The 72,089-nt window shown below is 38.8% G+C and overlaps 2 long non-coding RNA genes across 2 annotated transcripts; one reads left to right on the forward strand and one right to left on the reverse strand.

Annotated features, from left to right (window-relative positions):
- Nucleotides 1–14,866: 14,866 nt before the first annotated feature.
- On the reverse strand, nt 14,867–25,254 carry LOC139358023 (uncharacterized). Its single transcript, XR_011612226.1, has 3 exons — nt 25,008–25,254; nt 24,732–24,876; nt 14,867–15,979 (listed from the first exon to the last, which is right to left on the reverse strand). It is a non-coding gene; the product is annotated as an uncharacterized lncRNA (long non-coding RNA).
- A 365-nt stretch (nt 25,255–25,619) lies between these two features.
- On the forward strand, nt 25,620–44,807 carry LOC139358022 (uncharacterized). Its single transcript, XR_011612225.1, has 5 exons — nt 25,620–25,723; nt 32,041–32,202; nt 35,671–35,716; nt 36,895–37,002; nt 44,319–44,807. It is a non-coding gene; the product is annotated as an uncharacterized lncRNA (long non-coding RNA).
- The last annotated feature ends 27,282 nt before the right edge of the window (nt 44,808–72,089 follow it).

Consider the following 72,089-nt stretch of genomic DNA (forward strand, 5'->3'; position numbering starts at 1 on the left):
ACAGGCTTGAGCCACCACGCCCGGCTGCAATTAAATTGTAACATGAGTCTGGGAGGAGACAAGCATTCAAATCATAGTAAGTAGGCAGGAGAATTTTCAGGGAAAAGTTTGAACTGGAAAATGGAGTTGAGAGTCATTGGTGTGTACAATACACAGAACTTGAAGACACAGTAAGATGAGATCATCCAGAGGGCACATGTGGGATGAGAGGAAAGGTCTGCAGTTAAGACCCTGGGTAATCACTAACTAAAGGCGGACAGAGTTTAAAGAACAAAATGGCCACTGTGTCAATGCAACACAGACAGGAGTCTGGTAGGGCAGAAACAGGAATGAAGTGGGCTGGGGAATGAATTCTTTGAGAAAGCAAATGAGGACAGTGAATGTGTCTCTCAGGAGGCTCAAAGCAGAGACACACGGCCAAGGGAGATTGTTGGTTGGCTTGTGGGCTATTGTTGTGTTTTTAATAGCTTTTATTTTGGAATAATTTTAGATTTACAGAGAAGTTGCCTAGACAATGCCGTTATTCACATTGTTAACATCTCTCATTACCACAGTACATTATCAAAATTAAGAAACCAACATGATTCCATGCTTTATTTGACTTTCACCATCTTTTTATCAAAGGTATTTTTTCAGTTCTAAGATCCAATCCAGAGTACCACATTGCATTTAGTGTCATATTTCCTCAATATCCTCTGGTCCATCTTTCTTTGATTTTTATGACCTTAACAGGCTGGAGGAGCACTGACCAGGCAGCCTCCAGAATGTCTTCTAATATGAGTTTTACTCATGCTGAGACTGGTGTTATGGGTTTTGGGAAAGAATGCTATAGAAATGTCCTTCTTATCACATCATATCAATAAACATGATATGCACATGACAACATTGATGATGTTAACTTAAATCCCTTGGCTAATTTCTCCAAGGATTGTAGTCACTCCTTTTTCCTTACCCTGCCCTCTGCTCTTTGAAAGTGACTCACTAAGTCTAGCCCACACCCAGGTATGAGAGTGGAGCTGAGGGTGGGAAATAAGCTTCACTTTTTCTTTTGTTTTTAAGATGACAAACATCTCCCCAATTCAGCCTGTAGTCTTCATTGTCTTCTTTATCTTAAAATTGCAAAACTTGGCATCTCCAGCACACAGTAGAATACTTGATCATATGAGATTTGATTTTGTTCATCTGTTATTTCGCATGTGTTATTCAGGGCTGTAGGCAAAATAGCTTAATAAACAGCCTAGTGCTCGTACTATACTCCTTCCTTTCTTCAACCGTTTTGGTTGCCATGTCCTATCATTTTTACCAACTACATATCTCTTAAACTCCATCACAGGTGATCATTGAAAAAAGCTTTGCCAGATCAACTGACTCCTAAGTTCCTCATCTTTTCTTCCAGGTAGAATCCCATCCTCGTCCCTGACTCCTAGTATATACAGAAGGACAGCAATAGAAATACAACTCCCTGAAGGTGTTCTCTGATATGGTTTGGCTGTGTCCCCACACAAATCTCATCTTGAATTGTAGCTCCCATAATTCCCATGTGTTGTGGGAGGGACCTGGTGGGAGATAAGTGAGTCATGGGGCAGTATCCCCCATACAGTTCTCATGGTAGTGAATACGTCTCACAAGATCTGTTGATTTTATACGGGGTTTCCCTTTTCACTTGGCTCTCATTCTCTTTTGTCTGCCACCATGTAAGATGTGCCTTTTGCCTTCTGCCATGATTGTGAGGTCTCCAGCCACAGGGAGCTCTGAGTCCATTAAACCTCTTTTTCTTTAAAAATTACCCAGTCTCAGCCAGGTGCGGTGGCTCAAGCCTGTAATCCCAGCACTTTGGGAGGCCGAGGCGGGTGGATCACGAGGTCAGGAGATCGAGACCATCCTGGCTAACACAGTGAAACCCCGTCTCTACTAAAAATACAAAAAATGAGCCAGGCATGGGGGCGGGCACCTGTAGTCCCAGCTACTCAGGAGACTGAGGCAGGAGAATGGCGTAAACCCAGGAGGCAGAGCTTGCAGTGAGCCAAGATGGCACCACTGCACTCCAGCCTGGGCAACAGAGCGAGACTCCATCTCAAAAAAAAAAAAAAAATTACCCAGTCTCAGGTATGTCTTTATCAGCAGTGTGAGAACGGACTAATACATTCTCTGTACCTATGGCCAGTCTCTAGTGTGTTAAACAGGATACAGAGTGAAAGCACAATGCAGCACATGAACCTAAATGTTCCTTTCTCAATTGTTCTTCAATTCTTAGGCCCAAAAGCCTCTGTTTTGGCTTCAAAGCTTAGAGCTTATCCTGAAGAAACAGCTCATAAAATGTCCCATTCCTGATGTTTTTCACAGAAAATCCCCAGAAATATGTGTTTGAACAAGAATCTTCTCTTTTCCCCATGACTATGCTTGCAGGGTGGCTGGGAGGTCAGGAAAAGACAAGCAAGGTAACTGGTTCCAGAATCTGTTCTGCCACTAACCTACTATGGGAACCCGGTTAGCCATTCCAACTTCCATACCTCAAGTATGGCATTGGTAAAATGAAGGGTTTGAGCTGGCTGATCTTAGCTCATTCAATTCAGTCCACCAGCTACCTTATTAAGTGGCTTCCACTTGATTCCATTTCTGAGATTTCTCTGTTATAGTCATAGAACATTGTGATTGGCTTTGGGAATGTTGTGGGGGAAGCCATATCCCAGGAGAGTCACCTGGAAAAGGAATTAGGGCTGTGCAGGTTACATTCCATTCCAACTCGGTGAATTGCATGAGATAAATGTGAGGAATCCCAGAGGAAAGAAGGGGCTCCTAACCTCTTGAGAGACACTGCATGCTTCTTCCCAGAGGGCTAGAGACTTGGCAGCCCTCAGTTGCCTTCAGCCTTATCCCATCAAGTGGAGTTAGCTTGTGTTGAGCTCGCATGACAGATGGCTCTTTGGGCCTCCAGAGTGCACCTCAGCCATCACCAGATTGTCAAACTGCAAACAAAAGCCATTCATTGCCCTCATCTCCTCTCTTGATTTCTTCCTAGCTTTGTAATCTTTAAAGCAGAAGATAAGCCATAACTGTCAGAGGGTCTGCAATCTCCTGCCTATATATGTGAACAATATTTTTCTGAACCTCAAAGATCAATGCATACGATTAAAGAATATTTTGCTATTCTTGACTGCATAGACAGTATAGGTAATATAGTTTCAATACTGTTATTTTTTTACATCACTTCAGGGGTTTCTAATCTCTTCTAAGAATTACCAAATAGAGTCAAAATGAGATTGTCTTAGAAAGTTTGGATGAAGGGCTGCCTTGCACATATTTACTCTTCTCCCTTTTCCTCTTACTGTTAGAGGATCCCTCCTGCAAAGAGCTAAAACCCTTATAAGGTGAAAGAAGAAAAGGGAAATGAGGAGAATATCTGGGCAAACTTGCTTTCAGGTGAAGGAGATAGCCAGCACCGTAGGATGAGAGGGACCTGGGATCAGACTTCCACCTCAAATGTTACATTTGCTGATATCTAAAATCCAACCATTAGAAATTTATTACTTCAACAGAAATGTTTATTCATAATTAAACAAAATCCCTCACAATGTCTAGACCCAAGGTTGTTTTCAATCACTGACACCTTCAGGCAAAGGCTTTGATATCAGGTGAGCGATTACTGGAGGGTAGTACAGCATCATGTGTCTGAGACAACAGAGGGGGCATAGGACCCAGATGCTCCCTAGTGGGGTGTCAGAGTGTGAGATCTTCTGGTTCCCTCTAATCCCAAAGAGAAAGAAAAAGACACATAGAAGGACATGGCCAGTGTCATGGTGGCAGTGGCAGATGTCTTTATCCACTGCAATGGGAGCAACTGGGCACCTCTACCATTAGTCAAAAAAGCATGAACTGGGAATGCAGGGGCCTGAACTTTACTTAGAATTTCAACTATAGAGTCAGAAGGAAGGTAGCATAATCGCTAACATTTTCCCCAGCTTAAATGGTCTATGTTGACTTCAGATTAGCAGATATTTTCCCAAATTGACAGGAAAACTAGGAAAGACAAGAGGAGGAGGAAAGACTGGGATGTAAGGAAGATGAAGAGGAAAAGAGAATTGGAGACGTAAATGTATAAATGTAGATGTACTCTTGTTGAGACTGCCCATATGCGAAACATATACCTTCTCTAGTGGTTCCAGGAAACATTTCTCTCTTTCTCCTCTGTGCTTTACATTCCAATATAGTAAATCACATTCTACTGTGCCTTAGATTCTCTTAATAGCTTTAATTCCACTTGTGCCACAATTTACAAAATAATTGAAAATCCATTATTTTATTTGATCTCCCACCCCTCTAAAACAAGAGGAAGAAGAAAAAGAAAAAGGAAACCTATGAATTTGGCAGGAATTCCTATTCCCTTTCCCAGGGAAAGATCCTGGGGCTCAGTGATTTGCAAAAACTCTCACATATAGCACATCATGGGGTCAGCTGGACCCAGACTCCAGTCACTAGTCTTCATCCTTGACAGGTGCTCCTTTCTTAATACCCAGTTCTGTGGAGCTATCAGGTTTCTTGAAGGTGTCCTCAAGCAAAGCCTGCTGAACGTGAATTTTATCGCCCTCACTGACTGTTCGAACTTCTACTCCAAAAGAGCATATGAAAATGAAGCTTAGAGTTAGCTTAGCTGCTTATATCATTGGTAGGACAGCGGTTTTCAAACTATACTTCTTACAGCCTTAGAGATCCGCCAAGCATCTCCTGGGCTTCTGGATGTTTTTGAGCTGAGCAGCTGGGTGCTCTAGGCTTTCCCTCTGATTCCATCTGAGAAACTCCACTTTTATCTGCTTTATTTACTGGTCTCCCTGTAGGTATTAAGAAGTGTTTGAGAACCACTACAGGGCAGGTTGTAGTCTCTAGTGTTATTTCCAGCCTGAACCCAAGTTCCAGTTTCTTTACATGACATGCCAATAAATCTCTGCTTCATGGCCTCCCAACAGAAGAGGTAAGACAGAAGCAGCCCATTGGTCTTCAAGACATATTGTCATCTGTCACATCAGGATGCCCCTAGGGAGTCTTAAATCCAGAGAAACATGGGAGTAGTCATTTCACATCTTAAGACCCCTTGATGAGCGAAACTTCATTACCACGCGTACACAGTAGCTGATATTTTACACAGACTAACTGGCCTGTTTTCATTCTTTTTAAATACCCAGTGGTATCCCACCTACATGAGGAGCTGAAGGCCTACAAACTGTGACTATAAAAAAAGTTTGCACACTACACAAGTGCTAAAGAGCACCTGAAACCACTTTGCGTCTATTTGTTTTGCCCCCTAATATGAACACTGGTATATTAGTGTTTCTTTTGAATTCCCCTGGGTTTGGATATTATACACCCAAGTTTTAGTTCAAACTGAGTTTTCACAGCTGGATTATAAACCAATGGAAATGTTGACCCAGCACCAACTATATCATTCCAAACAGGTGTTGCTTTAATTAGCTTTATCGTAAAACAAAAATTAAAATTAAAGGAAAACATTTTAATGTGCCTAAGACTTTCTTATGGTCTTAGAGGGAACTGGCAAATTGTTGAGGACTTTCAAGCCTTATCTCCTTTTCTCAGAGGTTCTCTGAAAAATTCAGCAACACTTCTGAAGCTACAATAACACACCAATGCTTTAAGAGGAGAAAACATCTGGCCACCCTGGCATTTTTGCCAGTGAAGGAGAAAGTTTTTAAATGAAGGGAGAGAGGCTTCAAAGTCCATTCCCCTAAGTCTTAGATGTCTTACCTCAGGCAGGGAGAAGACAGAAAGGTAAGGCTTGGGATGTTACTCCTCATCTGAAAGGAGATTATCACTATGTTCCATGCAAAGACAAGGAAGTTCTCTGTAATTTCAATTCAATGCAGAAAGCATGGCTACTGTGTACTTATTAGAAAGGTGGAAGAGAGGTTGCAGAACTCCTACCCCCAAGATGTATTCAAGCTCATTGTCTCACACATAAGAAGCCATTTATAGAACAAATTAAACTTGTGTATGAATTAGCTCAGGGGTGTCAACCTTTCAGCCAGAAAGCACAAACTTCCTCTGGATGTTTAGGATGACTTTCTGGAAGAGGAAGCTGAGTGAGAGGCTAGGTTAGGAGATTGACTGTGTAGAAAGGAGGCAGTGGAACAGCTCGGGCTGGGGAGACTGCATGAGTAAAGACAGGGAGCAGTGGTTCTCCATCTTCAATGTGTACCAGCCCCCCGGAGGGCTGCTTACAACAGGTCCCTGGGCCCCCAGAGACTGATTCAGTGGATTTGAGATGGGGGTCCAACAAAGTGTATTTTAATAGGTTCTGAGTTGATGCAGACACTGCTGTTCTGAGGGCCACACTTGAGAAACACTGGCATAGAGAAAGGATTGTGCAAAGACGTCAGGATTTAAGTGCAGGTGCTTGGCTTAACTGTAAGAGAATTTGTACAGAAGAGTGGAGAAAATGTTTTTTGTTTGTTTGTTTGTTTTTGTTTTTTTTTGAGACGGAGTCTCACTCTGTCGCCCAGGCTGGAGTGCAGTGGCCGGATCTCAGCTCACTGCAAGCTCCGCCTCCCGGGTTCTCGCCATTCTCCTGCCTCAGCCTCCTGAGTAGCTGGGATTACAGGCGCCCGCCACCTCGCCCGGCTAGTTCTTTTTTTTTTTTTTTTGTATTTTTTAGTAGAGACGGGGTTTCACCGGGTAAGCCAGGATGGTCTCGATCTCCTGACTTCGTGATCCGCTCATCTCGGCCTCCCAAAGTGCTAGGATTACAGGCTTGAGCCACCGCGCCCGGCCGAAAATGATTTCTTAAACAAATAAACAAAAACTAACTTGTTGGTTGATGATGTGAAATAATCACTTTTTATCTAAAATATAAAAAATAAAAGTTAGTAATTCTCAGTGTAACCCTCTTTCCAGACACCCAATGTGTCTGGTTCACTTTTCTCAAAGGAAAGTTTTGGCCGGGCGTGGTGGCTCACGCCTGTAATCCCAGCACTTTGGGAGGCCGAGATGGGCGGATCATGAGGTCAGGAGATCGAGACCATCCTGACTAACACGGTGAAACCCCGTCTCTACTAAAAATACAAAAATTAGCCGGGAGTGGTGGCGGGCGCCTGTAGTCCCAGCCATACGGGAGGCTGAGGCAGGAGAATGGCGTGAACCCGGGAGGTGGAGCTTGCAGTGAGTGGAGATCTCACCACCGCATTCCAGCCTGGGAGACAGAGCGAGACTCTGTCTCAAAAAAAAAAAAAAAAAATTCTTTACTGAGCATTATGTATGCTGCTGTACCCATGTTATCTCATTTAGTCCCCATGTAAAGGTAGCTGCAATAAAAATAATCACAATAGTAACAATGACAATGGTGACTATTTACTTTGCATCAACTAAGCATTTCGCTTGCCTTCTAACTGTATCCTTGTAGGCACAGGCTGCATGTTCAATGAGATGAAGAGAGGTTCTGTTACTCTTAAACACTGTATCTTCTCACAGAGACAAAATCTTCTTTCTTACTCCCAGAAAACTGCCAACTTCTCTAACCCTTTCTATTACCCAGATTATGGTTTCAGCTCTTTTGAGATACAAGGAACACAGAAACGCTAAAGTACATTAAGTGATAGAGAAATCATGACACTATATAGAGAAGAACTAAAATAGGGGAGACCACACAACTGGGTCTCTTGAAAACACAACAGCATTCATAATTGGAGAGCTGTCTGATGATACTCTCAACCTGTCTCCTCAGAATTAGCTCAGGTGTGTCAACCTTTCAGCCAGAAAGCACAAACTTCCTCTGGATGTTTAGGATGACCTTCCGGAAGAGGCAGCTGAGTGAGAGGCTAGGTTAGGAGACTGACTGTGTAGAAAGGAGGCAGTGGAACAGCTCGAGCTGTTCTCTACCGTACCATCCATTGTTCTCTACCGTGAAGGCCCGCAATTCTTCTGAAGCAACTTCTTTCTCCGATGCCTCTCTTCTCTGCTCTTCTGGGGTGTGTGTGTGTGTGTGTGTGTGTGTGTGTGTGTGTGTGCACGCGTGCCAACCCCACCCCCCTAAGAGAAAGAATCTGATTGGTTACCAGTCACCATTCAACATGGGGCACCTCTATCAGGCAGTTGTTGCACCACGATTCCTAACAAGCTGTTGGTCCAGCCTATAGAGCAGCAGCACTGTCCAACAGAAATATAATGCCAGTGACAAATAAAAGCAACATATGTGATTTTTAATTTTCTAGTAACTACTTTAAGAAAGTAAACTGAAAAAGGTGAAACTAACTGTAATAACATTTCATCTAACCCAGCATATCTAAATTTATATTTTAACATGTGTTGGGTAAAAAAAAAAAAAAAAGTAGTAATATGTTTTACTTCTTTTTTATATATTAAGTCTTTGAAATCGTGTGTATATTTTATACTTGGACCATATCTTAATTCAGATTAGTCACATTTCCAGTGCTCAATAGCCACACTTCCAGTACTCAATAGCCACATGTGGCTAGTGCCTATTACACAGAACAGTATATTAAGTTGTTTTTGGCCAGAGGACTAACCTTTAGTTGCAACCAATATTGGTCAGAATAACAGGATCAAATGATATAATATGCTGAGAGAAGTACCCCCATTTTCTTCATGAAAGGTATTAAGGGCAAGAAGGGCATTCAGGGTCCCACAATCCATTCTCCTGCTTGTCCAAAGATGGTGTCAGTAGGTCTCCACCATCAATTAATATAAATAGGCTTCTTCCTAAGCTGTACGGGTACTTTTATTCTGGTCTTCCCTATTAATAGACTAGAGACTACCTTTGTCTTTCTCCTATTTCCCAGTGATCCAGTAATTACTTTTACTTTAATAGCATTGAGTCTAGTTTTTATGTCAGTGCCAAAGTTACCTTCAGCCATTTTTAATAATCCACATTCTCATACACATACATGCACCCAGGCTCATGTACATTTATTTCCATAAAGCTTGTGATATATTTACCATATTTTATAAGACTTATGACCATAAAAGATTATTCAATAAATTTTATCTCCTCTTATATACACTTACTTAGTACATACCTCTATGGCAGCATTTATTACTATTATGGTAGAGATGTGTTTATTCATTTCCCCTTCCAGATAATGTACTCAATAAAGTCACTCTTAAATTCCCAAGGCTTAGCAAAGTATCTAGCACATAAATACCAATAAATATGTGATGGTTGAATAAATAAATGAATTACTATATTCTTATTTATCTTGAAAATTCTCAATTGAACCTGATTATAAATGGATAGATTTTAGAATGAAGAAAAATTTAAAAGTACATATAAAACCTTGCATAATCATCTGTATAATCTTTTTACCCTGATTATTTGCTTTAGAGAAGGAACTACAAGCTTTGCTTCAAAATAGAATAGACTCAAAAGGGAACCAAGGTGTGCAATATGGTGTAACAAGAGCACCACTGAATAACAAATAAGGCGTTCTCCTCTCAGGCATTACAATTAATTTGCTCTACGAATGTAAATAAGTCCCTATGTTGTATTATATTTAATGTTAAAATTAAAGCACTCTGGTTAGTTGATTATAAAAGTCCTGTCTATGTCTAACTTTCTATGATTATAGAAATTCAAAAGTTGCAGATGAATAACATTTAAAAACAATCTGAGTCAAGGCTTTTATTATTTGCAGTGGGAAAGATCTTAACTGATAATGGAGTATTTGATGCTTTGCTCTGCTATTACTTGTTTATGTGTGCACCTCAAATTAGACTAAATTCTTCACAGCAAAGACATTATCTTGGTATAATTAACAGCTGAAACAGAGAATGGCACAGGTTGGATTTGAATAAATGTTTGACTCTGAATACATGCATGAGTAACTATTACCCATATCAAATACACAGGATTGCCTTTGCTAAACAGTTAAAAGCAGGTGGGATGATGGCCCCTATTTGTGATATCTTTGTTTCAGACTTAAAGTCTGAATACAAATAAAAAGTTCTAACACTCCCACTTTGTGTCATATAGGCAGGAAATTCTTCCAATATATTTATAATTTCTTGAGAAAGACATATTGATGTCTTCCATCATGATTGTGAATTTACATATATGTCCTTGTTCTCACTCATAAGTGAGGGTTGAACAACGAGAACACATGGACCCAGGGAGGGGAACAACACACTGAGGCTGTGAGGAGGTGGGGGGAAAGGGGACGGAGAGCATTAGGACAAATACCTAATGCATGTGGGGCTTAAAACCTAGACAATGGGTTGATAGGTGCAGGAAACCACCATGGCACATGTATACCTATGTAACAAACCTGCACATTCAGCACACGTTCTTTAAATTCCATCAAATTTTGCTGTTTTTGAAGGTATTTTATTAAGTGTAAGCAAATTTCAAATTGTTGTGCCATAATAGTGGATTAATCATTTTATCAGTAAGAAATGGATTTATCTGTGTAATGCTTCTTGTCTTAGAGAAGATTAGTAATAGTGTAGCCACATCATCTTTCTTTTGATTAAGGTTTGCATCAGAGGTGTAAATGTTAAAACAACAAAGTTTTAACACTCAGAATTTCTGAATGTTTCACAACATTGCAAGCCCTTAATAGCTGGCTCCAGTATACTACTGGTTTGCCTAATATAGCTTTTCCATATTTTTACTTTCAACAATTTTGTCTTCTTATGTTTAAAGTGCACCTCCTTTGAGCAGTATATGGTTGGACTTCTTCCAAAATCTAGCTTAATCTTTTTTTGTTTTGTTTTCTCAAGAAGTCTTACTCTGTCACCTAGGCTGGAGTGCAGCAGCATAATCATAGCTCACTGTAGCATTGACCTCCGGGGCTCAAGTGATCCTTCCACCTCAGCCTCTCAAGTAGTTGGAACTACATATGCACACCATTATGTCCACCTAATTTGTTATTTTATTTTTTTGTAGAGATGGGGTCTTGCTATGCTGCCCAGGCTGGTCTTGAATTCCTTGGCTCAACTGATCCTCTTGTCTCAGCCTCCCAAAGTGCTGGGATTACAGGTGTGAGCCTCTAGGCTACTTTAATCTTTTAATTAGGATATATAGGCCATTTACATTTAATTGAACTACTAAAATATTTGGGTTTATATTAATATCTGTTTTTTCATCTGTCACATTAATTTTGTTCCCTTTTTCTCCTTTGTTGGCCTTTCTTTGGCTTAATCAAGTATTCCCTATTACCTATTACCACTTCTAGTAGTTCATTAAATAAACATTCATTTAGTTTTGTTTCGGTGGTTATCTTGAAGACCACAGCGTGTATTTTTTTATTTATTAGAAACTAATACAAATTTGTGCCTCTACCCCTTCACTGACATGGAAAGAGCCTTGGAAACCTTGAACTTTTTAACACTGAGATTTAAAAGGCCCTGTATCTGGGGCCCTCCAAGACTATCCCAAGTTTTTATTATTCACTAGGAGGATTCACAGAACTCAGAATATAGTTATGCTAATAGCTATGATTGATTACAGCAAAATGATACAAAACAAAATAAGCAAAGGAAAAATGTACATATAGCAGAGTTCAGAGGGAACCAGACACAAACTTCCAAGAGACCTTTCCCAGTGGAATTATATAAGAAGTGCTTAATTCCTGTAGCAACAAGTTGTGACAACACTTGTCAAATGCTTGTCTACCAGGAAAGATTATTAGAGACCTACCACCCAGGATATTTATTAAATATTGGTCATATAGACAACTTCTGTCTAGCATGTACCAAAATTTCAGACTTCCAGAAGGAAACCAGGTGTTCAGCATAAACCATATGGTTCACACAAACTCTTTACACACAGTGAGCCACTCATATTGGCTCAGGAAATGGTGGGAACCCTCCTAAAATTCAAGTTTCCAGATGCAGAGCCAACCTTGCAAGCAGGCCTTTCTATTGATAGCAGTCTAAGGACTGTTACATTAGTTTTTCTATTGCACAACCCTCTGTATCCTTCCTGTTATTGTTAACATGTATTTTATTTCTACATACACTGTAAATCTCATTAAATATTATTGTTTTCTAGTATCAATATTAATTTAGATTTACCCATATATTTAACTCTTCTATTGTTCTTCATTTCTCCTTGCATTTTCTGTGTTTCTGAATGAAAGTTTCCCTTAAGTATTTCCTGCAGGGAAATGAGTAGGGAATGAGTTCTCTCAGCTTTTGTCAGGAATGCCTTTATTTGTTATTTGTTTTTGAGTATTATTTTTTTACTGGCTATAGAATTCTGACAGCTTTTATTTTGTTTCAGCACTTTAGTGATATCATTCCATTGTCACACAGTTCCTTTCATTTCTGTTGAGAAGTGAACTGTTAGTCTTAAAGTTGCTCTTTCAAAAGTAACATATATTTTTTCCCCTTTGGCTATATTTACGATTTTCTCTTTATTTTTTGACAGTTTTACTCTGATATGCCTAGGTTTTGGATTTGCAGTGCTTCTTGAATAAATTCGCAGCCATTTTTCTTCAAGTATTGCCTCTGCCCCATTCTCTAATTATGCTAGGTTTAGACTAATGACTCTCAATTTGGAAAATTTTGTCCCTAGGACAAAATATCCATAAAACAAACAATTATTTGGCTCAAAATGCCAATAGTGCAGAGGTTCAGAAACTCTGTGTTAGATTTTTCACCATATTTTATGTGTCTCTGACATTATTTTCTCTAATTCTTATGCTTTTTTGTCTTCATGCTTCACTGTGAATATTTTCTACTAACCTATCTTCTAGCTTACTGAGCTCTTCTTTAGCTCTGTCTAATCTGCTGTTCACCTATTTCTTAATATCAGATATTAAAACTTTATTCCTAAAATTTTCCATTTGATTATTTTATATAGATTCTAATTCTATAATGAAATTGTTCATATTGCCATCTATTTTATTAAACATTAATTAAAAGTATTTTTAAACATATCTAATAATTTGAATATCTGGGTTACATATCTCTTTATCTTGTTTATGTATTGATCTTGTTTCTTAGAATGCCTAATCATTTTTTATTGAATGTCAGACATTGTGTATGAAAATTTTTAATGCTTTGAATAATGCAGTATTCTTTTAGGGGGGATTCGGCCTCTCTTCTGAAGGCAGGAGGAGACAGATGGTCTCAATCTAATCATAGATGGAACTGACTTGAGACGATTTACATCACTGGAAAACTTGGTCTACCTCTGCTTGTAGAATATAACCTTCCAGTGGTCCCAGCTCAGAGCCTGAAGTATCTGCAATGACTCCTCCTCTTTTTCAAGTTTTAAACCCAATTTTTAAAAAATTTCTTGGCACCATGTGACCGCCAAAGACTCTGCTCTGTTTTTCAGTTGTTACTGTTTAGCTTTGCAGCCTCTTGCCCTATATTGCTCAATTATCAAACGCCCAGAGAATAAAAATGGTGCCAAATATCAGGCTCCCTTTTCTGTACCTTTCTTCTCTCCAGGATTTTAGCCCTCACATTTTAGCTGTCTTGGAAATCCAGAATTCCAACTTCTTGTTCCCCAGACCTTAACATTGCCTAAATCTGTACCACTTCTCTGCCCATTAGAAGTGCTCCTCTGATGGGCTAATGTGAAGGTTGCAGATACTAGGATGAAAACACTCTTGGCAGCCCCAAACAAACTGAAGCTGGGAAAGCATGAAGACAGAAGGCTAATGCTTGTATGTCTGAGACAAGATTGTCCCAAGGACTTTTTAAAATAATCTCAAAAGAAATTTTTTCATGTCCTTTAAGCATCTCATGCTTTTTATGACCTACATTTTGCATGCATGCACATATTTCTATGACCAGATTTAACACTAGAAATTCTTTAGGACTGCAGCAATTCAGATAAAATGTTCTCAGAAGAACACTTGCCTTGTAACGGCATCTCCACCAATGAACTGATGCCAATTCCAGCTCTGAGCCTACAGAACCAATAAAAGTCTTTCTAAGTAGCTTATGTAAACCTCTCCCTTTTTGCCAAATAAAAGCTTCCTCTTACCTTCTCCTCTTCAGGTGCACCTGAGACTTGCCATAGCTGTGCATCCCAGGTTATAATCCTCTTTGCTTACTCTTGAATAAAATCATTAAATTAAGAGGTAAGTTTTTGTTTTGTTTTGTTTTTTTGTTTTTGAAACTGAGTCTTTCTCTGTCAGTGGTGCGATCTTGGCTCACTGCAACCCCTGCCTCCTGGGTTCAAAGGATTCTCCTGCCTCAGCCTCCCGGGTAGTTGGGATTACAGGCACATGCCACCACACCCCGCTAATTTTTTGTATTTTTAGCAGAGACAGGGTTTCACCATGTTGCCCAGGCAAGTCCCTTGACCTCAAGTGATCCCCCCACCTCGGCCTCCCAAAGTTCTGGGATTACAGGCCTGAGCCACCGCACCCAGCCCTAAGAGATAGTTTTCTCTGATTTTTTTTTTTTTTTTTTGAGGCTGACACTTATCCCATACTAAAAATTGTCAAATGTCCTGACTAGAAAAACAGCATGTTCACCTCACTGAGCTTTCTTTCTTCCAGTATCTGGCCCCTCAAGTGTGTTACTAGTGCCATCATGCCTTTAGACACTTTAAAAAATCAACCTTCTCTTCTGGTTGCTGGCAGGAGTTTTAAGTCTGCCACAAACTACTGCATCATGGCCAGAAGTATAAGTCTATATTTAGAAGTTAGGTTAGACATAAGGAAAATACTTATGTATTTTTCTGTGACTATTACTGGATGCTTCACTGAGTCATCAAAGGTAGAAGTAGTCTCCTGCCCCGTTTAAAAGCTGGAAGAAACTCCCAGGGACCTGCAATAAGTAAAGAGGCATGTATCATAGGCAGGGGTGCAGAAAGAGGGTCAGCAACACAAATAATGTTTCATGATTTCTTGTGACTCTATGGGTCTCTCAATTCTGCTAATACTTGAACATTCAGAACGTGAACACAACATGTGTTTTATTCCCACAGTTCTCATTTTGGTTTGCACATAATGCAGAGATAGACAATTGCAACCTAAAGTAGAATGAAAATATAAGGGCTCTATGTTTGCATAATATTTCCAGTTTGATTACAGTCATGAAATACAGTATATTTGTACTTTTCACATTAAATCCCATGAGTGGTTTAAATTTTTTTTAAAAAAATATGTTTTCAGAATAAGGAGATTTAAAAAGGATTTCATATAGTCTAGGAATTTCAACTAAGGTTTTCCAGCAACACCACACTCATACCACCTCAGGCATTTGCCAATCTGTTATAAAAGAAAAACCCTACGTGTATTCACATACAGTCATTGAAAGAGCCTTAAGCATACTTCCTGTGTAAATTGAGTGTGCATATTAAGTGGGAAGTGAATGGTACATGTGTGAAATCTTGGTTATTCAGTTTAAGGCCCAGCGAGATTATTAACATCACTTTGCAGGCTCTGTGCAGCAGAGTCAGTGATGACCATTTCCCTGAGATGGATTCAGGTGGAGGGAACCCTGCCAGGAGGAGGCCTGAACACTGCAGGGGCAGCAGCCTGCTTGCTTTTTGAAGCAGCTTGCTGCCTGGCATTATTGGGGCTGGGGGTGCAGGGGTGCAGGGGAGACAACAGGCACTTCTGTAAAAGTGGTTCCAGTGTGTGATAGGAGACTTTTTTCTCCATCTCCACCTCTCTGGTCCATCTCTTTTAGATGAGCCCTGAGCCTGTGGGCTTAGGATTTGTGAGGATAATTTGCAAGGGAGCTTGATGTGGTACTAACAACCCTGAACTGTGGATTCTGACGCCCTTAGCTAATTATTTGACTTTGGGTTAGTCCTTCCCATTCTTTGCCTGATTGTTCTCTATCCTAAATGAAGGGGTATGAGTGAATGATCCTAACAATCGCATGCAGCCAAAACAGCCTTGGGTTCAGGACTCCCTTTGGACAGTTAAAGACTCAGAGTGGCAGGAAAGCCATCTGATTACTTCAGTGGAGTCTGCTCTGTGACGAAATTCTCAACAAGACTGAGCTTTTAGCTTTTCTTCAGCCTTCCACCATTCAGCATTTTGCCCTGGAGATACAGATAGAGTTCTATATCTTGTGCATTTCTTTTTTTTTTTTTTTCTAATTTTACCACATAAGGCTGAGCATAACTGAAAACATAACTCGTTATCTACTCAACATCAAAATGTATGTTAAAATTCTTACAATGGTCATTTTAAAAATTATCTTTCTGTAACACATGCAAAGCTGAGTTCCCCAGTGTTCCAGTTCAACATACAATCAATTCAGAAGAGATTGCAAACAATTTTGAGTATTTATTGAAGTCTGATAAAATGGCAAAGAGGTATAACAAAATGCAACATATAGGAAACAATTCTTCAAAATTTGCTTTAAATCATTATCTTTCCAAAGTTTTGCCGATCACAGCATGGTGAAAACAGAGAAAACCTGTTTTCTCACAGTTTCCTTACTGCCAAAAGTGCTCCTAAAATTTAACTCTCAGTGGCTCTCACCTTCCTCTAGCTTTCTGCCATCTTTTCACATTTCTAGGTCTCTGCTTTCCCCCAACTATTTGCCCTTCCAAAATGTAAATCAATTCAGCTTGTCTTAGTTTCATTTCAGTCCTCTTTTTACCAGTTATCCACACTGATACCACAAACTCCAGGGCCTAGGAGACATAGTAGAACTCTCCTTTAGAAGTCTATGCTTGTTTGCTGGGGGTGGGATGGGGGTCAGAGGTGGGAACTAGGGTCCAAATATATTCTTCTTAAAGCCCTTTAAAACTATCTGTCATAGGGTGGGCAATGTGGTGCATACCTGTAATCCCAGCACTTTGGGAGGCCAAGGTGGGCAGGCCACTTGCACCCAGGAGTTCAAGAGCAACGTGGGCAACATGGTGAAACACTGTCTCTACAAAAAATACAAATATTATCTGGGCATTGGTGGTGCATGCCTGTAGTCCCAGCTACTTTGGAGGCTGAGGTGGGAGGATCACTTGAGCCCAAGAGGTCAAGGCTGCAGTGAGCCATGATCATGCCACTGCACTTTGGCCTGGGCAACAGAGTGAGACCCTCTCTCAAAAAATGTATCTATCTGTCTATCATATTTGTGTTATGACAGCTCATTAATAGTTTTTTAAAAAGCTACAAGGTAACAAAAATTCTTTTTGGCCACACTTTACTACTCATTTCCTTATAAAATCCACTTTTAGCAAAGAACCCTGCTAAATCAGTTTAGCAAGAACCCTCACCTTCAATATCTCATCACCCTGGATATGTGTTCAGTTTCTTCATCCTCCATCCACCATCCCCAGGTGATGTCTGATCACCCTGGCCTGCCTTCAGCAAGAATTCTCTTAAGTCAATTTAGCCACAGGCCCCCTTACCCCTGATGTTTCCTCTTGGGGATGTTCTATCCTCTGACCTCCACCCTGCTCCTTGGCTATAAACTTCCACTTGCCCATGCTGCATGTGGAATTGAACTCAAGACTCCATTGCAGTGGTCCCTGTGATTATCACGATGGTGCTAAATAGTCTTACTTGGCTTTAACAGTATCATTGAATCATGTTTTTTAGCAAAGCCACGGACCAGTACAGGTCCATGGCCTGTTAGGAACTGGGCTGCACAGCAGGAGGTGAGCAGTGGGCAAGTGAGCACGACTGCCTGCGCTCTGCCTCCTGTCAGATCAGCAGATGCATTAGATTCTTATAGGAGCGGGAAGCCTATTGTGAACTGCGCATGCGAGGGATTCAGGTTGCGTGCTCCTTATGGGAATCTAATGCCTGATAATCTGAGGTGGAACAGCTTCATCCCCCAAACCATCCCCCTCCCCCTGCAACTGCCCCCAGTCCATGGAAAAATGTTCTTCCATGAAACCAGTCCCTGGAGTCAAAAAGGTTGGGGAGTGCTGCATTATGGAACTCAGGTGCAGAAAGGTTAAATCACTTGCCCAAGTACTTACACTGATAGGGTTATAATTTGACTCTAGGTATTTTCATTTCAAATTCCAAAAATTTACCACTTCACTGAACTTCTCCTAACTTTATTATTTTTCTTTTCACATGCACACAAACATACATGGATGTGTGAGCATGCTCGTGCAAGCATGCACACACACACAGACAGAAACTAATTGAAACACAGCCAGATATTATTACATATGTTCAGAGTGTTCTATATATATATATATACACACACAAACACACACACAATCATGTATTAAATAAACAAAATCCACATAGCCTCTCAGTTTCTGTTTCTAGAAGAAGCCCTGACCTTATAACAGAATAAACACTACTGCTGGGTCAGAGAAATGGAGCTAGCCTCATGCTTCCCCCTGCACTGATGTGCTTTGTTTTTTAAAGCAATTTCCATTTACATTACTATTATTTTCATTGTCTTGATCATCCAAACCTCAAAGGAAAGAGGCTAATGATATTCCCCTAGCCCCCACTCCTCACACTCATGCTGAGAATGGAAGCAGCTCAGATTGACTGAATTGACTCTGCAAACCCTTCAGGAACATTAATGGAGTTGCTACTATAAACAGCTGGAGTTGCCATTTGCATCTCACTCTGTCTTCCTTTTTTTCCTTAAAACAATTTTTTTTAGAAAAGCACCCACAACACCCTGGGGGAATTTTCCGGGACAAGCTGCAGGTGCTATGGATATTTTCATTTAATAATCATTCTTGCAATTCAGCACATTTGTAATCCATGTGGTAAACTCTGACTTACATTTCTCCCAGTGGACGCTGGCCAGATGCAGAAACCAAAGAGCTTGGTGCCGGTACTGCCTCTTCCCTCTTTTATAGTTTGTGCATTTGGATGTGTTTAGCAAGATCTGCGAGTGCAGGGTAAGGAATGTGCTGTGCTTAAAAGACCCTTTTGTTGACATTAAGCAACCATAAATACATGCAGCACTTATACTCCTTGCCTTTAGTGTGGAGTGCTTTAATTGGATGGTCTTCTCATGTGATATCATAAAGAACATATGCATATTTGTGGCAGTTCCATTGGATCTTGAAGAAGTGAGGCACATACAGAGCAGCACATTCCTAACATCTATGGATTGCCTCATATATGTCACCACATCTTCCCACCAGGCTTGCTTTCCCTACACTCCAAGATGGTAACTTCCCAATCTGTCCAAATTCTATTTGGAATCCTCCTGGACTGTGTAAATGTCAAGGCCAGTTTCCTTTCCATGTGAACAGCTTTGAAAGGAGAACTGCATGCCTTACTCCCTCATAAATACAAGCCAGAGCATCCTCTTTTTTTCCTCTTTTTTTAAGAGGAGGAGGGAATGAGAGGGGGTGTTTGGCCAAAAGTTAAAAAAGAAATCCCTTTTCAAGAATGACGTTCTCCTTATTTTCACCACATAAACAAAATGTTTAAGCCTGCACAGAGCCAGGTTTCAAATAGTGGAGTTTTCTGGATAAGTAATTCTGCTGCTGCACTAAGATAAAATTTCTTAAGGCAGCAAACTCCATCGGGGGGCAAATGTCACCACCTGCACGCTGGGAGAGGGTACAGTCATGGCCCTGGGAGAAAACAGATGGTGCCCTCAAAGGAATAATACAAGAGATGTTAACAGGGACTGTGTTCACGAGTGTGAAGAGAGTTAAGGGAACCAGTAAAGAATGGGAGCTCTCGGCCAGGGGCAGTGGCTCATGCCTGTAATCCCAGCACTTTGGGAGGCCAAGGCGGGCGGATCATCTGAGGTCCGGAGTTCGAGACCAGCCTGACCAACATGGAGAAACCCCATCTCTACTACAAATACAAAAATTAGCCGGGCGTGGTGGCACATGCCTGTAGTCCCAGGGGAAATACTGGGAAAGCCAAGGCAGAAGAATTGCTTGAACCTGGGAGGCGGAGGTTGTAGTGAACTGAGATCACATCTCAAAAAAAAAAAAAAAAAAAAAAGAATGGGCTTTCTCTAGGACAAAATGAAGTAGAAAGCAGGACGATTTCAGGCATAAGTTTCCAAACTCCTTTTTCTTTCCTGCTCCCAACCCCTTACTAGTGCCTCTCATTGGCCAAAACCAACCAGTAGCCAGAGGTCAAGGAAGTGCGTGTCCAGAGGGGTAGAGCGGCAGACAAGCTGGCAGCAGGAATGAAGCTTCAGTCACTGAGTACTCCTGCTCATCTACATAAGATCAATCACATCTGTTTTTCACAGCAACTCTATGAGGCAGTTGTAAGTTGCATAGGACAGACAGGGAAACAAAGGTGGGAAAAAGAAAGTAACTTGCTCAACCTCGCATAGTTAGATGATGGAGTTTCCAATGAAGGAATTGCTAGGCTTCTGCGTAGAAGGTGACTGACAGGGCTTAAACAAGCATGGTCCTACCAGAAACCTGGCAATTCTTTCATTGGAAAGGTCCATTTAGGTCTGGAAATCTTCAGTCTCAGGTTGTGAAACATTATCCACATCAGATGGTTCATGGATTTCAGATAGACAGGAATGAGAGTTCAGATATTGAGAGATGTCAGGCCATCTAAAAAAAAAAAAGCTAGGTACATCTATTTAGTGTCTTAGGTTAGATAGCAATAATTCAGATAATGAGAATTTAGATAACAAGGGCTATCAGCCAACCTGAAACAGTAGAAATACATTCAGAAGAAAAGCAAGAGCCTCTGGAAACACTCTCATACACAATAATCACAAGCTCAGATATTCACAAAAGCCTCTGGGACAGTATCTACCCTGAATTCGTGCCTTCATTACCTTGCCCTGGGAAACTATATGGGGTTTCAGTTGTATGGATTTTGAGGATGGTGTAGGAAACTGTATTTATTTCTTGTTCAGTACAGAAAAATTATTACAAACTTTAAAATCACAGCCTAAAATCATATGTCTGCAAAAAAAAAAAAAAGGATTTGTTCACTGTTCTTAAGTCACGTCCTTTTCATGCTTATACATCTCATGTCATCATTGATTCTAAAATACACACTTTTAAAAAAAACCTTTGAACTACTCTGTAATATAAAGCATCTTACAGTTGATAGTGTGATAGTGTTTACTTGACAGTATTTGTTCTTTTTACTGGTATATAAAATCATATTGTGTCTTTCAACTGATAGCTACCTAGATTTGATAGAATATGGTATTATTGGTGCAGGTTAATTAGCAGGCATTTTGCCCCTCTTTGCACTGGGGTTGTGTTGAGCCCAACCAAAGGGGTGGTGTCTGGACTGGGCTCATTCTTGTTTCTTTTCACTCTCTCAGGCCAACCTGGAGCTCTGGCCGAGCCTGGGGTTCAATGAGTTGATTCTGGTGTGGGAGCAGCTAGGGTTGGCTCAGAGCTTTGGGGTGTCATGCAGGGAGAAAGGAAAGTGAGTCTCTTTGGTGAATGTGGCCTTAAGAATCAAAAAGTCAGTCTGAAATCCTAAATATGGTGGAGGTGGAAACAGGCAGTGACTGAGTGGGGCAGAGTGATTAAAGCAAAATGCACAGTAAAGGAATTGCATCTCAGGTCAAGTGCAGGCAGCAGAGGCACATGTTTGAGAGAGGGAGGACCCCAGAAAGCAAGCCAGTGGAGGGGTCGCCTTCTCCTATGACCTGCAGTCCTTCTTCTTAACAATCTTCATTTGATCTCAACTTTGAACCAGTTGCTAAAATGAAGAGAGATTCTGAAAATATGTTCTCCTTCTGTTTTTTTTTTTTTTTCCAGTCTCCATTATATCACCATGAACACATCTGATAAAATGGAGATGAACCCTGAAAACAGCTGCTTCTCACGGTTTCTTCTGGTGAGGTAAGGGACCCCTTGGTGATGGAGGTAGAAGATCAATTGATGCCCAATAGCCCTGGCTCGGGTGTGTGCCATAAAGGGTGAGTCTGTCACTGGTGCCAGGCTCCTCCTAAGCCCTCTGATTTCCCTTGGCACTGGGGGTCCATATTTGTTGGTCCGGGGTTTCCATAACAAAATACAGTACTACAGATTGAGTTGCTTAAACAACAGAAGTTTGCTTTCTCATTGCTCTGTTCTGGAGGCTGGAAGTCCACAATCAAGGTGTCAGTGGGAGTGGTTTCTTCTGAAGTCCCTCTACTTGGCTTGGGGACAGAACATTCTCACTTTGTCTTCACATGGTCTTTTCTCTTTGTTTGCATCTGTGGTGTCTCTATGTGTGTCCACATTCCTTCTTTTTATAAGGATACCAATCACATCAGATTAGGATCCATCCAAAAGGCTTCGTTTAACTGAATCACCTCTTTAAAGATCCTGTCTCCAAATACAGTCACATTCTGAAGTCCAAGGTTTAGGGCTTCGACATATGAATTCTGAAGGGACACAGTTTAGCCTATAACAAGTTCCATAGAGATTACAGCAACTAATTTTAAGTTTTTCCTCAAGATTCACTTGCATTTTATTGTTTTCTTCATTAAGATTAATCTGAATGTATATGCTGTTATGTTTCTGAGACAGAAAATTTTTTCTTCTTCTGATATTTCCACACAAAAGGACACAGCATTTGCCTTTTCTTCCTTTCATTTAGCTATGTTTCCTTACAAAGAGTTGCTGGGAATACCTGTTTTTACGTGCTGCAATTATTCATGTGGAAGACAGTAATGTTCCAAATTTTTAGCCACTTCCCAAACATGTGCAATGTGTTCAAAGGCCAGGTAATTCCAAGAAGTCATCAACCTCTATTATTCCTCTAAAGGGACTACTCTATGCATCCCTGTGAGTAATCGGGGCCCATTAAGCCTATGAGAACAGGCTGTGTGAGGAGAGAGAGCAGAGAAAGAGAAAAAGATTATTAGAGAAGAAATAATATTTTTAAAAGCATATCCTGACTTCCCAAGAAAATCAGGACAGAATCAAAATCTTCAGAAACTGGAATCAGAGCTCAAATAAATAACCAAGATTTTTAAAGTTATTACTGTGTGTTCACTCATATGCAAGGTGCTGGGCAGATAAAAAAAATTCAACAGCTTCCACCATTTCTTGATCCATCTCATTTTGGCAAAGAGTCAATCACATCCAGATTAAGACATCCTTAATTATCTTTAAGTTCAGAGGACTTAGTGAAATGAACATGCTTTTGTCTTAAAATAATGATAGCAAATGCCATTCTATATATTTAAGCACAATGTACTTTAGCCATAAAGAACAAGAGCCTAGGTCATAAGTGTTTAAGGGTTTACTGAGAGTATCTTCAAGGAGAGGCAAGATCAAAGTCAGAGATGTCCCAGGAATGAAAGTAAACCATTGTCAGGTGAATGAGATTAGAAGCCCTCCCATGCTTTTCTCTCCCTGATGTTGCCACTCTTAAATTTCATGTTTCAATTACTTTTTCATGGGAAATTATAGGTGGCACCTAATTGTTTCCCCTACCTCTGGTCTTTGGCTTGCTAATCCATCCTATTCACACCAGCTGATCGCCATTCTGGACGTACCTCTCTGATCTGTTGGTTCATTCCTCAAGAGTCTCTCCCAGTACCCCCACTGACTAATGAGTAAAGCTCATATACATTCTGGAAGTCAAGGCCCTTTATGATTTGACACCAACCAACCTTCCCAATGTCATCTCTCATCCCTCACCATTATAAATCTTGTCCTTCGGCCTGGAAATCCCTGAACCCAGCTGTAGTTATGGTCCCAAGAACAGCCTGTTAAATGTATGACTGCTCAGGTCCACCCCTATAGACCCCTCCATTGAGCTGGGTCTGTAAGTCTGTTAGGGCCTAGGAATCTCCCCTTTAGCAGGACTCCATCAATACTGATGTACATCCAGTTTGGATGTTCCAGCCAAACCAAACCTTTGTTGTTCACTTGAAAAATCCTCTGTGTATTTCCCCTGGTTCATCTCCACCATGAAACCAACTTCCTCTGACTCCACAGCCCCTTTATCCCACCATCTTGAATTTTCTACCACCAGCTGCAAAGTTTATCTCCCTCTTAACTCTCACTTACTGTGTCCCTACCTTCCATACAGTCCATCTCACTTTCTATTACCTTACATTTTAATTAGGTTTATACATGACTTACCTCCCCATGAGACTATATGCCTTTTGAAGGCAAATTTCATGTCTAATTTGTCTCTCCAGAACCAATAAAAAAAAGCCTAGCAAAAAAATGACATTTGGTAGGTATCTCTTGAATCAATAGGGTTTGCTAGACTTGGTAGCCCTAAATCTCTTTGGGAGGACAAAAGCCAATAAATTAATTTTTGTTTCTACAAATACTGGAATCCTGTCTTTTTACAATAAGCTCAAGCAGAAACCAATATTCTTTGAAATGAAAAATGTCACACCAGATGGGACAGTCATGCAACTTCAGAATCTCCTTCACACCTTTTATAAGGTACATAAGCATGGTGCTATCTTTCTGTTGTTCATTTGGATGAAATACATGTATTCTCCTTACTCACAAAAACACTTCTGTTCTCATTTGATGAAAGTAATTTATATGAAGTTAGCGGGGTGGATTGTTGTTCATCATGAGAATAGAAGGCAATAAATTAAAAATCACCTTGAATTAACACATTTAGATGATCACTTAATCTTTGGGGGTTAATCTTCCATATCTGAATATCTAAGATTAACTACTCCATAGAGCTTAAGCTCTTTTAAGGAAAATACACCCCTGACTGAAGAGAGAGCCCTCGGAGAAGGAATCCTCAGATTTCTCACACCTGTGTTTTTTCATTGCTCCTACGGAGAGCTTAGGTTGGTGGACATTGGGAGCTTGAACTGCTCCTTGGGGAGGTTTTGCTGGAACAGTAGAGTTATTAAATAGCTAAAATGTCATGGGCAATAGATCTATGTTACAAAGACAATACAAAGAAAGGTTTCCAAAATAATGTCCCCACCTGTAACTGAAGGCAGCAATGATGAATATAATCCCAAACAGCAGGCAATATAAAAAAAGGAGTTGCTGAGCTCTGGAATGTATTATAAGCAGTCCTTGAATTCCTGTTTAGCCCATTCAAAACTTTCTCTTCATTTTACCAAATCCTGAAACTTATTATTCTTGTAATGAGTTCATATCTCATCCTCTATTTTTTTAATCAAAAGAAAAATAGTTTAAAATTCCAGGAAAGCTTTTAAGAGAGTTATAGATTATACAAAATACTGTACCCATTTACCCTCTATTATAATCTGATCTCCCTCATATAGACACAAACACAATTCTTCTAAATTCTAAGATGGCAAATTATCCCCTCAAAGATCTTGAAGTTTTTAAGGCAAGATGATCTTCAAAATAATTATTGTAAGTTTAACTGTTGAAACTCCAGTTTACTCCAGTTATTAATGACTTATAAGCTTACTCCACTTATTAATGACTTATAAGAAATTATCCCAAAGTATAGCAGTCTAAGACAACCCTTTATTATGTTCATGGATTTTGTGTTTCAGGAGTTTGGACAGGGCAGAGCAAGAACAGCACTTCTGACACCAGAGGCCTCAGCTGAAAGGTTCCAAATCTAGGAGCTGGAGTCTATCACTCACAGGTCTTATAGTTGATGCTAGCTTTTGGCTGAAGCCTCAATTCTTCTTCAGTGGGCCTCTCCCTATGGGCTAAAATTTGGGTTTCCTCACAGCATGGTGACAAGATTCTAAGGGCAGGCATCCAGAGAGAGAAAGGGCCAAGCAGAAGCCATATTGTCTTCGATGACCTGGCCTCAAAAATCATGCAATACGTTTCATTCATTGAGGCCGTCACAAAGCTCCACCCATTCTCAATGGGAGAGAAATAAATACTGCTTCTCAATGGGGAGTAGCAAAGTTCTTGGAAGGCATATGACACCCAGAATATTGCTGTAGGCATTTGTAAATGGGGTTGTTGACATTGAGCAGTCAGGTAGGTGATGTGGTTGGCTATTCTGCAGTGAGCCCCTGGTTTTGGTCTTTTCTTTGGGGATAATCAGATTTTTAAAAGTATGTTCTTTCATTTTCTTGCTTAGGAATTCTAGGAGACTTGTTAGGGCTGGGGGTTAAAATAGGACTGGGGAACTCAGCATTCAATATTTAATGCATATACCTTATTTTCAGTAGGATAGCCCATCTTTACTAACACCTGTGCCAGCCAACTCCCTGTCCCAGGTTTCTCTGTTCTACCCTCTTCAGATAATAAACCTCTAGAGTGAAGGAAGGTCAGTTACCCAGTGGCATAGAACTTGGAAGGAAACCTAAACATCTGACTGCTTTGCCAGAAGTTTTCACCCAATCCTTTATATTTTGTTTAACACCATCATGCCCAGTTACAAAGGAAACTGGAGCTGTCCTGTCCGGTCCTGAGAATTCCAGAGATTCTGAAGAATCCATGATGGGTTGATTCCCAGCTCTCTCCTCTTTGGTTTTGCATTCCACTGTTTTGGTTTTGATAACTCATTTACTGCTGGTTTGTATGTTTTCCAGCTTCCAAAATGTATAACTGTTGTTTTCTTGCTTTATTTGCTAGTCCTTTCAATCTCTTTTCTATGGCTTTGTTAGGGTTTTGACCAATGTGAGTTTAGTATATTTGAACTGCCATTTTAGCCTAAGAGTCTCTTCAGTCTCCTTCCACCATTGTTCAGGTGGTATCATTAGCAAACCCCTAAAGACTAAATTCTTTCAACATGCTCAAGGTTTTCAACAACTCTCTTAAAGCATGGTAGTGCCATAAACTGAATTTCAGGTATATTCTAACCAGTACAGATGACAATAGGTAGCTCTCTTATTTCAGGCACTCAACTCAGCACCTTTCAAACTGTGTTAGTGCAGTGGCATCCCTCAAATCATTAATGAGTGGTCTGAAAAAAAGCTTCAGAAATATCATGTTCCATTCTGTTCAATGTTTATCATATTATAAATCAAGAAAAGTGTGCTTAATTTGTTTTTATTTAATATTTCCAAAACAGTTAATTATATAATCCTTTTTTTTTTGGAGAACATTTTGTAAGATTTTAATGTAATGTCCCTTTAAGTGGGTTAACCAACTACCTGCATTAGAATCATTGAGAGTTCATTTATATATTTGGATACCCTTGGTCCTATTCCAGATCTTGAATCAGACATGGCCTTAGGAATCTGCATTTTACATCAAACAACATATGCAATTCTTGTGCTACCTAAGATTACTGGGAGCCTATGCCTACCTATTTGAACCTTTATCTGGAGGAACTTCCACAGTGTTCCTACACTTCTTCAGCCCCTCTCCATGCCTCACACATTCTACTCTTTAGGAATGACTTTTCTGAGGGTTAAACTTGGAAAAACACAATATGAATGCTTGGCCTAGCCCCTACCTCTCATTCCTCTCATTGCGATCTACTTATTTGCCAGAAGGGTACATTTTACTCTGTTGTGTGGGCTATGCGCTGAGGGAGGAATCTCATAATTATCTGATTGTCCCAATGATTGGGCAGAAAAGTGTATCTGATAAAGGATTAAAACAATAGAAAATTCACTTACAATGTTAAAGGTGGAGGCTTAGTCTTCACAGAGCTATGCCCATCTCTCAATTGGTTCTGAGCCAATCTCTCCATTGGTTCAAAGGCATGTTACATATTGAGTCCCCTCAAATCCTGAATTTACATTTGAAGATAATTGACCTATAGGCAAGTTTCAAAAAATACAATATAAGTATATCATGCAAAGCAGTGGAAAACACATGGCTATTCATTTTACTTTTTTAAAAAAAGAAAATTTGCATTCATGGGAAAATCAGGCAAGGTAAAGCAGCAGTAACTGAAATTCATCTATTTGGAAGTAATTCCAAAGGATTTGAAAATAGCCAGATCCATCCTTCATATTTCTTTTAAGATCCCTCTTAAGACAAGCAGAGAGATAGGAGACCAGAGTGTGTAACATCTGTTTTGTTTAGGGATAAGAAGGGTGCAGTGGAGGGAGTTCTTGGAAGCATTCTTAAAGGATGTGGTAGGAGAGCACCTGGAAAAGCCTACTTTATTGAAGGGAGGCTTGAGGACCCAGGCAGAGGAGGTCATGTTTAACAAATTGGATGGAGTTCCTTGAAGATATCCCTGTCATGAAAGATGAAGGAGATTTAGTGGCTGTATGAAGAGTGCTTTGATTTTTAAACAAGATTTGACAAGATCCACATCCGGGATTAATGGTCAAGGGGAAGAGCTATTGAACATGGGTGATGTAGGGTGCAAGAGAAAAAAACTGGCTCCAGAAAGGGAGATGGATGAAAGACAGGGAAGGGTTTTGTGATTTACTCCTATCCTCTCCTCCCCCTGGATGGAGGAGCATTTATCCCTTAGGGTGACTTACATATATTACTAATGGAGGAGGGGATAATAGTAAGAGAAAATGGTCAGCCAGATTTGGGATAGATTTTGTAATATGTATAGAAGGGTAGCCAAACAACAGAACAAATACACTGAGTCTTGAGATGATTCAGAAGCTTGGACCCAGCAATTGTAGCAAATCATACCCAATAGGGATAGTGACGCTTGGCTATGACATCGTGGCTTGGGCAGAGGGATGGAAACCAATCCAAACCAAAGAAACCAGGATTAATAAACCAAAGTAGGGAACAATTAGCCCAGTGACATTTCCTGAGACTGCAGTTTTAGATGATTGTAAAGTCAGCCAAGTTGGTCTTTGGTGTTCCCAGCCTTTCTTTCAGAGTACTCTCCCATTCTCACACTCTCCCCTCTTTCTCCGATAAAAATCTAATGTCAGTAAAATATCTAACTCACCCTAAGGGATAAATGCTTAGAGAGAGTTCAAGGCATTATTCTTCCTCTGGGCATTTACATTTTAATGGGAGTTTTAAAATTTAAATCAAAGTATTATAGCTGTTGTGATGGAATTTCAAGGAAGGGTCTGGGGAGGACACAGTAGGGTTGTTATGTGTCCCAGAAGTCACTCATGGCAGTTGTCTCCTGCACCTGGTGGTAAAATCAATGTTAGTTCTGCCAAACAGTATTCTGGTCTTCAATTCTTATGAAAAAGTAAAATCATTGAAAATAGAGCTTTAAAAACTGGATTTGTGGTTGAAAAAAACAGTATTGACAGGCTCCGGCCAAAGTAGCTGATGGGATGACATTATGGTACGAGAATAGGAAGGAGAAAAGGGCAACAGAGAAGGGAGCTGAGGCCCAGAGACATTCACACACTGACCAGCATCTGAATGCCTTTAGCCCCCAACACTCGCCATCATCCTCATTGAAATCCTGCCCCATTTAAATGCTGCTGCAGAGACACCTACACACTGACCAGGGTCTGAGTGCCTTTAGCTCCCAATACCTTCACTACCATACTCACTGAAATCCTGCTCCATTCAAATGCTACTTCTTCTATATAGGAAAATAAATGGTGTTACTGTTCATCTTCTTGTTACCAACAACAGTAGAAGTAGGGAGAGAGTGTTTTCTATAATGAATTCTCCTGTGAATCCAAGCAGAAAAGAGGAAAAGGAAGGAGAGAGTAAAGTGGGCACTAACCCTGCATTCAGCCTCCAAGATCCTTCTTGATGATTTGGTATCATGGAAAGACACAATTACTGGAACGTGGCAAGCGTTTTCCTTTAGAAATTTACTAAATTTCTTTCTGAGGATACAGGAGTGTGGTAGGTACGATTATAGAGGAAGAGACTGTAGTATACCATTCAGCAGCCTTAACTAGCAAAAAACACAGCTGAGAGTTCAATATGAAGAAGGAGTCTGAGCTTTTAAAAGGCTGTAAAAACTCCATGAACTTTATTCATGGAAAAGTTTTTCACACCCCCATTTAGAGTTCAATTTGGCTTTACTACATTGTTTAAATTAAGATTAACGATCTATCTAGTTTCTCATCTCAGAGATTAAAGCAGAATATTAACAGAGTGGCCTAAGCTAACTTGGTAAAAAAGGAAAGGAAAACCATGTTAAAAGGACATAGGGACTTTAAGAAGCACAGCCATCTGAGGCTATTTTGGTCTGGGACAAAGAGTCTTAACTGCTCAGTGTGTCCTGGGGCCTCACTGTCTCAGAGCAGATTTTTCTACCTTGCCCTCTATTTCCATCCCTTCAGTTCATCCATCCCAGCTGCAATGGCCTTGCTGATCCGCGACCGCACCAAGCCTGTTCTCAGCTCAGTGCCTCTGCATTGCCCTTGCCTCGGTCTGTGAAACTCCAAGGCAACACTTCATATGGTCAGCCCCTTCTCTGTTCTCCATCCCTTCACTCTTTCTTAAATAGCCACTCTCAATCTGCATCCCATTACCCTGCTCTATTTTCTTTACAAATAATTACCACTTGAATTTATTTGATTCATATGCTTTTCTGCTTATTTATTTCCTGTTTCTCCCCTTTGAATGAAATCTCCATGAAAAGAGGAATCTTGCCTAGCTTGGTCACCGTTCTACCCCAGGTCCTGGAAAGGCATGGAGCAGCCACGCTATAAATGACTGTAAAGAACTAGTAAGTGAGGAGTCCCCAGTGATACCACGGAGTCTTCCCAATAAGGTTGCGTTTTAATCAGCTTCCTCTTTCTATAAAGACAGGGAGATTTATGGACACTTTATAAATCTTATACCCACAATGAATTATTTGTTTTTATTTACTGGATATTCTCAGTTATCTGGAAAGATCTGACACTGTGAAAAAGTCCCTTCTGCAATATGGATACCAAGGAGGATTTTAGGTTGTGAAAAGAGAAGTGGTTGCTTGTTTTCTCTCGCTAGATGAAAGGAGGCCACAAATCTTTTTGCAGTTCCACTAAAGAGCCAATAAAATAGAAACGCAACACACATGTGCCAAGAGTTCAACAACAAGGCGGAAGTGGCTTAGGTTTGTGGTCTGTTACCACATGACAACATTGAGTTGGAGCCAAGGCATTTTCTGCTCTTTGCAGTCTCTGCATGTTGAAAGGCTCTACTTCGGAAAGAACAAGGGATACACATGTCACAGAAGAGGAACTCCGTGATCGGCACAGGGGTGTGAAAGGATCAGGGAAGACATGTTTCAGCAAATAGAAAAGTTAGGGAATTTAAAGTTTCCCTACACAAGAGTAAGCAAATTATGACCCAGAAGGCAAATTCAGCCCGCTGTCTTTTTTCTTGGCAGTTTTAGAAGTTTTTATTTTCCCAAATGGGCTTTTTTGAATTGAAAAAAAGTTCCAGTATTCACTTGGAAACTTACTAGTTCCTAGGAAATAAAATAATGTGGCATAAAGCAAAGGACATTAGTCTGTGAGTCAGGGGACCTAAGTTGTTGTCGTGACTCTTCTACTAACTGGTTACTTCTGCTGTCTGGTTTTGTAAATAAACTATTATTGGAATACATCATACATTCATTTGTTTATATATCATCCATAGATATTTTCACACTATAACAGTAGAGTTGAGTAGTTGTGAAAGAGACCACATAGCCCACAAAGCCCAAAATATTTACCACCTGCTTCTTAATATTATAGAAAAGAAAATTGCCAGTCCTTGCCCTATACTATGAGCACAAAAATAAATATGTTATACTATATGAAATTGCTTATATTTGATCTAAATAATTGAAATTTTACATAATTCAAAGGTCAGGAGATCGAGACCATACTGGCTAACACGGTGAAACCCCGTCTCTACTAAAAATACAAAAAAATGAGCCGGGCATGGTGGCGGGTGCCTGTAGTCCCAGCTACTCGGGAGGCTGAGGCAGGAGAATGGCGTGAAACTGGGAGGCGGAGCTTGCAGTGAGCCGAGATTGTGCCACTGCACTCTAGCCTGGGCCACAGAGCAAGACTCTGTCTCAAAAAAAAAAAAAAAAAATAGTTTGTTCTTTTAAATCTCTTCTTCAATGTCTATCTCAGAACCATCTCATCCATAAAGCTTCTTCCAAATAGACGGGAGCACTCTGGTTTCTCAATCCCCATGGAACTTTGCTCGTACATTTGGCTGATTCCACGCTTCTATAATAGTCATTAGATGTATCGCTTCTGTATACATTGTTGTTGAACTCTTGGCACATGTGTGTTGCGTTTCTATTTTATTGGCTCTTTAGTGGAACTGCAAAACAGTACTGGAAAGTACTGTTATAGGCTTAATTGTGCCCCCACCCCCAAATTCATATGTTGAAGTCCTAACCCTAGTACCTCAGAATGTGACTGTATTTGGAGATAGAGTTTTTAAAGAGGTGGCTTAGGTATAACGAGGTCCTTAGGGTGGATCCCAATCCAATCTGAGTGATGTACTTATAGGAAGAGAAGATTAGGACACAGAGATACCAGAGAGGTCATTCACAGAGGAAAGACGGTGCGAAGATGCAGTGAGAAGGTGGCCACATGCAAGCTGAGGAGAAAGGCCTCAGAAGAAACCAATACTGCCAACGCCTTGGTCTTGGACGTCCAGCCTCCAGAACTGTGAGACAATAAATTTCTGTTGTTTAAGCCTCCCAGTCTGTGCTATTTTGCATGGCAGCCCTAACAAACTAATATAGCTACTCAAGAGTAGAAGTTATTTCTTAGAAACTCCTAGTTTAGTCCCCAACGTTCAATGGAAACATGACTTGGTAACTCCAAGTTAACAAACCATAAACTATTGCATTAAATCCACATTCATTATCCCATACGTAAATGTCATGAAGGTCAATGTACACAGCTCCATGCAACTGCATTCCCAATAGCATTGAGAGCCATGTCTGTCTAGTATTCATTGACTAAGCTTTATAGAATTTAGTAAAGCAAAGTGCATAACTTGGTGTGTCTGGGGTCTAAAACAGTGAATCTAGGCATTGAGGACCAGAATACTGTTTAGCAGAACCAACACTGGTTCTCCAAAGTTTCTAGAGTGTAAATAAGAAGTTTCTACACAGAAATGTCCTGGAAGACTCCAGAATTGTTCATTCAATGGACATTTATCAACTGCCAGGCAAAAAAGTCAACTTATATATCTCTGCTGACTTACTGTTTTCATTGAAAATTGAAAAAGCTCACCACCCCTTTCTTAGTGTACTGAGAGAGAGAAAGGAATAACCAGCATGCTGGATGAGAGCTCTGTCAATTAGAATAACAGGCCCTTGGTAGCCAATTCCAAATAACAATCTTCAGGGGAGCTCAATAATAAACATTAAACAGAAATATTAAATACGTAGTTCTAATTTACATTCCAGATGTCAGAACTGCAAAAATGGGCAATGCAACAAAGATTGGACCATATGAGGAGCCAAGCTTCCCTGGTTTATCCAAAATCTGTTGAGTAAAAAGTACAACTGCTTCACATGGGACCATGGCCAAATTCAACCTGAGAGAACTCATTTTGCAAACATCCTCCAAATGTAGAAGCTTTCCTGATTGTTCATTTCCAAATGAACAAATAAGAGGCTTCAGTATGAACAATGTCCAGATGCCCCAGAAGCCTGCTCTGTTTGCCAATTCCACTGACCAAACACACATTCTATTCCTTTTGGATTTCATTGGCAGCCCACGATGAGAAGCACTGTTTTATCTATGAAAACTTTACCAACTTAAAGCTTGATGAGGAGATATATGAGGAGAGACCACTGGGCACTCTCATGAATTGAAAGTCAGAAGTTATTGAGCATAGTCAGATCTGATCTTTCCCAGACCCATACATTTCACCCAGGGAATTCCCATACAATTATGGGAAAACCTGAACCACATTATCCCTAACCAACTCCAAATTTAATGGTGTGAGGAACCCTCCATCTTAAAACAAACCAAAGGCTTATAAACACATGGCTGCTATGGTCTGACTTCTCAATAGAGGGCTGGTTATCTTCTCAATAATAAGTTCTTAAGCCTCTCTGGAAAATAATACCCACTTATCAATCTGCCTTTGGCCACTGGATCAAGAAAAAGAAAAGTGTTCCTAAATTGATTATCCAAGCCCTTTCTCTCTGTGTGTGATGAGATTGTTCCTAAAATGTCTGAACTCCTATTTTAGTTCCCCACCTTCAATAGAAACATGACATGGTAACTCCAAGTGAACAAATAATTAATTATTGCATTAAATCCACATCCATTATCCCACATGTAAATGTCATGAAGGCAAATGTACACAGCTCCATGTAACTATATAGCTTAGAAGCTAAGACAAAGATATTCTTCTTATTAAGTTAGTAATCTGGATTTCAGGGGAAATTATTTTTTATGCAGGCTTGTCAAGATTATACAAATAATCAATTGTCCATGTAATTTACAATCTTCTTCAGAGTGTGTGGGCCTTTGAAAATGAAAATTCATGTGTAATTCTCCCTGTGGCCTGAATTTTGAGTGCACTAAATCCATATTATCTAAAGACAATGTTCATTACATTACACACCCTTATGTCACCAATATCTGACCACCACTCCACCCAGAACTTTCCATGGCCCTTTACTTCCAATTTCATTGAAACTAAATTTCTCAGTTTAATTGTCATAGTTTTTCACAGTACTTCTCCAGTTGGATTCACCAATTCTCTCCAAAATATACCTGTTATTTAAGTCAAGCAAGTTTCCTCTATGTCTACAAATAAATCATGCTTACTCTAGAGACCTTTCCTTGTATTTCTTCCTTTCATTTGAAAGATTTCTTCTAAACTTCAGATCCAGCTTAAAATGTAATTTATTGAAAGTTGCATTTTTCAACCAACACCCTCACATTCATCTTTTTTTCTGTGTCTTCCAACAGCACTAATCCTCTGTACCACATGATTTAGTAATGACTTACGTTTCAAAAAACTTACTCTTGTTTTGTACATTTGATTCAAGTCTCACAAAAATGAAAGCTTCATTTAAAAAACATTTGTTCTCTGCTGTAATCTTAGCACCTAGAACAATACCTGGAACATGGGGAGGCTTGATAAATATTTATTGAAATAATAAATAATGATTACACAAATGTCTTCTCAGTAGGACTTGGAATTTCTCAAGAACAGGAGCCACATTATAATCCTTTGATTTTTATTATCCACAGTCCACTGCTACATTGTCTTAGTCTATTTTCTGTTGCTTATAACTGAATACCTAAGACTGGGTAGAAATGAAAATGGATTTCTTACAATCATGGAGGCTGAGATGTCCATGATTGAGGGACTATATCTGGTGAGAGCCTCCTTGCTGGTGGGGACCCTCTTCAGAGTCCCAAGGTGGCACAGGGCATCACATGGCAAGGAGGCTGAGTGTGCTAGCTCAGGTCTCTCTTCCTATTCTTATAAAGCCACCAGTTTCATTCCCATGATTACCCATCAGTCCATTCACACATTAATGCATTAGCCCATCAATGAATTAATCCATCCATGAGGGCAGAGCCTTCATGACTCAATCACCTCTTAAAGGCCCCACCTCTCAATACTGCCTCATTGTGGATTAAATTTTAACATGAGTTTTGGTGGGGATAAATCTTCAAACAATCGTGCATGTACATCTCATTTACCAAGTACTCAATCTTCTGCAATGCCCAATGACTTAACTGCAGACTTAAGTTCTAGGTCAGACTTGAAGATGAATACAATTGAAGTACTCACTGCCTAAATTATTCCTGGGGGAAAAAAGGAAGAGACAGAAAAAGATCTATTAAATCTGGAAAGATGCCTGTCTTTTAAAATAGAAAGTAAGACCATTTGTCATTTAAGGAACATGGGTCTTTCTTAATTACCATGTTTCATACAATTATTGTTAGGCACAGTTATTTCTTCTCTATAGAGAAAAAAGCTTATTAAATAAAACATCTACTCAGATTTCCATGTAGACACATACTTCTAAAGTAAACAAGCCAGGCAAATATTATTATATCCATTGCACGGATGAATAAACTAGTAAGGCTGTCTTATCAAATGTTATATGGCTATGAAATGGTAGAGCTGAAACTAACAGCAAGTTTTTTTAGTTTGCCTCCCATATTTTTATGATGCCTTTTGCAAGCATTCTTAATGGTAAACATAAAGAAAATTTTGATGTCTACTCACTTTCCATTTTTTGGAATTTTCCCCTTTTGGTCTCCTTGCTACCCCTAATGGACTCTTACCTTCCTTTCCTTGATTCTCATGAGAATCTGATCATTGCTAAAGTGGGCAAGGAAAATTGTGGCATCTCTCGTCTATCAGGGTGGTTTTCTGAAGCAGTAATCCGTGCATTATTACTAATTCTATGCTTCTTTATAGAACTATTACCTGAAAACCTAGATATTTTGGTTGGGCACAGTGGCTCACATCTGTAATCCCGCACTTTGGGAGGCCAGGGTGGGGGGATCACTTGAGGTCAGGAGTTTGAGACCAGCCTGGCCAACGTGGTAAAACCCTGTCTCTACTAAAAATGCAAAAATTAGCTGGGCATGGTGGTGGACACCTGTAATCCCAGCTACTTGGAAGGCTGATGCACAAGAATCGCTTGAACCAGGGAGGCAGAGGTTGCAATGAGCTGAGATCACGCCACTGTACTCCAGCCTGGGTAATAGAGTGAGACTCAGTCTCAATTAAAAAAAAAAAAAAAAAAAAAAACCAAAACCACAATAAAAAACTAGGTATTTTTATTGCTTTTGGAAGGAGAAAATGCAGAAAATATAAGAATCAATTCTTGACTTTTTATTTCTAAAATATTCTCTAGAAACTCAAAGCAGAGCATAATCTTGAGAGCCAAGGCTTCATTGTGAGAGCCAAGTTTTTATGATAGAGAAAAGGTTTTTTTGAGTCAACTCAGATGGAATATGAAGATAAATCTTATACCATAAATAGTAGTGTTAGGAAAAAGGCAGATTTCTCTCAAAAAACTACATAAATTCAATCTGCTGGAGAAAGAAGAGAATTGAGATGGAAAAGGGGGTAATATTTAGTCGTCACTGTGTGGGTCTCAGAGAAGGGACTCTGCTCCCATCTTCCTCTCTTGTAGAGCTAGGCCCAGCCCTAGACGTGATCTAAACTGTAGTTAGGTTTGGGATGCGGAGGGGGAATTCTTGGAAGAGAACACTGCCTTTCCCCTCCTGTTCAGTAGGCTGAGTTTAGAGCCTCTCAGATGTGCCCTGCCCCTCAGTGCAATGAACTAAGAGAGGAAACTGGAATATCTAAGAAGAAAGGGATTGTGAGAGAGCATCCAAACATTTCTTATGTTCTTGAAGGTCCTGGATCAGAAGAGGCCTGACAAGAGGCCACTATCAGCAGCAACAGCACGGGCGGGACAAACCTGAGACCCTGATGGACCGTGGACACCAGCAGGAGAGACACAGGTCAGTGGTGATGTGAATTAGGTGCACTCAAAGGGGGACAACGAAGGGCAAGGACAACTATGACAACTCCTGCCCTAATGTGCATACCCCAAAAACATACTGATGATACTCTGGGATGATGAAGAGTGGGGGAGAAAACACTAATTGGGTTTAAATGTATGCCTGCTCAGAAATAATAAGATTAAAGTTCTTGTTAGGGAAAATGGAGCACCAGAGAGTAATTGTTTAGTACCAGAAAAATAAAGATGTCACAATTTTACACATTGGTGTTTCTATCAATGAAATTTGTAGACAATTCACACACAAAAGGTGATGGCTGGGAAGTGTGTGAACTACTGTGGGATACGGAGCCAGCAAGGGAACGCCAGATCCATTTCAGAAGCTGGGTCTGTCTTCAAAGGGTTTTGACTTGCTGACCTCTGGCTGGCCTGCATCCTCCTCTCGGAACACACCAGACAGACGAGTAAACACAGATCACCAGTGGACCACATGTTCCCTTCTTCTTCCAAGTGCTTTGTGGCCGTGGGCCTCCCCCGCTCCAGGCTTTTCATCTAGGTCCTCTTGACTGATGCTCAGGCCCCACAGAAGTTTCCTCACTCCTCCCTCAGCCTAGCAAGGGTGTAGAAAATAATGACCAAGCTCACCAGAGATTTCCAATATTGGTGAAGAGCGTCACCCCTAGCTTTTCTCAAATGCATGATCTACAGTGTGTGAAACCCTGACTTCATTCATTCCTTTGAACATAACCTTTCCCTATCTGATTTCCTCCTGTAAATGCTGATGTTCCTGGGTAGGGCCACTAGTTAATTCCCCAACTCTCCTCTATGAGAAGTCATTATATTATTTGACTCTATGACACGGGTGACTTTGAGAAGCAGAAAACAGTAATGTTAAAACAAACAAAAAAAAGGTTGAGACCTTAAAAGAGGAAAGAAGGGTTCAGAAAAGGGTGTTTGGAGGAGTTGAAGAGAACTTTGTCCATCATCTTTCTTGAGGATAGATCCAAGTATGCAGTGAACCACCTTTGCTGCTAAAATAAATGGCAGCAGGTGAAAGACAAAGATGGCTGTCAGAGGACAGAAGGAAATGAATGTTGGAATAAATGCTTTCTGATATATTTACACAGTTCCAAGTTTGCTAAATTACACATCCATTGTTTTAGACGGTAGTTCAGAGCTCTCCTTCTTACCAGTATTAAAAAATAAAACGCTTTATTAAGGTATTATTGACCTATACTGTACATATTTCATATATATATGTTGATGAGTTTGTGGATACGTATACATCCATGAATCTATTACCACTGTCAAGGCCATCAACATATCCATCACCTCCCAGAGTTTCCTTCCAACGCATTTATTATTATTGTTGTTGTTATTTAATTAATTTGCTTATTTTTGTGGTAAGAACAATTAACATAAGATCTATTCTCTTAGCAAATGTTAAGTCTACAATATTGTATATGCTGTATAGATCTCCAGAAGTTATTCATCTTGCATTACTGAAAGTTTGTACCCTTTAACCAACACCTCCCCCTTTCTTCCTACCCATTCCCTAGCAACCACCATTCTACTCTCTGCTTCTAAGAGTTTGATTTAGATTCCACATGTAAATGAGGTCATACAGAGGTCATACAGCATTTGTCTGTGACTGGCTTACTTCACTTATGATAACACCCTCTGGGTCACCCAAGTTATTGCACATGGCAGGATCTCCTTTTTGAAGGCGAATGATATTCCACTGTTCCACTGTGTGTGTGTGTGTGTGTGTGTGTGTGTGTGTGTGTGTGTGTGTGTATCTCACAATTGTTTATCCATTCATTCATCACAGGACACTTACATGTTCTATATGTCTTGGTTATTGTGAATAATACTGCAATGAACATGGAAGCATAGATATCTCTTCAAGATCCTAATTTCAATTCTTTGGATCTATATTCAGAAGTGAGATTGCTGAATCATATGGTAGTTTTAATTTTCGAGGAAACTCCATACTGTTTTCCATAATGGCTATAAAAATTTACATTCCCATCAATAGTGTACAAGGATTCCCCTTTTTCCACATTCTCACCAGCACTTGTATGTATATATACATAATATATATATTTGTGTGTGTATATATATACCAGCACTTGTGTGTGTGTATATATATATACACCAGCACTTGTATATATACATATATACATATATGTGTATACATATATGTATATACAAGTGCTGGTGAGAACATGGAAATTGGCTATAATAGCCATACTAAAGTTGTGAAGTGGTATCTCATTGTGGTTTTGATATGCACGTCCGTAATGATTAGTAATGCTGAGCCCCTTTTCATAGACCTGTTGGTCAATTTCTATATCTTCTTTGGAGAAATGTCTATTCAGGTTCTTTCCCTAATTTTAATTGAATTATTTTATTTTTGCCCTTTAGTTATAGAAATTCATTGTATACTTTAGGTATTGACCCCTTATCAGGTGTATGGTTTGCAAATATTTTCTCCCATTCCACAGATTGATTTGGCATTTTGTGGATTGTTTCCTTTGCTGTGAAGAAGATGTTTAATTTGATGTAATCCTACTTATTTTTTGCTTCTGTTGTCTGTGCATTTGATGTCATATTCAAAACATCAGAACCAACGTCAAGAGACTTTTTCCCCATGTTTTCTTCTGGGAGTTTTACAGTTTCAGGTTTTATGTTTAAGTCTTTAATCGATGTTGAGTTCATTTTTGTGTATGGTGTAAGATAGGGTGCAATTTCATTTGTTTTCCTGTGGATAACCAATTTTCCCAGCACCATTTATTGAAGAGACTATTTTTTCTCCTTGTGCATTCTTGATGCCCTGGTCAAAAATTAGTTGACCATATATGTGTGGGTTTATTTCTGGACCTTCTATTCTGTTCCATTGGTTTATGTGTCTATTTCTATGTCAGGACCATACTGGTTTGACTACTATAGCTTTGTAATACAATTTGAAATCAGGAAGTGTGATGCCTCTAAGTTTTGTCCTTCTTACTTAGGATTGCTTTGGCTATTCTGTGTGTGTGTGTGTGTGTGTGTGTGTGTGTGGTTCTATATAAATTTGTGGATTGTTTTTGAATATCTGTGAAAAAATGCCATTGTAATTTTGATAGAGATTGCATTGAACCATTAGGTATCTTTTGGTCGTATGGACATTTTAACAATATTAATTCTTCCAATTTATGAACATGGGATATATTTTCATTTATTTGTCTCTAATTTGTTTCATTGGTGCTTTATAGTTTCCAGTGCACAGATCTTTCACCCCTTGGTTAAATTTATATCTAAGGCTTTTTTGATGATATTTTAAATGAGATTGTTTTTTAATGTCCTTTTTGGATTTTTTTTGTTAGTGGATAGAAACACACTGTTTTCATATGTTGATTTTATATCCTGCAACTTTACTCAATTTGTTTTTTAGTTCTAACAACTTTTTTTGCGGGGGTGAGTTTCTTAGCATTTGGGTATTTAGCTGAAGCTTAAACTCTTCTGCAAATAAAAAAATGATGCCCTTACACCAATGTAGTCTGGAAGCTAACAAATAACTTTTGTAACTATCTTACCTCATTCTTTCTGGTTCACAGCTCAATAAAGGAAGCAAGGTATTCCAGGTTGAACCTCCAGAAATTCACTCTTGATTTATACATATGGCAGAGAAAGAGAGGGTAGGGAGAGTAAAAGGGATCCTGAAAAGTTTCTAGGAGTAACATCAGATACGATGGTGGAAGCAACTCACATGAGTTCCCCAGGGGCTGAAAGTAGCTGATGGAGAAAGCTTGGCCTCCTTTGTGATAGCATCCTCAGAGACTATTTCAGTTCTCCTTTCACACCTGGCATCTGTTTATATGGTACCAGAGAAGGGATTTTTATTTTAAATTATGCATATGGATTTGCACCTTTATTCTATCAGAATCAAACTAAATGTTATTCCACAACACTCCATAAAGTTAATGATACAATGTGATTAGAACTCTTTCCTGAAATACGACATTCTTCAGGGACCTTGAAAATATTAAAGGGAGTGGATGCCAAGGCCAAATCATACCCCTGGAGCCACATAGAAGTTCCACAAGTACTTATACACCAGTGACATATATATTCCTTAGTTTCTGCAAATTCAATCAGAAGGTTTATATGAAAAGTTTCTGAAAAACCAGAGGTACCATGGCAAGGGGTCTAGGAGCCAACCTGACCTAGGCAGAGCAGTCCAAATCCATACTTGACTGTAGGTAACTAATGACCTGGTCAAAGCAGAGAGAAGAAGTGAAGATTTCAAGTTAGAAAGGAAATAAAACTTCTACCACTGTGATTTCATAATGTGACAAAATTATAAAATTAGAAAATCTATTTTGTGTTCATCTCATTGAATATTTATAAGTCACCAATATCAGTTTTTTAAATGTTTTGCATTTTTTTGACCTAGTGTAAGAGATCTAAAAAATAATTCAAAGGTTTTTACACCACAGATTTTTATTTCCCAGATATAATTTGTATTTAGTCTGATTATGACACAATTGAGTTCCTTTGGAGCATAATATTCTATATAGAAAGAGTAAATATGCATTTATGTCCACCTGTGTATGTATGTAAGATATTTTGGAAAAAGGCATTGAAATAGGATTCTAAAGGCCAGACTGGGTCTACCACTTAAATGGCATGCTAGGTAGTTTCTGTGGCCTTGGATAAGTTACCTAGCCTCATAGGGCCTATTTATTCATTTATAAAATAGGCATAATCCACTCTTTCAGAATTTTTATGAGTAGTAAATGAGACAACAAATAAGGAGTAATTCATTTTTAAATATTCATTTATTTTATATATTGATAACACAGAGACATAGATCCTGGTGGTTGCTGTTGCTTTGAGACAAGGTCACAGTCTGTCCCCAAGGCTGGAGTACAGTGGCTTGAACGTGGCTCACTGCAGCTGTGCTCAGTGAATTCACTCAGAAGATTTATATGCAAAGTCCCTGAGAAACCAGAGGTACCATGGCAAAGGGTCTAGGAGCCCCCAAAGGCCCATTTTGGCCTCCCAAAATGCTATAATGATAGGCATGAGCCACCATGTCAGGCCTTATATCTTGTTTTTGTATCTTATAATTTTTAAGTATCTGAGTTCTTCAGAGCTGGGATAGATTATGTGTGATTCAGTTGCTCAAATTTTGGGGGGACGCCTATGGCAAATAAACTCATAGCACCCAGCAAAAGTTTATCACATCGAGTCCTTAATAAATGTTTCTAAAGGTCTATCTGCACTCTCTAAAATAGCACTTTCTGTGATGATGGAAATGTTCTATATTTTCACTGACCAAAATGATAGCCACTGTTTTAAATACCATTCTCAGAGCTAATGTTTCCCTAGTATCTTTTACCATTAAGAACACACGGTGTCTCTTCACAGTGGCCACCATCCCCATAAAGAGGTAAGTGTGTTATAAAGGAAAGCATACCAAGGCATTATAAACATACAGTACAACCCCCAGTGGTGGACTCTCACTCCCAAAGAGGAGTCTTGAGAAGACCACTTAACTAAAAAGAACGAAAGGCCAATGGTGAAATTTCCAGAACCAAAGCAGGAACATGGTGTTAGGGAGTGGATCTTCTCAACGGATTTCCTATAGACCACTGCCCTCCCCACCACATGTAGCTTTGTAATCTCTCTTGTTACCTATTCCTCCCAGTTACCACTTACCCAATATCCTGGTTATACAGATCAGGAGAAGCACCACCATGGCAAAGATCAGGGCAACAGTGAAGGTGGGAATCTTTTCAAAGAAGGAGCAAAGATTGCAGTAGCCACAGAATATGCCAGGTTGTGTGCGTGTGTTTGTTTTCCTTCCTTTTTTTTAAAATAGCTCTGCAATTCCAGCATTGAACTTGAGCATGATCATTATTTCCTCCTCTCATCATCTCACAATATATCCATACCAGCACAGGCAAGACTCCCAATGTCAACACTGTTTGCTTTCTTTGTGGAGCAAGACACGTTCAGTCCCATGCTATCACACATTTAGAGCAGATGTTCCTAAAAAGGATAAACCAGGTGCTTAACATATTTTATTCCAAGGGGTAATTTTAGAAATTATTGCAATCAATGAGCTAATAATAATGGTGGTAATGATGAGGCCAAGTTATTATTACTTATTACCTTTAATCATCGACAGCAACTCAATTGGACATAATTAGAGACATCATCATAAATAACGTGGAGCAGATGGAAGATGCCGGGCTTTTCATTTCGAGGACTGAGTAGGAAGGTTAATGATGGAGGAATGGGCATAAAGAATGGGGCGTTTATATCGCAAATCCATCCTGCACTTGAACCTTTCCTGTCTGAAACCCATACAAACAGCTGAATTAGACAGAAGGTATAAGCAGCCAACCCTGCACTTTCAAAGTCCACTCACTCACTTTGCAACAGCCTTCTGCCCATCACTCATTGCCAGACCCCAGTTCTGCCCCATTTCTATCCATGTGGGTTAAACAGTGGCCTGCTTGCTTGCTTGCTTGCTTGCTTTTCTTTCTTTCTTCCTTTCTTCCCTTCTTTCTTCCTTTCTTTCTTCCTTTCCTTCCTTCCTTCCTTCCTTTCTTTCTTTTTCCAATTTCAATGGCAAAAGGGAAATAGAGCAATAGTCTCTCCTGATCTTCCCCCAACCTCTCTTTGAAAACATGGAAATGCTTTAGTTAGCCATTTAGCATTAACTTAAAATTTGGCATGAAATGCAGTAAGAAACATTACATTACCTCCACTCATTAACTCAGTAAAACAACTGTTTCCTATGTATGACAACTGTAGTACAGGTGTAGAGGAGTGCACCCACAAGTAAGACACAGTTAGGTGTTCAAGTGGGATAACAACTAGATGTCAAAAAGGAAACCTGGGCTGTGAAGTTGTATACTTGGGGTTTAAATCCTGCAACTGCCATGTACTGAGCCATTATACTGGGCAAGTTATTTTTCTTTCCTGAGCCTCTGTTCTATTGATTGTGAGTGGCTAGCTTGTTAGCAGTGCCCTCTTTGTGGACCACAATACCCCTGTCTTTTTCTCCATAACAGCACCCTTCTCACCAGACTTCAGCTATGGTAATTGTCCTGTCTCACCCATAGGTTTGGAGAAGGTACTGCAATGGATTATTCCTTTCTCTGCCCCTGGTACCTGACATATACTAAGTACTCAACAAATGTTAGAGCAGATGTTTCTAGAAAGGATAAACCAGATGCTTAACATATTTTATTCCAAGGGGTAATTTTAGAAATAATTGTAATCAATGAGCTAATAATATGAGTTTTCATGTCCCTAAAGGAACTTGAAGTCTAAATGGCAGACAAGACCAACACACACAAAGCAGAGAGGGGCACAAGAGCCGTGTCTGATGCAACAGTGACTCAGGAGGATCACTCTGACTCAGAATGGCCAAGCAAAGGTATTGGGAGGAAGTGGGATAGAACTGAGCTTTGAAGGCTGTGCTAAAATCTTTACAGACTCCCCAGGTTATCTCAAGTTCTCTCCAGGAATTAGCTTCACCTCTTTGTGCTTTGGCTCCACATCAGTTAAATAGTGATAACATTTGATCATTAAGAACCATGTAGAGATGAAACAATTTTTCAAAGATTTTAAATTAAGTATACTCATTGCCACTCAAAGATAAATACCATATAAATATAATAATAATCATATTGAGAAATAAAACAGTAATGATGCAAATACTCATGTACTGTTTCATGTTTGTGGTCTTCGAGGGGAGTTTTTACTCAAATATCCCTAGATGAATAAATATATATGGTCTATAAATATGTCCCAAAGCAATTTTCTCCATTTGAACCTACATATACTTCACTATAGAACTGAAAACAAATTTATTTAAAACTTCTTTTATGTGGTTGTCTTTTGAAAAAAAATCAGAACTCTCATTAAAGCCAATAAGAATTTGGTATAAAAAATTAATAGCAGGATATGAGCTTATAGAATCTTATCAATAATATCTTTATGATCCATTGGTCTCTTTGTGATGTGCCAAACATAACCAGAATTTATTGATGAATATGATATTTGGGGGTATAAAAACTTTATATATATTTTTCTTTACTCAATTAGTGAATCTTGTTTAAATTAATATTGTCAAGAGATTTCATTTAGCAATGGCCAGGTATCATGGCCAAATAGATACTTTGATTTGAATTATCTGCCTAAATGTTCTAATTCTCTACTTTACTTCATGAAAGTGAGGAAATTCAGCTGTAGTGAAAATCTTAAAGTTGAAAAAAAATAAGTGCTTTGTACAAAGTTCTAGGAGTGAGATGTGCAAGGGGATAAAAATATGAAAAAGAGAATCCCAGTACTCACTAAGATTACATCTCAGCTGATAAATGCATTGGAAGAAAGAGAAAACTATTAAGCCAATACAAAGCACCAAAGAAATACGTGAAATAAGGGAGATAAACTCATGTCCCTATGAAATCTCCAATAAGAGAGAGATTCCAATCAGTCAGATAGATAACAAAGGAGAGTGAATTGGTGGGCTCCTGGGAGGCTTTGGACCAGAAGGGTTGGAAGCGTTGTCACTGCAGAGCGAAGAGCCTGAGAAATGACAGGGAATCAGGAAAACACAGAGAAAGCAATGAGCATTCCTCCACTTCTTCTCCCAGCAGAGGAATATTGAGAAATGCAATCGGAAAGATGGACTGGACCCAAATTCTTAAGGGTGTTGAATATCAGGCTAAATATTTTCAGCTTAATTTGGTAAGTCATGAGAAACCACTGAAGGTTTTGTTTTATTTTGTTTTTAAGCTAGTTAGTGGCCTACGTTAATTTATTATTTATCATCATTCAGCCTTTTACATTGAAATTGCTCCCCAATCCTTACCAATTTCCCCTTGGACTCTTACTACAGCACTTTTTCCCTAGTACCCCATGTCAGTGTTGCCTCCAAACAGCACGGCCCCCACCAGGCTCGCTGTCTCCTTCCCAACCCACAAGACATGAGTCTTAATTAGAAATATGATTGCATGATCCCCTAGTTTAAAATCGATCAATAGGTCCCTCTCTCCCATAGAAGAATGTCCAAGGCTTTAGTATGGTATAGCAGGCTTGTCATCTTTAAATTTTTACCTATCTGCCTACCAGGTAACCCCCTCAACACACATCCCCTGTGGTCCCTGCGCTTTGACCTGGAATTCCTCACTGTTGCATTAAATGTCCTGATTTCTCACACCCCCATACCTAGGTGTGAGTAGTCTCCTTGTCTGCCTAGAAAAATATTATTCACCCTTGGAAATTCAGCTCAAATGTCACCTTCTCCATGAAGCCTTCCCTGATAATCCCTAGCTTTGCCCCCTCCGTCCATTGAGTTAATACCTTCTCTTCTTCTCCATAGCTCCATTTGAAGGCTCTGACTCCACTTGCCACTGTTTTGTGTGTTCATTTATATTACTATCTTCCGGCTACACTGGGTAGCACCATTTCTTATTGCTCTCTGTAGCCTTAATACAGGCACTCATTACATAACGGTTGGATAAACTAATTCATATATTTTTATCACACCAACTTCCTGAAAATATCTAAGGCAGTTGAGAGGAAAGAGCTTTAGAAAAATGAATATGACAGTGATGTATTAGGTAAATTGGATGAGAGACTGCAGGCTTGGAAGGAGGGGGAGAATATGATGGATTCTGCTTTGAACATGGAAAATATGCCTTTGGCGTCCACTGCAATCAGGACCTGCTTTTGAGGCTACAAGTGATTCTGATTAGACAGGAACGGAGAATTAAGTCGTCCTTTTCACTTTCCAGGCCTAACACGCCCATGTCTTTTGATAACTTCCTCCAAGATGACTCTGAATTTCTTTAGTCCTGTCTCTCTTATCCAAATATTTCCTGAACAAGAACTCAAATTGGGCAAGTTTTCAGATCCTGTATCTGAATGTGTGTGAGCTCAGGGAGAAGGAAACAAAGTGATTTGCAACCTGGCACTGGAAGGAGAGAGACTGTCAGGGGGCCAGGGATTGTTTTTGTTATTGCTGCCTTGCTCTAAACCATGTCTGTTTATTGTTATTGTCTTGTCCCCTTACTGATGTTCAATCCATTTCCTCATCACAAGTGTGAAAGGAAACCTGGCAAAAGTTACCCGAGCAAGAGTTCCGAATCAATAATAGATTCATCCTGAGGTACAGCATGACATCTGTTAGATATTTGGAGCCGCTGTCCATCCTGCCTGGAGGGGTGCTTAAGCAGTCAGGCTCCTTTCTCCCTGGAAGACTATAAAACACAGAGAGTTAAGAAGTGGCAGGAAAGTGCTAGTGATGCCTGCTTAAAAGAGCAAGTGCTATGACTTGTAGGATGCACGTGTTTCAAGACAGAAGACTGGTGTTCAAATTTAGCATGTGTTCTTGAACCCATATTTACACAGAATTTGAGTTGTACGAGCAAAGTAACATGTATGAAACCAAAACTAGTTATATAATGGAACTGTTCCTCTGCACAAGAAATTTGTATATATGTGTGTTAAGAATTTCAGCTTGTCCTTTTTTACTACAAGCTTTAAAAATATCGTATTAAATGAATTTTCAAAACCTTCACAGCAACTCTTACTGCTTCTAGTCACAGTTGACCTGGTAGGGATTCCAATGAATTATCAGAATCTTTTTTTTCTCTCTTGTAATACTGAAACTTTCAATGAGAAAATCAACACCAGAGAGAGAGAAGAGAAATTGAAGAGAAACAGAAGAGAGAGGGGAAGGGGAGAGAGGATGCTGCTGGATAAATGAGATATCATACCGGAAAAGGAGTTAGAGAAGTGGAAAGAGAGCGTAGGGGAGGAATAAAGAATGAAAAAGATAAAGCAAGTAGATAAAAAATGGCCTTAGTTAAGGAAAAACTATGCATTATAAAATCCTCTTTAACTCGAGGGTAAAAGAAGCCTTTAAAGCAAGGCTGCACAGTTGCAACAAAAACAACCCTTTAAAAAAATTCCACTTAGAAATTCAAAGAGGTTATCTAGGTAGATTAGCAAACTGTATACTTGGAACAACATTTTCACAATCAAAACCAAACTTAGTACTATGAAGGGAGTCTGAGAAAAGACAGATGTAGGAAGAGAAAAGAAAAAATTGGGAGAAAGAACAATAGAAGGGTAGAGAACAAGGGAAAGCCAGAAACTAAACAAAAGCTGGGACATTTGTTTTATGAAGTATTAATAACTCACGAAGGGTTATTTGTCATTGCTGAATTCAGAAATTTATTATCCTATATTAACAAGAGACCAAAATGTCTAGAGTCATTGGCTCGGAGTGTTTTAAAAATGCACCTTCATGCAGAGGACAGTGACTCAAGTTAACAGGCGGCCGTCATTGTGAAGGGGAACAGGATAGGGCCCTAAATCAGCCAGTTCCCACCCTTACAACCCTGCTAAGGGCCAGAGAGCTCCTCTGGGGGTGCAGGGAGACTTTGAAGTCCAGAAAAGTTTTGGATGGGAAAGGAGGAGTGGCTATGGAAAAGAGAATGAGAATTTATTATCAGGACCTTTGGGGGGTTTCATATAAAAGCCCTAAATTAACTTAATACTTATGAAATTCTGTGCTGTCACCCGCTGTCTTGACTTTATTGCTTTCGTGTTTGCTGAGCCCTTTACATATCATGCTGGATTAATCTCTGATCTTTGCAGTTTCATTAAAATAACACAGGGGAAAATTTCATGCTCAAACTTCAGGATGAGACTTAAGAAAGCAGGACAGTAGACATAATCACCCACTCTCCATCTAGCTAAGAGACAGAGAGCATGCAAAATTTGAGAATTTTGTGAATCATCTAGAACGTCCCCCATTAAGGAGGCTCACTTGCTTCAGAGATGCCTCCTTCCAAGTCCTCCTCCTTGAATCTTGGAGCCCAGGTGAGCTCCCTGCCCTGCAATGTACGCACTGCTTATCTCAGCAGCCATGCCTGCATGCACTCCACTGGCCCACTGACTTGCTCTCCAGGTGAACTCCTCCATCGCCTTGCAGTCTCATTCTCCCTTTCTTGGGAAGCCTTTCTGACCTGCCAGGTGATGTTAGGGATCCCCTTCCCTGGCTCCTCAGAATACCCTCCCCATCCCTTCTCACAGCACATGTCCACTGCATTATACCTGCCTGTTTACCTGCCTCTCCCCCACTACAAAGCTCTTTAAGACAGTAGTATGAACCCTCTTTTGCTATCTCTGCAGCACCCAGCACAGTGTCTGGCTCTCAAAATACTTTTGGAATTAATACATGAATGAGATTTAAAATCATATCTTAACTCTAAGGTCTAATTTTTTTCTGATTTACCATACTGCTCAAGGTACTGTCTGCCAGTGTGGTCCAAATAGAAGTACTGTTCAAAATGGCAGATTCCTGGACCTCAGACTCCTCCCTGTGATCTTCTTAAACTCTAATGCGTTAGTCACACCTAGCTCCAGGAGTGAAAAATAATATTTACCTTTAAGAGATCTATGAGCTTTTCCTTCATTGGGGAGCATACAAATTATTGTGCTTGGCACAGGGGAGAGAATGGTGAAAATGGGAGAAAAGAAGGTTCTGACCCTTGAGGAGCTTACCTTCCAGCAGGCTGACAAACATTAAACCAAAAATTACGCAGGTGCTGTCAGAGTGTGGAACAAGAGGCCCCTGCCTAGCCTTTCTGAATAAGAGCAGTTTGAGCCAAATACTGGGAAATTCACAGTAATTATTAAGGCGAAAAAGAAAAAACCGAGAGGAAGTTTGGGAAGAGAGAAGGGGCAAGTCTGTGCAAAGGCCCAGAGGCAGGAAGGAGTAGGGCATGTTTACAGAACTGAAGGAAAGTCAGTAGGTCTGAAGTCCAGAGAGAGGGAAAGAGAATGGCATGAGATGAGGCTGAAGATGAAGACTGAAAGAGTATGTGCCTGGGCAACCCATGACCCCCATTACCTTATGATATTCACAGTTAACAGCTTCTCTTGGGTCTATTTAAGAAGGGTATCGATACAGTAACTTCTTTATTTTCAACAGTAGAGTAGACCATAACTGATAGACTTTCACTTAAGGTCATATGCTGGTTTTGTTTTTGTTTTCACTATTACAAAAGTGCTACAGTGATCTTTCTTGTCCACAATGGTATAGTCTTAAGTAGTTGGCTAAATTTAACTAGAAGACAGAAAATCACTGGGGGAAAAATCAGTAGAAACACATAATAATCAATAAGTTAATGTTAAAGGAGGGAAGATGACTTTTATGAGATGAATGAATTAGAACTATTTAGGATTTACGAATGATGTGAATCTATACTACAGTTCAGATTGGTGCTTATTTATTATATTCTGAATCATATTTTCTGGCCCTAACTCAGAGGAGGGATTCAAAGTACAGGTGTCCATCTCTGGCCCTGGAGATAGCCCAGTCTTTTACCAAAAAGGGTAATATTGCACAATGGGTGAAAATTCCTACTCTGAAGTCCAGAGGGTCACTTTTTTTCCTGGCTTTACCACTTACTAGCTGTATGGCTTGAAGCGAGCTTCCTAAGCTTCAGTCTCCTCATTTACAAAAGAGGAGATAAAAATATTACCTACCACTGTAGGGTCATAGTGAGGATTAAATGAGATGATGTCAGTGAAGCTCATAGTAACTGCCTAACATAGGAAGCTCTCAGTAAATGATAGTTACTATTGTTGTTGTTAACAAAGTCAAGAGAAGATAGTATGTAATAATAGTTTTCATTTCTGTAAAGTTTTCCGTGATGCAGATCCTGATCTCAGCATTGTACCTGTGTTAACCCATTTAATCTAACAATCATTCTATAGGTAGGTGCTACGACTACATTTTTATAAATGAGGAAACTGAAGTTAACAAGAACAATTGAGAGTTCCTTCATAACAGAGCCAGAGAATGAAACCTAGGCAGTCTTATTACACTGATAGGCCAGAAATATCCACAATGTCAGAACCACATAATGTTGCAGCTGGAGAACACAGAGAAAATCTAGTAAATCCCAATTTATAAATGAGAAAGTTGAGGCCCAGATCATTAAAATGACCTGCTTTGGGGTCACACACACACTTAATCTGAGAAAGTCCATGATCATTAAGAATTTATACCTGTAATCCCAGCACTTTGGGAGGCTGAGACAGGCAGATCATGCGGTCAGGAGTTTGAGACCAGCCTAGACAACATGGTGAAACCCCATCTCTACTAAAAATACAAAAATTAGCCGGGCGTGGTGGCAGACATCTGTAATCCCAGCTACTCAGGAGGCTGAGGCAGAAGAATCGCTTAAGCCCAGGAGGCGGAGGAGGTTGCAGTGAGCCAAGATCGCACCACTGCACTCTAGCCTAGGTGACCAAGTGAGACTCCATCTCAAAAAATAATAATAATATTTTGGAGTTGTAGCTGACAAATGAAATTTCATTTAGATCAAAGGCATGATGACTCTTAGACATTAAGTAGCTCATATACAATGCTGTTTTATCATTTAAATGTATGTTAATCCTATGGATTTGACTTTTACTTAAATGTTCTTAAATGTAGAAATGAAGGGAATAGAGGAGAAGAGTCCTGCAAAAGAAAGTTTGAGTTTTTTCAAATGCAAAATAATTTTTTTAAGTTTAAAATATTTGGCAACAACTGGCAAAATCAGCTCTGCTCCCCTTACCTCCTGGGCTTGTTAATGTCACTCTGAATTTGACTCTTTTGTCTTTACTGTGCTTGGGCTCTACATTGTAAGCAATGAATTTCTTTTGTTTGTAAATAAAGTATCAGCTACCAAATAAATCTCCCCATTCCAAACTCTGATAAGCAGTTTATTTTTTGCCCAGTTTATAATTATCTCTGGAAACTGCTTCCAATAAACTCAAAAGAGCAGCTCTAACGGAGAGTGGAAGTCCATGAACTAACACATAAAGCCATGTGTTCTGGGATGAATGACAGATAAGTAAAAGTTAAAAGAACTCTAATTTACACACTCCCCCAACCTGCTGTGTGACCTACTCAAGTCCTTTAACCTATCTGGGGCTTGGTTTTCTGACCTATGAATGTGGCACTAAAGATTATCCTACTAACATGTGAATTGCTGTGAAAATTAAGAAAATTGATGCAAAAGTATCTTGCAATATTTAAGCACATTAAGAGTGTGGTATTACAGAAACTTCCCGAACCATGTTTCCCTCCGTTCTTCCCCTAGCTCAGCCTTCTCATCCTTTTAAATGCCACTCAAGTGTCATCTCCTGTGGTCAAAAAGTCTTCTCTGAAGCTTCTGTCCTCACACATAGCACATCACTCAATAAATATCTACCTGGTCATACATCTGCCTCTGCCATCAGAACACAAGCTTTGCAAGATGAACAACCTAGTCTTATATCTTATCCATTGGTTTTCGTTTGGGTTCACCAAAGGTTTTTTGAGCACCTACTCGACACTCATAGGTCTCAAAGGCTGAAAATTAAATGACTAAAACTCATTCTCTGATGTTAAAGAATTTGGGGTTAATTGGGTGGAGCAAAAGCAGAAGCCAATCACAATAGAATGTTGCAAATCCAGACCTGAATGGGGCACCTTAGGAGTAGAATGGACCCAACCCTGCCTGTGTAGCAGGCTGTAAGACATTCTTCTCCGGGACCTGGGGAAGGCATGCTCTAACTTTCACTCATTCACTCTCAACAGAGTTTCTAACAGATACCAGCATCAGACCTAATCTTGTCCTTCAGAAGGAAGTTTTCTATCACCACCCACCAAGTACTAGTGATGTCCTCCAGGCATTTCCCACAAATTCCGGTGACCAAATAGCTTTGGCACTGTTGACCACACACCCAGGTGGTGCTACATATATAGGCCTCATAACAGCAGCTAATGAATCATTCCCTTTGGCTACATAAAAAGCAAAGCCAAAGTCACCTCTGGCACCCGCTTTGAGTGAGCTCAAGAGCAGCCCCAAGTTAAAGTCTTAGCTACTTCAGCTGGTGTTTCTTTGCAAATTCACATTTAGAAATAATAGTGTTCCCTTAATTCTGCAGAACGATTTACATTTTACACAATACCTTCACATCCATCATCCTATCTGATTCTAACAACCACTCACTGTAATGAATACACCAGGAGTTATTTTATGAATGAGGAAAAGTGAGACAGGTGAATCAGGCTAAAGCCCAAGTCTCCTGACTCCTATTCTAGTCCTCTCAAACTACACAATTGCAGAGGAGACACTCAGCGCTCATATTGCCCCTATTTTTTATGAGTTAGTCAAGTCAGCAAATGTTACCTTAGACCGGGTCATCATTGAGGCACAGAGCTGGGTGAGGGAGGGAACAGCATAGCTGCCCTGACTCTCAGAAACACTTGGCTGGTAAGAGAAAGAAAATAGGCGTGCAATCAATTACATGAAAAAACCAAGTGAAGTGTGTGGCATGAAAACACCTGATTTGGGGTCTCAACCCTGCTACAGTTCAGTTCTGTGTCTGGATTTACAAGATCTGTTGTGGTTTAGTGACTCACAGCTGATAGGGGCCTTAGACCTCTTATAATCCCTTTATGTTATTAATACAAATGCAGAAGCAAAGCCAATAAAGAAAATGACTTTCCTCATTGCCCCAAAACTAGGTAATGGCAAATGTAAGATTAGAACACAAAACGTAGAACCTCACCACTCCCCAAAAAACCGTTATCAAAGATTGTGTTACAACCACCCTGGGATATTTACATACTGGCTTGTGTTTCCCTATATGCAGTGTGAAGGATGTTGAAAGAAGAGTAACAGGACCCAAATCTCTTAATAAATGGATATTTCAATGTATTCTCAATATTTATAGATAGTTTACTCAGTATAATTATTTTCTGATTCATCTATGTTGTCTTATGTTTCTTTTTTTTTTTTTTTTTTGAGACGGAGTCTCGCCCTGTCGCCCAAGCTGGAGTGCAGTGGCCGGATCTTAGCTCACTGCAAGCTCCGCCTCCCGGGTTCACGCCATTCTCCTGCCTCAGCCTCCCGAGTAGCTGGGACTACAGGCACCCGCCACCTTGCCCGGCTAGTTTTTTGTATTTTTTAGTAGAGACGGGGTTTCACCATGTTAGCCAGGATGGTCTCCATCTCCTGACCTTGTGATCCGCCCGTCTCGGCCTCCCAAAGTGCTGGGATTACAGGCTTGAGCCACCGCGCCCGGCTGTCTTATGTTTCAATGATTCATTCTTTATTGCTGAGAATTATTCCATTAATAGATATAACACAATTTGTTTATCCATTAACCTAGTTATGGTCATTTGGTTGTTTCTAGTTTTGGGATTTTGTAAATTATTCAATTATATTTCCTTTGTTAGCTTATTAGCTATAACTTTTGTGCTTTCTCATTTCAGTGGTTGCTTGAGGGTTTAAAGCATACATATTAACTTATTACACTCTACCTTCAAGAGATATTATACCATCTCATATATAGTAAAAGGACTTCATAATAGTTTACTTCCATTTCTTCCTTCTTGGCCTTTATGCTATTGTCATACATTTTACTTTTAGACCTATTATAAACATCACATTATATTGTTATTATTTTTAAGCAGTCAAGAATTATTTAAAGAGATTTAGATAACAGGAAAAAGTCTTACGTGGTTACCATTTTATGGGCTATTCATTCTTTTGTGTAGACTTCCCTTTCCATCTAGTACCATTTATCTTAGGTTTGTTTAGTGTATCTTGTAGTGCAGGTCCACTGTGATTAAGTGTTTCAGGTTTTGCATATTTGAAAAAGTCTTTTTGGTGGAGTTTATTTTTTAAAGATATTTTTACCAGATATATAATTCTAGGGTAACAGGTATTTGGGGGTTTTGTTTGTTTTGGTTTGTCTTTATGTTGTTCCACTGTCTTCTTGCCAATGAAGACAAGTTTCTGATAAGAACTCTGTCTAGTCTTTCTTCTTATGTGTCTTCTGGCTACTTCAAGATTTTTTTTCTTAATCACTGCTTTTGAACTATGCTATTATAATATTTCTCAAGCTTGGGGTGTACTGAAAATCTTAAATAAATGGCTTTAGAGTGTCTATTAAATTTGGGAAGTATTCAGCCATGATTGCTTCAAATACTTCTGTCTCCTTTCTACTTCATAGCTCCAATTACACAGATGTTCATTTCTTTGGAGTTTTCCTACAACTCACTGATACTTCATTTTACTTTTAGTCATTTTTTTATATTTAATTTTGGATCATTTCTATTTTTATGTCTTCATGTTCACTAATAGTCTTCTGTAACATCTAATCTGCAATTAATACAGTGTATTTTTACCATAGCCACTATAATTTTAACCTCTGAAAAGCTGATTTGGATCTTCATTTTATAATTTTTATGTCTATTGACTACAGATGCAGTTACAATAATTTATTGTATGTCTTTTTTTGTAATTCTAAGGTCTGTGTCAGTCTGGGTCCAGTTCAACTGATTTATTTTTCTCCTTGTTATGCGTTCTATTTGCCTAGTTTTGTTTTTTTGGTTTTGTTGTTGTTGTTGTTGTTCCATGCCTGGTAAATTTTCATTAGATGCCACACAGTGCATTTTGCTTTGTTGGGTGATAGGTATTATTGTATTTCTATAGACATTCTTGATTATTGTTCTGAGACAAAATTAGTTTGTCAGCAGCATGATTCTTTCAGACCTTGCTTTTGAGACTCATTAGGTGGGACCAGAGGTGGATCTAGCTTCAGGCTATTAATTCCCACAACTGAGACAAGACTTTTTCGAGAATTCCAGTCAATGCCCTTTGAGTTAAGAGATTTTTCCAGTTTTGCTGAGGGGAACAGACTCACTACTCTGCTGCATATTCAAGGAGGACCCTCTGCAAATCTCTGGATTATTTCTTCATGAGGTTCTCCCTTCTTTGGTATTCTAGTCTGTGAACTCTAGCAGCCTTGGTGTCTCAGCTCTGTCTCTTCAACTCAGGAAAACCAATAGGTACTGCCTGGGTCCCCTCTCCCTGCACTGCGGCTACTTATAAGGCTCACATCATTTGTTTACTGTATCTCAGAGATTACTGCCCTTCATCACCTGATATCCAACTTCTTAAAAATCATTGTTTCATCTATTTTATCTAATTTTTATTTTTTAGTTGTTTCAAGTGGACTGGTAAATCTCGTCTCTGTTATTTCACCTTAACCAGAAGCAGATGACCCCTGGTACACTTTTGAGCCTATTACTTTCTTTTGTTTTTTATCAATTCAGTGTTTAAAATCTTAGTTTATACAAATATTGTCATTGTGAATGGCAATTATAGATAAATGCTTTTTCTTTTTTTTCTTATACTTTAAGTTCTAGGGTACCTATGCACAATGTTCAGGTTTGTTACATATGTATACATGTGCCATGATGGTGTGCTGCACCCATTAACTTGTCATTTACATTAGGTATATCTCCTAATGCTATCCCTCCCCCAAATCCCTACCCCACGACAGGCCCTAGTATGTGATGTTCCCCTTCCTGTGTCCAAGTGTTCTCATTGTTCAATTCCCACCTATAAGTGAGAACATGCGGTGTTTGGTTTTTTGTTCTTGCAATAGTTTGCTGAGAATGATGGTTTCCAGCTTCATCCATGTACCTACAAAGGACATAAACTCATCCTTTTTTATGACTGCATAGTATTCCATGGTGTATATGGGCCACATTTTCTTAATCCAGTCTATAATTGATGGACATTTGGGTTGGTTCCAAGTCTTTGCTATTGTGAATAGTGCCGCAATAAATATACGTGTGCATGCGTCTTTATACCAACATGATTTATCATCCTTTGGGTATATATCCAGTAATGGGATGGCTGGGTCAAATGGTATTTCTAGTTCTAGATCCTTGAGGAATTGCCACACTGTCTTCTATAATGGTTGAACTAGTTTACAGTCCCACCAACAGTGTAAAAGTGTGATAAACACTTTTTCTACTTAGCAATAGAAATTTTCCTATAATCTTAATCCAAAACAATGGTAAACTCTATTTTATAAATATTCTTTGGTGTAAGGAAGAACTTAGATATAATGATTTATATTATTTTTCGTGGATCAAGTTTAAATCAATAATTAATTCAAGATTTGCATAGAAAACTTTCTTCTTCAGTGTTTCAAATTTCCCTTCTGGAAAGTAGTGATTGAAAGTTTGAAACAAAGAAGTGAAATGTAACAATATCTCTACATTTATTTTATTCAAACTGGCTTCATTAATAGCATTCTTTTCAATATGTTACAGCAATGTTGGGAAAACATAGCAACTAGGGTGACTATTTTTGAGTCTTGCTTGCCATAACAACATTTTTTGGAACCTCTCAACTTGTTGAAATATAGCATTGGTTTTCCCTGTAGTTTTAAATTATATTTGTTAAGATTGCTTAAAACATCAGCTAAGTAGCCAATTTTGTTACCCATATAACATCTTTAAAAATATTTTCCAAGTGAGATTTCTTTACAACTGAAAATGTGAATCTCATTTGTGAGTTTCTATGCCCCGTTTAATACTTTCTCTTCCAAAAACCAAAGAACTTCAGAATTATATAGTAAATAGAAACAGTTAACTACAATCTCTGAACAAAATATTTCCATAATCTAGTTATTTGGTAAAATTCTGTTAAGATTAACTTTTAAAGGAATTAAAATAATTAAATTAAAAATCATTTCATGTATTTTTAAATATATTCATGACAATTGCAGAATTTTGAAGAATTCTCAATATTCATTATACATATTTGTAATCCTTTGAAATTGTACCATTATTAATAGACACCAAGCATTTTAGTAATTTCCATATACTTTCCAATATATTTTTGCCTTATCACGTGTAATTCTTTTTATTATTTTTCTAAGTAAATATATGTTGACCACCATTTTTTCTTCCTAATTCTAGGAGGAAATTAAAATCTAGGTTAAATGGACTGTAATTTAGGTTAAACTTACACAACCAAACAACTCTTTTATAAAATTACCTTGCCACATTTATCCCACCTAAATTAAAAGTGTTGCAAATATCAGGACATTCATCAGATTAGATTGTGGAATCGATACTTAAGTATGATGATGTAATAAACATTACTTCGAAATGTTCTTTAACAATAGAATTATATAAGGTAAATTATAACACTGAGAAATACAGTTTTTTATTTACCAGGTAATTTATCAAATATTATATACACAACATCAATATATAAGAGAAATGATTTTCAGCAACTGTATGAGCAATTTTCTCTTTGCTACACAAGTGTTATTTTTATCATCTATTAGATATGATGATAATAAGGCTGATCATTAATGACTGCAGAATGTTAAAGAAATTATTGCAATACCTTTGAAATGAGGTCTTGCTATGTGACCTTGAACTCCTGGGCTCAAGCAAGCCTCTGACCTCAGCCTCCTGAGTAGCTGAGATTGCAGGCATGCACCAGTGTGCCTGGCTTCTTTTTAATAGCCTTCTGTTATTGATTCTAGGTTAAATCCCTTCTGCAGAAAAAAAGTACTTTGCATAATTATATACTTCAGGTGTGTGTCCCCGCCCAAATCACATATTGAAATGTAATTCCCAGTGTTGAAGGTGGGGCTTGATGAAGGTGATTGGATTATAGGGGTGCATTTCTCACGAATGGTTTAGCACCATCCCCTTGTACTGTCCTTGAGATACTGAGTGAGTTCTCATTAGATCTGGCCATTTAAAAGTGTATAGCACCTTCCCCTTTGCACTTGCTCCTGCTCCTACCATGTGAGACAACTGCTGCATCTTCTGCCACGATTGTAAGCTTCCCGACGCCTCCCCAGAAGCAGATGCCAGCATTATTCTTCCTTTACAGCCTGCAGAGTCATGAGCCAATTAAACCTCTTTTCTTTATAAATTATCCAGCCTCAAGTATTTCTTCACAGCAATGCAAGAATGGCCTAATACATATAATTCCAGTTCTTTAAAATTTGTCGAGCTTTGTTTTATGGCTGAGAAGATAGTGTTTCTTAATGAATGTTCCACGTGTACTTGAGAAAAGAATGTGCATTCTATTACTGATGGGTGAAGTGTTCTATACATGTCAATTTGCTGAAGTTGGTTGATAGTGCAGTTCATGACTCATATATTCTTACAATTTTTTGTGTATTTGTTCTATCAATTCCTGTGTGAGAAGTATTGAGATTTCCATCTATAATTGTGGACTTCTCGCTTCAGTTCTGTAAGTGTTTGCATTATGTACTTCAAAGTTCTGCTATTAAGTGCACACACATTATAAAGTGTTTGAATCTTTGGTTTATTACATTTCATCAATTTTGGAAAAGACTTGCCCATGATCTTTTCAAATATTTTTTTCTGCTCTCCTGTTTTTTCTCTATCTGGGACTCCAGTTACACACATGTTAGACTTTTGATGTTTCCCCACAATTCTTAGCTCTCAGATGCTTTGTCCTCTCTACCACCACCTGTTTTTTTCTCTTGTGTTTAAGCTTAGATAACTTCCATTGTTCTGACTTCCAGTTCACTCATTCTTCTTCAGCTGTGACCAATCTGCTTATCACATCTCTTATGTATGTAGTTTTTATCACGTTACTGAATCTATTCTTGCATGTTGTCTACCTTCTCCAGTGGTTAATACCATTAATAAATATCAATCATGAGTATTTTTAAAGTTCAATGTTCCAGTATCTGTATCATCTCTACTGATTTGTCTCTTCACAATGGGTTAGTTTTTAGGGGTTTTATAATTTTTGTAATCAAATGCCAAACATTTTGCTTAGAACAACACTAAGTTTTAAAATATTTGAACACAGAAATGGATGTAGTTCTTCTTCTATCAGGCATTATGGGGAGTTGATTTAATCTAAGTGATCTGGATTTGGGTTTTTTATTACTATAGTTACCTTTGGTGCACTTTGAAGAATTCAGTTCACCTCATTACCCAGTGACTTCAACTCTATTGTGGATTCAAGAAAATTATTTTTGTTGTTGTTGACTATTCAGTTTTTCCTTTTGGTAGGATAGGAACAGAGTTATCTTGTGACTTTCTATATCCTAAGCAGAACTGAAATCCTATTCTATATTATTCTATTATCTTCTTTTTATTCTGCATCATCAAAAAACAAAATCAAATAAACAAAACATTGCAGGTAGTGACCACTACATTTAAAATTCATAATCTACTAGTTAGTCATGGCCTGCTAAAAGCCATTAAAATGGATGTAAAGGATTGTTGGAGCCAAGAAATCAAAATTTCCCTCCAGACCAAATAGTTATTTTAATAATGTTTTCTTTGTATCATTTGCTTCTGTATCAGTAACTCTTCTTGTAGTTCTGGGAACAAAGTGGCCATGAAATTATATGAAATAAATTAAATATATATGAAAACAGATTTTTAGCTTGATGAAAGTAAAAATTATATGAAGTACAATCTGTTAGGGCTACTTTGCCATCAAATTTATTTTTTTGAAACCAGATAATTTTAGTTCTTTTGAAAAATCAGATTATAGTATCAAAGGACAAAATTTACTGCAAATGAGGGCTACACACACAAGTTGCAAAAGTGAATATTTCCTGAAAGCTTCTATTTTGATTGGAATGACAGTCAGTGGTGATTGCTTTATGCAAGAGTCTCTACTTTCCAATCAAATCTTATAAAACAAGATTTTCTGCTAAAGACTGAACAAGGTAAGTGGAAGCATAAAGCTGAACTGAAAGTCTGGACACAGGTAAAGAGTTAGGGTGAGATCTAGAGAGCTGAAAATTATCTGCATATGTGGCCAATTTGTGTCACTGACTTTGCTAGGAAAATGGCTCTGTACAGAGGCAGGCCTAGGACCCGCAACAAGTTTAAAAGAAAAGCCCAAGCTACTCTGTTTGGATACAGAATTGAAACTAACAATGAAACCAGAGAAAAATGGAAAGATAATACTAGAACTGTATTAGTCCATTCTCGCACTGCTATAAAGAAATACTTGAGACTGCATAACTTATAAAGAAAAGAGGTTTATTGGTTCAGGGTTCTGCAGGCTGTACAGGAAGCATAGTGGCTTCTGCTCAGCTTCTGGGGAGGCCTCAGGAAACCTTCAGTCATGGCGGAAGGTGAAGGGGAAGCAGACACGTCTTACATGGCCAGAGCAGGAGGAAAAGAGAGGGTGGGAGGTGCCACACACTTTTAAACAGCCAAATCTAGTAAGAACTCTATCACAAGAACAGCACCAAAAGGATGGTGCTAAATCATTCATGAAGGGTCCACCCTCATGATCTAATCACCTTCTACCAGACCCCATCTCCAACATTGGAGATTACAACTGAACATGAGATTTGGGTGGGGACACAGATCCAAACCATATAAAAAACCAAAGAAAAACAGAGGGGAAAGAAAATATATGAGATCCACGTGAAAGGTCCAAATAAACAAGTGTTTATTATCAGAGTTCTTGTAAAGCACTCTGATCATTTCATACATTATCTTATATTTTAAACAATATCTGGCTCTACTAAAGTCACAGTCCATGGAGTGGGACTGACAAATATATCAGCTATCGGGGTTATGTAAACAATCTTCAGTGCACTCTGTAGCCTAATTTACAGTCATAAACATCGTGGGAAGCAGAAATCTCTATGGCACCTTGGTGTGGATATTCTCACTGTCAGCAGGGAAAATTCATCGCCTTCTCACAATGCTGAGACTCCAACAGCATTTACCAAGACAGATGACTTGGTGACAGACACTACAGGCCAAAAGTTAATATTTAGCTCAGTGAGATGAAACATGAGAACATCAGAATTGTGCCCCTGGGCCAGTTCCTTGATTCTGCAGTCCAACTGACTGTCTCTGATGATGACCCCAAGAGTGAGTCCTGGAGGGCCAGCATGTCACATTCAGCATCAGCCTCAGAGGTCAGGGAAAGGTCCAATCATTCTGGCTTCCCTTAATAATCCATGCTATACCTATCATCTCTGAATGGATTGTAAGCACTTTGCAATCTACTTGTATTTTAGCCAGTACCACCTTTGAGGCTAAATGAGTTCCAGAAGTGTATTTACTTCCCTCTGCTGAAATAATACACATCTTATATTTATTCTAAACTTACCATTCTTGAATATTCAATATTTGCATTTGTTAAACAAGCCTCAACTTATCCTCTCCATTCAATCATGACTTGATAAAATTTGATTCTGTCCAAACACAATCTTATCTTTCTAAATGAAAGGTCTTTTGTTTGAGACTGTGTTTACATAGCTATCTCTTCTCCCACAACTTCCTCAATCTGTTAAATTGTCTTTCCGTATTTAAAAAAAAAAACCAGATCTTAATGATATAAGGTACCTTGCTCTCAGTCACAGCTCTCCTACCCTTTTTTATTTCTCTCTGGAATTGAAATTGAGTAACGTTTAACAGAAGGTGTCTGATTATAACTATGCCCTGGCTGTGAAGAGAACAAATTCAGAACTTTCTCCTAAGGAGAGAGGGAGCAAACTGTTACTCTCTTGTCAAATCCAGTTTTCTTTTAATCTCTGACAATGTTTCAGATTGAACCAATGCCTTTAATATGACTTAGTCCTTTAGGAAAATAGTATCACCTCAGGATATTTAGGTAACTAAACCAGCAGATCCAATAAGTGTTATCTTTCAGAGTCAGCCTTCTGAAGGAGGCTAGATGCACATGTGAATGACTTTGCTGCAGCACAGAATGCATCTGGATCATACTTCTGGAAATTCCTTTGGAGCCACTGTGTAAATGAAGTTATCAGGAAATCTCATTGCTTTGTAATCATGCTTTACTTTTGACTAAAAAGTAAAAAACGCTGAGAGTTCAGAGTTCATTTTTCAGACTAGCTTCCAAATGAATTGATCTTTTGTAAAAATTCATGTTCAAAGTAAGTCACCACTGAGGGTTAGCCTTTCTTTCCAACCTTACCATAACCATCTCTATCAGCAACTACTCCTGGAAACCTAGATGAAGTAGGTTCATTGCTGCAAAGAGATAGAGCAATCCATTAAATATGGTTCCTACACTTAAAGAGATTACAGTCCAGGTGGAAGCAAAACACAGGTATAATATGAAAAGCACTAGATGAAGTATAAGGTATGTGAGGCTTGAGAGGAGTCTGAGCTGAAACAGCCTAAGGAGAAGTCATAATGAGGAATGGGACTTGTGCTCAGCCTAAAGGGCCTGGGAAAGCTGGACATGCATGGATATCCTTCACAGGCTGACTCATCAAATGAAGTGCAATGACTAGTTTGACTAAAAGTAATGAGAGTGGGACACAAGCTCCACTGCTGACTTAAACCTTGCTTTAAACAAGTTATTTAACCTCCTGAGTTCTCTAGTTTCCTGTGGCACCTGCACTACTGGTTCAAAATGGCAGACCGACCACATGCGTTGACTTCCTTCCTTCCCCCAACCCACTGAAATGACAAAAAGCAGCGGCATGCAGTTATTTGACACCCAGAAGCATCATCTTTTAATATTCCCTTTTATGACAAAATTGCTTTCAGTACTAATCGTTATTTTATTAATTTGTTCCACAGTTTGAAACAAAGGTTTACTTTACACACAACAATTTTCATTTAAAAATACTTAGTGGAATATATCATTATGAACTAAAACGAGTACTTACCACAAAAATATTACTGCTCACTATTTGGTCTGTTGATCATTGTTTTAAATTTAAACACAAATAAAACTCAAAATTATCAAATAAAATGAGATAATGGAAGTAACTCGAGTTCTGTTTCTTCTTCTTTATCATCACTGCACTGTCGTTGTTCATTTCAAATCTACTCTTTTCAATGCAAGCATAGGTAGCACCATAGGGATTGGAGATACAAATGCTTCCGAGAGTGAGCTTGAATTCTTCCAAATCTTTAAGAACTTACTCTTGAAACAAACATAGGTAGCTGAGTCCCTTTGTGTTGAAGTCAATTAGGTAACTGGAAGATTTCCAAGTTAGGTTCTCCATAGAATCCAATGTTTGTTACAGAATAAGCAGTAAAAATTACACTTATTTGTGTTGGGGTCCACTGTATAATTGGGAAATTTCCAAATTAGCTTCACTGTAGAATTCAGTGTTGTTAAAGAATAAGCAGTAAAAACTGTAGGGTTTTTTTGATACACATATATATTATTAAAACTCTACAGTAACCAAAGCAATTGTTTAGAACTTAGATCAAAGAAAGTGGGTTTTTTGGTCAGGGGATTGGAGGGGGCCGGTTATCAATGACCTTGGTGATTATAAAAACCAGACTTCCTTTCTGTTGGTTTTATTATTGTGTTTAAATTCTCTACCAGCAATACATCTCCTGTTGTTTGCACCCAGAGCTTTCCAGCTGCCCCATCTTTAGTATGCTATCACAGTAAAGTGCACAAGGATATAAAGCCATAAAAAAGCAACAAGAATGGGAGTTACAGCCACTTAGAAAATCTTGAATGACAGGCTCATACTGCCTACTAATACTGGATGCAGGAGGAGGCTCCAGCTCAGGAAATGCAAAGGAAGACCACCACATACGTTTTTCCTGTATAATATTTTGGAATAAGTAATGTAGAGAGAATGGGAGAAGGGGCAGAAGTTGAGACGATGAATTCCACAGCCACCTGTGGAATTCTGCTGGGTCAGGAGATAGCCCCTTCTCCACTCTCTCTGCCCCATGCCACAGCAGTGTCTTCCCCATGAAGGCCTGGGAAATGCTCCCAGCAGAATTAAGCAACCTGCCTGGGAAGAATTTGCATCTACATGAAAGTTGGTCCCTCAAAGCTGGCTCTCCTAGCATTTGTGGCCCTGCATTGTGGCCCAGCAGAGGGAGAGACAGGGCAGCCTGACTGAGGTGAAGCCTGGCAGTCAGCACACCCTGAATTCAAATTGCTGTCTCCCTGTGGAGGGGCACCTGAAGCAACAGAGGAAACCATGTCATCTGCCTTTACTAATCAACAGTCTTTTGTGCTTAAATATGAATTACAATCAAGGCTCCTGGAAAACTTGCAGAGAACCAGCTGTTCAGAAAAGAAGGAATAGGATGGAAGAAAGAACTGAGAAGCAAACATTGGATTCCCTAGAAAAGAGAAACAAACATCAAGAGAATTCTAATTAATAGCATCCGAGAGCTGTAAGAAGAGTGGGCATCCAGAAAACAAGAACAGATGACTAAAAAATACATAGTAAAAGAAAAGGAAAGAGTTCATGGAAATAAAAACATCATTTAATAGAAGGGCCACAAGAAGTTCAGGAAAGCTTTCAGAATATAAACAAAAAGAGAGAGAAAACAAAATATAAGGGATCATTGTACATTTAACATGTAAATATTTTATTTTTCCAAAAATATCTGTTATTACATCAAATAATTAATAGCATTGCTATTCATGAATGACAGATTAGAATTTAAGAAATAAAGTATTACAATCAGATTCTCCAGATACCTATACCTTATCACAGAATCACAGAACATCAGTGGTTTAAAAAAAAAAATAGGTGGAAATCATCTAACTAGTTTTCAAAGAGTATTCCACTAAGACCTAAGATTTGGCGACCTAAGATCAGCAGGTTTTAAAGCAAGCTGAGCAGACAAAGCCCCACACTCTTGTGCATAATTTAACCAGGTGATTTCTCTTTCATGTTTTTGTACTGGCGTTCTACGTGCAACTTCATTTATAAAGGAGTTATTTACTAGAGAACTAGGCTGCGCATGCAGGGCTAATATGAATGTGGTCTCATTTAGTCTATACTTATAAACTATATGTTCATCATTCATGTAGAAATACTGAAAGCTGCATGAGGGGACAGAAAAATAGGGCTGTTAGAGCCTCAACCTCTCCTCTATTGTGCCAGGCATATTGGATGGAACCCGAACTTGCCATTTCACAGAACAAAAACTCTGTGGTGAACCAGCTTCCCTCTCTGTAGAAGAGTTTATCCTCCATCTGTTCTTTCTTAAGCATTCTCCTTGGGAATCTCACCCAATATCCCAATGGCTTACTCTAAGATCACATGCAGTATGCTTTCTGAGTGAGGTTCTGATAAATTGTGTTTTCTCCATCTTATTATATTTCCATTGCTGTTTTCACACCTCATTTAGATTGATATCCTGGGCAGCTACTTAGTGGCCAGCCCCATCACCTGGCTCAGTGTGTTTAACATAAATGTTTGATAATCACGAATTGGAATCAGATCTCTTCCTCACAATTGTGGAAAAGGAGACCTGGAAGACAAAATGACTGAACCAAAGTTACAGATTTTCCTGTTATATTTGACATTGCTGTTATGCTTTCTTACAGTTTCACTTGGCTATGTCTTTTCTTCTTAAATGGATGTCAGCTACCTTGGTTAAGTATTGTCAGCTTAGATTCTTTTTCTAAGTCTCACAGCACAGTGTTAAGAATAAAAGAGGTTACCAATAAGTACTTGGTGATAAATTCTTTTAAAATAGTTTTTAAAAAGAAAATAAGTGTCCACTTTCAAGTAGGAGGAGCAGAATGTAATAGCTCAACATTTCTGCTGCAAGAATTATGGAAAAAGTTTACGAAGATTTAAATATAATATTTTTAGGGGCATCAGACAACTATAGAAGCAAAAATGGCTAAATTGCCTAAATTTCCAAAGAAGAAAATGTCCTTTTTAGAGAAAGTTGGCAAGTGCTGGTCATTTTCTACCTTAGCAGCATTTGCCAATCATGGGAGCTAGCCAAGGTAGAGGTACTTTACTAAGGGGGGAAAAGAAACCCCTCAGAGTTTTGATAGTCATGCTGACTATGTTGAAGGATTAGAATCCTAGTCAAGCCCCAGTCAAGCCCCAAACATACAACCAGTTTTCATCATGGGACATCTGCAGAAGTTTGGGAAAGTGCAAATGGCTTGTACCAGAAATCAAGAAGTGATTGCCTCTGTTGGCAAGTTTTAAGGGAGGAGATTGATTGGAAAGGGGTATGAGATAACTTTGAATGGTGAAGAATATATTACATCACTTGTTTTGAGAAGAAGTTGCACAGACGTGCCTAATTGCCAAAACTCATCCAACTATCATTTGGGATCTGTGCACTTTATTTATGAAAATTATATCTTCATTAAACATGTAAATATAGTAAGAAGGGGAATACTGGGTCAGCAATTGCAAGATTATCCTCAGATTTCTGGACAAGGGACAAAGTCTGGGAATATCCACAGTTCCTTATTTTTTGTCCCATCATACACTCATCATGTAGCACTTTGTATTTTAGCTATGTTTTTGTATGTATTAATCCTATTTTCCTATGTGCATTATTTGAAGCAAACAAGTCGAATAATTAAAAGTGTTGCTGAGGATGTGAAACAACTGGAACTCTCCTCATTGTTGGTAAGAGTTTAAATTAGTACAATCACTTTGGAAAACACTGTGGTAGTATCTACTAAAACTAAACATATGTACTCCTTATGACCCATAAATTCCATTCCTAGTTATATATGCAAGAGAAATAAATATAACCACCAGAAGTCATATAATAGAATGTTCATAGGCAATTTATTAAAAATAACCAAAAATATAAAAATAACTAACCACCACCAATAACACAGAAAAATAAGTAGCAATATTTTGTAGTAGACTGTAAAGAAATAACAGCAATATAAAGAACAAGCTAGGCCGGGCGCGGTGGCTCAAGCCTGTAATCCCAGCACTTTGGGAGGCCGAGACGGGCGGATCACGAGTTCAGGAGATCGAGACCATCCTGGCTAACACGGTGAAACCCCGTCTCTACTAAAATACAAAAAAAATTAGCCGGGCGAGGTGGCGGGCGCCTGTACTCCCAGCTACTCGGGAGGCTGAGGCAGGAAAATGGCGTGAACCCAGGAGGCGGGGCTTGCAGTGAGCTGAGATCCGGCCATTGCACTCCAGCCTGGGCAACAGAGCTAGACTCTGTCTCAAAAAAAAAAAAAAAAAGAACAAGCTATACATTATGACATTAATTAATCTCAGAAATACCAGGTTTAGCAAAACAAGCAAGATAAAATAGAATAGAGGTATTGATTTGGAAGCGGCACAAGGGAGCCTCCCAGAGGGCTGAAATGTTCTATATCTTGCATATCTTGATCAGTAGTATGTGTACCCCCTGACACACACACATATGTATCTCCACCAAGTGAACACTTAAGATATGTGAACTACACTGAAAAGTGTAAAAAGAAAAGAAATAGAGGAAGAGAGAAAATAATTGTGATGTATTTATGGAGAAACTGGTTATCTCTGGTGAAGAAGCCAGAACTTCTCTCAGGACAATAGATAATAATGGTGATAAGATGTATTCAAAGTCCTAGAGCATTAGTAGAGTAGTACATAACCAATTATATAGTGAGAAAACATGTCTCTGGTAATTGTCATATTGTCATAATAAAGAGTTTTGTAGGAATGAAGCCATACAATGAAAACATCACATTTATATAGCACCGAATTACCTAAAAGTCTTTTTGTCTCTGTCTCTGCATATTCATCTCCATTCACTCTTTTGCTTCTTTTTTTTAATTTTTAATTTTTTTATTTCAATAGGTTTTGGGGGAAAAGGTTGTGTTTGGTTACATGAATACGTTCTTTAATGGTGATTTCTGATATTCTGGTGCACCGATCACCTTGGCAGTGTATACTGTACCCAATGTGTAGTCTTTTATCCCTGTCACCCCCACCCTTTCTCCCAAGTCCCCAAAGCACAATGTATCATTCTTATGCCTTTGTGTCCTCACAGCTTAGCTCCCACATATGAGTGAGAACATACAATGTTTGGTTTCCATTCCTCAGTTACTTCACTTAGAATAACAATCTCCAATTCCATCCAGGTTGCTGCAGATTATTTTGTTCCTTTATATGGACGAGTAGTATCATCACGTTTTCTTTATCCACACATTAATTGATGGGGCATTTGGGCTGGTTCCACATTTTTGCAACTGCAAATTACATGCATGTACAAGTATCTTTTTTGTATAATTACTTGTTTTCCTCTGGGAAAATATCTAGTAGTGGGGTTGCTGGATTAAATGGTAGATCTACTTTTAGTTCTTAAAGAAATTCCACACTGTTTTCCATAGTGATTGTACTAGTTTACTTTCCCTTCAACAGTGTAAAAGTGTTCCCTCTTCACCACATCCACACCAACATCTATTATTTTTTGATTTTTTGATTATGGCCATTCCTGCAGAAGTAAAGTGGTATTGCATTGTGGTTTTGATTTGCATTTCCCTGATATTTAGTGAAGCTGAGCATTTTTCCATATGCTTGTTGGCCATTTGTGTACCTTCTTTTGAGAACTGCCTATTCATGTCCTTAGCCCACTTTTTGATGGGATTGCTTTTTCCTTGCTGATTTGTTTCAGTTATTTGTAGATTCTGGAAATTAGTACTTTGTCAGATGAATAGATTGTGAAGATTTTCTCCCACTCTGTGGGTTGTCTGTTTATTCTATTGATTATTTCTTTTGCTGTGGAGAATCTTTTTAGTTTAATTAAATCCCATCTATTTATCTTCATTTTTGTTCCATTTGCTTTTGGGTTCTTGGTCATGTAGTCTTTGCCTAAGCCAATGTCTAGAAAGGTTTTCACGATGTTATTTTCTAGAATCTTTATGACTTCAGGTCTTAGATTTAAGTCTTTGAACCATTTTGAGTTGATTTTTGTATAGGGTGAGAGATGAGGATCCAGTGTCATTCTTCTACATGTGGCTTGCCAATTATCCCAACACCATTTGTTGAATAGCGTGTCCTGTCCCCATTTTATTATTTTATTTTATTTGCTTTGTCAAAGATCAGTTGGCTGTAAGAATTTGACTTTTATTTCTGGGTTTTCTATTCTGTTTCATTGGTCTATATGCCTGTTTTTATACTGATACCGTGATGTTTTGGTAACTATGGCCATATAGTATAGTTTGAAGTCGGGTAATGTGATGCCTCCAGATTTGTTCTTTTTGCTTAGTCGTGCTTTGGCTATGTGAGCTCTTTTTTGGTTCCATAAAAAGTTTAGAATTTTTTTTCTAGTTCTGTGAACAATGATGATGGTATTTTGATGGGAATTGCATCAAATTTGTAGAATGTTTTTGGAAGTATGGTCATTTTCACAATAGCGATTCTACCCATCCATGAGCAAGGGATGTGTTTCCATTTGTATGTGTCATCTATGATTTCTTTCTGGAGTGTTTTGTAGTTTTCCTTGTAGAGATCTTTCAGCTCCTTGGTTATATGTATTCCTAAGTATTTTTTCCAGCTATTGTAAAAGGGGTTGCATTCTTGATTTCATTCTCAGCTTGGTCACTGTTGATGTATAGCAGAGCTACTGATTTGTATTAATTTTGTCTCCTGAAACTTTGCTGATTTCATTTCCCAGTTCTAGGAGCTTTTTGGATGAGTCTTTAGGGTTTTCTATGTATACAATCATATCATCAACAAACAGCAACAGTTTGACTTCCTCTTTACTGATTTGGATGCCCTTTATTTCTTTCTCTTGTCTGACTGCTCTGGCTAAAACTTCCAGTACTATGTTGAACAGAAGTGGTGGAACTGGGCATCCTTGTCTTGCTCCAGTTCTCAGTGGGAATGCTTTCGACTTTTCCCCATTTAGTATAATGCTGGCTGTGGGTTTGTCATAAATGGCTTTTATTACCTTAAGGCATGTCTCTTCTATGCTGGTTTTGCAAGGGTTTTAATCATAAAGTGATGCTGGATTTTGTCAAATGTTTTTTTCTGCATCTATTGAGAAAATTGTGTGATTTTCATTTTTAATTCTGTTTATGTGGTACATCACATTTATTGACTTACATGTGTTAAACTATCCCTGCATCCCTGGTATGAAATCCACTTGATAATGGTGAATTATCTTTTTGATATGCTGTTGGATTCAGTTAGCTAGTATTTTGTTGTTGATTTTTGCATCTATGTTCATCAAAGATATTGGTCTGTAGTTTTCTTTTCTTGTTATGTCCTTCTCTCATTTTGGTATTAGGGTGATACTGGCTTCATAGAATGATTGAGGGAGAATTCCCCCTTTCTCTCTCTCTTTGAACAGTGTCAACAGCATTGGTACCAACTGTTCTTTGAATGTCTGATAGAATTCAGCTGTGAATCCTCTAGTCCTGGACTTTTATTTGTTGGCAATTTTTAAACTACTATTTCAATCTCACTACTCGTTATTGGTCTGTTCAGAGATTCTATTTAGTATATCTTCTTGTTTTAATTTAGGAGGGCTGTATATTTCCAGGAATTTATCCATCTCCTCTAGGTTTTCTAGTTTATGTGCATAAAGGTATTCATAGTAGCTTTGAATAATCTTTTGTATTTCTGTGGTATCAGTTGTAATAGCTCTCATTTTGTTTCTAATTGAGTTTATTTGGATCTTCTCTCTTCTTTTCTTGGTTAATCTCACTGTTGGTCCATCAATTTAGAATTATAATATTTTCCTGTTTGATTAGTTCTTTTATCATTATATAGTGTTCTCCTTTGTCTTTTCAAACTGCTGTTGCTTTAAAGTTTGTTTTATCTGGTATAAGAATAGCTACAACTCCTGTTCACTTTTCATGTCCATTTGCATGGAACAGCTTTTTCCACCCCTTTACCTTAAGTGAATGTTAGTCCTTATGTTTTAGGCGAGTCTCCTGAAGACAGCAGAAACTTGGTTGGTGAATTTTTATCCATTCTGCCATTCTGCATCTTTTAAGTGGAGCATTTAGGCCATTTACATTCAATATTAGCATTGAAATGTGAAGTACTATTCTATTCATCATGCTATTTGTGGCCTGAATACATTCTTTTTTTTCATTGTGTTATTTTCATATAGATCCTGTGAGATTTATGCTTTAAGGATGTTATATTTTTATGTATTTCAAGGATTTGTTTCAAGATTTAGAGCTCCTTTTAGCCATTCTTATAGTACTGACTTGGTAGTGGTGAATTCTCTCAGAATTTTTTTTGTCTGAAAAAGACTGTATCTTTCCTTCATTTACAAAGCTTAGTTTCACTGGATACAAAGTTCTTGGCTGATTTTTGTTTAAGGAGGCTAAAAATAGGACCCTAATCACTTCTAGCTTATAGGGTTTCTGCTGAGAAATCTGCTGTTAATCTGACTGGTTCTCCTTTATAGATTATCTGATGCTTTTGCCTCACAGCTCTTAAGACTCTTTCCTTTGTCTTGACTTTAGGTAACTTGATGACTATGTC

Source organism: Macaca nemestrina, chromosome 13, assembly GCF_043159975.1.
Source record: "Macaca nemestrina isolate mMacNem1 chromosome 13, mMacNem.hap1, whole genome shotgun sequence".
Lineage (NCBI taxonomy): Eukaryota > Metazoa > Chordata > Mammalia > Primates > Cercopithecidae > Macaca > Macaca nemestrina.